The sequence below is a fragment of the Phasianus colchicus genome, chromosome 21 (assembly GCF_987193195.1).
Source record: "Phasianus colchicus chromosome 21, bPhaCol1.hap1.1, whole genome shotgun sequence".
Taxonomy (NCBI): domain Eukaryota; kingdom Metazoa; phylum Chordata; class Aves; order Galliformes; family Phasianidae; genus Phasianus; species Phasianus colchicus.
This window is the reverse complement of record NC_143456.1, coordinates 374,483-443,864: the sequence shown is the minus strand read 5'-3', so window position 1 is coordinate 443,864 and position 69,382 is coordinate 374,483. Positions and strand designations below refer to the sequence as shown.

General features: G+C 45.8%; 2 protein-coding genes across 2 annotated transcripts; both read right to left on the bottom strand.

The window, feature by feature from the left end:
* Positions 1-54,492: 54,492 nt before the first annotated feature.
* LOC149915292 (borealin-like) lies at positions 54,493-61,907 on the bottom strand. The gene is made up of 8 exons (XM_090122777.1): positions 61,684-61,907; positions 61,301-61,634; positions 59,401-59,476; positions 59,081-59,217; positions 58,326-58,405; positions 57,982-58,080; positions 57,786-57,897; positions 54,493-55,516 (listed from the first exon to the last, which is right to left on the bottom strand). Exons 1-8 carry the CDS (start codon positions 61,905-61,907, stop codon positions 55,424-55,426), a joined length of 1,155 nt encoding a protein of 384 aa, XP_089978903.1. The 3' UTR covers positions 54,493-55,423.
* Positions 56,697-57,743, bottom strand: LOC149915293 (olfactory receptor 10A7-like; the record flags this gene model as incomplete). Its single annotated transcript, XM_090122603.1, has 1 exon — positions 56,697-57,743. A coding segment is annotated over one exon (534 nt), but the record flags the coding sequence as incomplete, so codon positions are not given.
* Positions 61,908-69,382: the final 7,475 nt, after the last annotated feature.

Sequence of the window (69,382 nt, the reverse complement as noted above, 5' to 3'; positions counted from 1 at the left end):
GAAAATGTCATCCAATTGGGAGAAGATCTCCTGTCTTGGGGAGAAAAGCGGTATTTGAGGGAGAAAGTGTCCTCTTCTTGGTTGCAAGTGTCCCATTTGGTATTGACATGGAGGCTTTTTGGGAGAAAGCATGAGGCAGTTGTAAGAGAAGGGGTCTTTCTGGGAGAAAAAATCCTCTTTTTGGAAGAGAAGGTGAAATTTCCAAGGGAAAGGTGGTATTTCTGGGAGGAAATGACACAGGTTAGGGAGAAAAGTGGGAAAGGGTGGGAAAGAATGTCTTGTCTTGGAGAGAAACGGTGGTCTTTTTGGTGTTCCAAGCGGTCTCTTGGGGAGAAAACATGGTAAATACGGGACACAATGTCCTCTGGAGGAGTGTCAAGTAGTATTTTGGTGAGCAAATGTCAGGTATTTCTCAGCAAAGTGCTGTTTTGGGGAGATAGTAGCAGACTTGGTTGGAAAATGACAGGTGTTTGTGAGAAAGCAGGTATTGTGGGAGAAAGGCCGTTTCTTAAAAATCAGCAGGAATTTCTGGGGGATTATATCCCATCTTTGGGAGAAAACGGGTCTTTGTGGGAGAAAAAGTCGTGTATTTGGGAGAAACCTGGTCTATCTGGGAGAAAAGGCCATTTTGATGGGAGTAAGTGTGATCTTGAGGAGCGTCAAGTAGAATTCTTGGGATGAAATGGGAGGTATTTCTCAGAGAAGTGGTATTTCTGGGAGAAAATGTCTTGTTTTAGGAGAAAATGTCCTATTTGGGGGGCAGAATCTGGTATTTCTGTGACCAAATGCCATCTTGATGGGAGTAAGTGTGATCTTGAGGAGCGAAACGCAGCATTTTTGGTAGAGAATGGCAGCTATTTCTTGGAGTAGTGGTATTTGTGGGAGAAAATGAGCTCTGTTGGGGATAAAAATGTTGTATGTGGGATACAATGCCACAGTTCAGGAAGAAACTGTCCTCTTGCGGAGTTTAATGTTGGATAGAAGGCAGGAAATGGGAAGTATTCAGAAGAGTCCTGGTATTTCTGGGAGAAAATGCCCCAAATCTGGGAGTAAGTGTCACCATGAGGCGTGTGATGGAGTAGATTTGGGAGGAAATGGAGGTATTTCTAAGAGTTGCAGTATGTCTGGGAGCAAACGTCCTCTTTGGGGAAGAGAATGTCCTCTTGAGGGAAGAAAACAGGCCTTTCTTCCCGAAAATGTCATCCAATTGGGAGAAGATCACCTGTCTTGGGGAGAAAAGTGGTATTCCTGGGAGAAAGTGTCCTCTTCTTGGTTGCAAGTGTCCCATTTGGTATTGACATGGAGGCTTTTTGGGAGAAAGCATGAGGCAGTTGTAAGAGAAGGGGTCTTTCTGGGAGAAAAAATCCTCTTTTTGGAAGAGAAGGTGAAATTTCCAAGGGAAAGGTGGTATTTCTGGGAGGAAATGACACAGGTTAGGGAGAAAAGTGGGAAAGGGTGGGAAAGAATGTCTTGTCTTGGAGAGAAACGGTGGTCTTTTTGGTGTTCCAAGCGGTCTCTTGGGGAGAAAACATGGTAAATACGGGAGACAATGTCCTCTGGAGGAGTGTCAAGTAGTATTTTGGTGAGCAAATGTCAGGTATTTCTCAGCAAAGTGCTGTTTTGGGGAGATAGTAGCAGACTTGGTTGGAAAATGACAGGTGTTTGTGAGAAAGCAGGTATTGTGGGAGAAAGGCCGTTTCTTAAAAATTAGCAGGAATTTCTGGGGGATTATATCCCATCTTTGGGAGAAAACGGGTCTTTGTGGGAGAAAAAGTCGTGTATTTGGGAGAAACCTGGTCTATCTGGGAGAAAAGGCCATTTTGATGGGAGTAAGTGTGATCTTGAGGAGCGTCAAGTAGAATTCTTGGGATGAAATGGGAGGTATTTCTCAGAGAAGTGGTATTTCTGGGAGAAAATGTCTTGTTTTAGGAGAAAATGTCCTATTTGGGGGGCAGAATCTGGTATTTCTGTGACCAAATGCCATCTTGATGGGAGTAAGTGTGATCTTGAGGAGCGAAACGCAGCATTTTTGGTAGAGAATGGCAGCTATTTCTTGGAGTAGTGGTTTTTGTGGGAGAAAATGAGCTCTGTTGGGGATAAAAATGTTGTATGTGGGATAAAATGCCACAGTTCAGGAAGAAACTGTCCTCTTGCGGAGTTTAATGTTGTATAGAAGGCAGGAAATGGGAAGTATTCAGAAGAGTCCTGGTATTTCTGGGAGAAAATGCCCCAAATCTGGGAGTAAGTGTCACCATGAGGCGTGTGATGGAGTAGATTTGGGAGGAAATGGAGGTATTTCTAAGAGTTGCAGTATGTCTGGGAGCAAACGTCCTCTTTGTGGAAGAGAATGTCCTCTTGAGGGAAGAAAACAGGCCTTTCTTCCCGAAAATGTCATCCAATTGGGAGAAGATCACCTGTCTTGGGGAGAAAAGTGGTATTCCTGGGAGAAAGTGTCCTCTTCTTGGTTGCAAGTGTCCCATTTGGTATTGACATGGAGGCTTTTTGGGAGAAAGCATGAGGCAGTTGTAAGAGAAGGGGTCTTTCTGGGAGAAAAAATCCTCTTTTTGGAAGAGAAGGTGAAATTTCCAAGGGAAAGGTGGTATTTCTGGGAGGAAATGACACAGGTTAGGGAGAAAAGTGGGAAAGGGTGGGAAAGAATGTCTTGTCTTGGAGAGAAACGGTGGTCTTTTTGGTGTTCCAAGCGGTCTCTTGGGGAGAAAACATGGTAAATACGGGAGACAATGTCCTCTGGAGGAGTGTCAAGTAGTATTTTGGTGAGCAAATGTCAGGTATTTCTCAGCAAAGTGCTGTTTTGGGGAGATAGTAGCAGACTTGGTTGGAAAATGACAGGTGTTTGTGAGAAAGCAGGTATTGTGGGAGAAAGGCCGTTTCTTAAAAATTAGCAGGAATTTCTGGGGGATTATATCCCATCCTTGGGAGAAAACGGGTCTTTGTGGGAGAAAAAGTCGTGTATTTGGGAGAAACCTGGTCTATCTGGGAGAAAAGGCCATTTTGATGGGAGTAAGTGTGATCTTGAGGAGCGTCAAGTAGAATTCTTGGGATGAAATGGGAGGTATTTCTCAGAGAAGTGGTATTTCTGGGAGAAAATGTCTTGTTTTAGGAGAAAATGTCCTATTTGGGGGGCAGAATCTGGTATTTCTGTGACCAAATGCCATCTTGATGGGAGTAAGTGTGATCTTGAGGAGCGAAACGCAGCATTTTTGGTAGAGAATGGCAGCTATTTCTTGGAGTAGTGGTTTTTGTGGGAGAAAATGAGCTCTGTTGGGGATAAAAATGTTGTATGTGGGATAAAATGCCACAGTTCAGGAAGAAACTGTCCTCTTGCGGATTTTAATGTTGGATAGAAGGCAGGAAATGGGAAGTATTCAGAAGAGTCCTGGTATTTCTGGGAGAAAATGCCCCAAATCTGGGAGTAAGTGTCATCATGAGGCGTGTGATGGAGTAGATTTGGGAGGAAATGGAGGTATTTCTAAGAGTTGAAGTATGTCTGGGAGAAAACGTCCTCTTTGGGGAAGAGAATGTCCTCTTGAGGGAAGAAAACAGGCCTTTCTTCCCGAAAATGTCATCCAATTGGGAGAAGATCTCCTCTCTTGGGGAGAAAAGTGGTATTCCTGGGAGAAAGTGTCCTCTTCTTGGTTGCAAGTGTCCCATTTGGTATTGACATGGAGGCTTTTTGGGAGAAAGCGTGAGGCAGTTGTAAGAGAAGGGGTCTTTCTGGGAGAAAAAATCCTCTTTTTGGAAGAGAAGGTGAAATTTCCAAGGGAAAGGTGGTATTTCTGGGAGGAAATGACACAGGTTAGGGAGAAAAGTGGGAAAGGGTGGGAAAGAATGTCTTGTCTTGGAGAGAAACGGTGGTCTTTTTGGTGTTCCAAGCGGTCTCTTGGGGAGAAAACATGGTAAATACGGGAGACAATGTCCTCTGGAGGAGTGTCAAGTAGTATTTTGGTGAGCAAATGTCAGGTATTTCTCAGCAAAGTGCTGTTTTGGGGAGATAGTAGCAGACTTGGTTGGAAAATGACAGGTGTTTGTGAGAAAGCAGGTATTGTGGGAGAAAGGCCGTTTCTTAAAAATTAGCAGGAATTTCTGGGGGATTATATCCCATCTTTGGGAGAAAACGGGTCTTTGTGGGAGAAAAAGTCGTGTATTTGGGAGAAACCTGGTCTATCTGGGAGAAAAGGCCATTTTGATGGGAGTAAGTGTGATCTTGAGGAGCGTCAAGTAGAATTCTTGGGATGAAATGGGAGGTATTTCTAAGAGAAGTGGTATTTCTGGGAGAAAATGTCTTGTTTTAGGAGAAAATGTCCTATTTGGGGGGCAGAATCTGGTATTTCTGTGACCAAATGCCATCTTGATGGGAGTAAGTGTGATCTTGAGGAGCGAAACGCAGCATTTTTGGTAGAGAATGGCAGCTATTTCTTGGAGTAGTGGTATTTGTGGGAGAAAATGAGCTCCGTTGGGGATAAAAATGTTGTATGTGGGATAAAATGCCACAGTTCAGGAAGAAACTGTCCTCTTGCGGATTTTAATGTTGTACAGAAGGCAGGAAATGGGAAGTATTCAGAAGAGTCCTGGTATTTCTGGGAGAAAATGCCCCAAATCTGGGAGTAAGTGTCATCATGAGGCGTGTGATGGAGTAGATTTGGGAGAAAATGGAGGTATTTCTAAGAGTTGCAGTATGTCTGGGAGCAAACGTCCTCTTTGGGGAAGAGAATGTCCTCTTGAGGGAAGAAAACAGGCCTTTCTTCCCGAAAATGTCATCCAATTGGGAGAAGATCTCCTCTCTTGGGGAGAAAAGTGGTATTCCTGGGAGAAAGTGTCCTCTTCTTGGTTGCAAGTGTCCCATTTGGTATTGACATGGAGGCTTTTAGGGAGAAAGCGTGAGGCAGTTGTAAGAGAAGGGGTATTTCTGGGAGAAAAAATCCTCTTTTTGGAAGAGAAGGTGAAATTTCCAAGGGAAAAGTGGTATTTCTGGGAGGAAATGACACAGGTTAGGGAGAAAAGTGGGAAAGGGTGGGAAAGAATGTCTTGTCTTGGAGAGAAACGGTGGTCTTTTTGGTGTTCCAAGCGGTCTCTTGGGGAGAAAACATGGTAAATACGGGAGACAATGTCCTCTGGAGGAGTGTCAAGTAGTATTTTGGTGAGCAAATGTCAGGTATTTCTCAGCAAAGTGCTGTTTTGGGGAGATAGTAGCAGACTTGGTTGGAAAATGACAGGTGTTTGTGAGAAAGCAGGTATTGTGGGAGAAAGGCCGTTTCTTAAAAATTAGCAGGAATTTCTGGGGGATTATATCCCATCTTTGGGAGAAAACGGGTCTTTGTGGGAGAAAAAGTCGTGTATTTGGGAGAAACCTGGTCTATCTGGGAGAAAAGGCCATTTTGATGGGAGTAAGTGTGATCTTGAGGAGCGTCAAGTAGAATTCTTGGGATGAAATGGGAGGTATTTCTCAGAGAAGTGGTATTTCTGGGAGAAAATGTCTTGTTTTAGGAGAAAATGTCCTATTTGGGGGGCAGAATCTGGTATTTCTGTGACCAAATGCCATCTTGATGGGAGTAAGTGTGATCTTGAGGAGCGAAACGCAGCATTTTTGGTAGAGAATGGCAGCTATTTCTTGGAGTAGTGGTTTTTGTGGGAGAAAATGAGCTCTGTTGGGGATAAAAATGTTGTATGTGGGATAAAATGCCACATTTCAGGAAGAAACTGTCCTCTTGAGGAGTTGTATAGAAGGCAGGAAATGGGAAGTATTCAGAAGAGTCCTGGTATTTCTGGGAGAAAATGCCCCAAATCTGGGAGTAAGTGTCACCATGAGGCGTGTGATGGAGTAGATTTGGGAGGAAATGGAGGTATTTCTAAGAGTTGCAGTATGTCTGGGAGCAAACGTCCTCTTTGGGGAAGAGAATGTCCTCTTGAGGGAAGAAAAAAGGCCTTTCTTCCCGAAAATGTCATCCAATTGGGAGAAGATCACCTGTCTTGGGGAGAAAAGTGGTATTCCTGGGAGAAAGTGTCCTCTTCTTGGTTGCAAGTGTCCCATTTGGTATTGACATGGAGGCTTTTTGGGAGAAAGCATGAGGCAGTTGTAAGAGAAGGGGTCTTTCTGGGAGAAAAAATCCTCTTTTTGGAAGAGAAGGTGAAATTTCCAAGGGAAAAGTGGTATTTCTGGGAGGAAATGACACAGGTTAGGGAGAAAAGTGGGAAAGGGTGGGAAAGAATGTCTTGTCTTGGAGAGAAACGGTGGTCTTTTTGGTGTTCCAAGCGGTCTCTTGGGGAGAAAACATGGTAAATACGGGAGACAATGTCCTCTGGAGGAGTGTCAAGTAGTATTTTGGTGAGCAAATGTCAGGTATTTCTCAGCAAAGTGCTGTTTTGGGGAGATAGTAGCAGACTTGGTTGGAAAATGACAGGTGTTTGTGAGAAAGCAGGTATTGTGGGAGAAAGGCCGTTTCTTAAAAATTAGCAGGAATTTCTGGGGGATTATATCCCATCTTTGGGAGAAAACGGGTCTTTGTGGGAGAAAAAGTCGTGTATTTGGGAGAAACCTGGTCTATCTGGGAGAAAAGGCCATTTTGATGGGAGTAAGTGTGATCTTGAGGAGCGTCAAGTAGAATTCTTGGGATGAAATGGGAGGTATTTCTAAGAGAAGTGGTATTTCTGGGAGAAAATGTCTTGTTTTAGGAGAAAATGTCCTATTTGGGGGGCAGAATCTGGTATTTCTGTGACCAAATGCCATCTTGATGGGAGTAAGTGTGATCTTGAGGAGCGTAAGGCAGCATTTTTGGTAGAGAATGGCAGCTATTTCTTGGAGTAGTGGTATTTGTGGGAGAAAATGAGCTCTGTTGGGGATAAAAATGTTGTATGTGGGATAAAATGCCACAGTTCAGGAAGAAACTGTCCTCTTGCGGAGTTTAATGTTGGATAGAAGGCAGGAAATGGGAAGTATTCAGAAGAGTCCTGGTATTTCTGGGAGAAAATGCCCCAAATCTGGGAGTAAGTGTCATCATGAGGCGTGTCATGGAGTAGATTTGGGAGGAAATTGAGGTATTTCTAAGAGTTGCAGTATGTCTGGGAGCAAACATCCTCTTTGGGGAAGAGAATGTCCTCTTGAGGGAAGAAAACAGGCCTTTCTTCCCGAAAATGTCATCCAATTGGGAGAAGATCACCTGTCTTGGGGAGAAAAGTGGTATTCCTGGGAGAAAGTGTCCTCTTCTTGGTTGCAAGTGTCCCATTTGGTATTGACATGGAGGCTTTTTGGGAGAAAGCATGAGGCAGTTGTAAGAGAAGGGGTCTTTCTGGGAGAAAAAATCCTCTTTTTGGAAGAGAAGGTGAAATTTCCAAGGGAAAGGTGGTATTTCTGGGAGGAAATGACACAGGTTAGGGAGAAAAGTGGGAAAGGGTGGGAAAGAATGTCTTGTCTTGGAGAGAAACGGTGGTCTTTTTGGTGTTCCAAGCGGTCTCTTGGGGAGAAAACATGGTAAATACGGGAGACAATGTCCTCTGGAGGAGTGTCAAGTAGTATTTTGGTGAGCAAATGTCAGGTATTTCTCAGCAAAGTGCTGTTTTGGGGAGATAGTAGCAGACTTGGTTGGAAAATGACAGGTGTTTGTGAGAGAGCAGGTATTGTGGGAGAAAGGCCGTTTCTTAAAAATTAGCAGGAATTTCTGGGGGATTATATCCCATCTTTGGGAGAAAACGGGTCTTTGTGGGAGAAAAAGTCGTGTATTTGGGAGAAACCTGGTCTATCTGGGAGAAAAGGCCATTTTGATGGGAGTAAGTGTGATCTTGAGGAGCGTCAAGTAGAATTCTTGGGATGAAATGGGAGGTATTTCTAAGAGAAGTGGTATTTCTGGGAGAAAATGTCTTGTTTTAGGAGAAAATGTCCTATTTGGGGGGCAGAATCTGGTATTTCTGTGACCAAATGCCATCTTGATGGGAGTAAGTGTGATCTTGAGGAGCGAAACGCAGCATTTTTGGTAGAGAATGGCAGCTATTTCTTGGAGTAGTGGTTTTTGTGGGAGAAAATGAGCTCTGTTGGGGATAAAAATGTTGTATGTGGGATAAAATGCCACAGTTCAGGAAGAAACTGTCCTCTTGCGGAGTTTAATGTTGTATAGAAGGCAGGAAATGGGAAGTATTCAGAAGAGTCCTGGTATTTCTGGGAGAAAATGCCCCAAATCTGGGAGTAAGTGTCACCATGAGGCGTGTGATGGAGTAGATTTGGGAGGAAATGGAGGTATTTCTAAGAGTTGCAGTATGTCTGGGAGCAAACGTCCTCTTTGGGGAAGAGAATGTCCTCTTGAGGGAAGAAAACAGGCCTTTCTTCCCGAAAATGTCATCCAATTGGGAGAAGATCACCTGTCTTGGGGAGAAAAGCGGTATTTGAGGGAGAAAGTGTCCTCTTCTTGGTTGCAAGTGTCCCATTTGGTATTGACATGGAGGTTTTTTGGGAGAAAGCATGAGGCAGTTGTAAGAGAAGGGGTCTTTCTGGGAGAAAAAATCCTCTTTTTGGAAGAGAAGGTGAAATTTCCAAGGGAAAGGTGGTATTTCTGGGAGGAAATGACACAGGTTAGGGAGAAAAGTGGGAAAGGGTGGGAAAGAATGTCTTGTCTTGGAGAGAAACGGTGGTCTTTTTGGTGTTCCAAGCGGTCTCTTGGGGAGAAAACATGGTAAATACGGGACACAATGTCCTCTGGAGGAGTGTCAAGTAGTATTTTGGTGAGCAAATGTCAGGTATTTCTCAGCAAAGTGCTGTTTTGGGGAGATAGTAGCAGACTTGGTTGGAAAATGACAGATGTTTGTGAGAAAGCAGGTATTGTGGGAGAAAGGCCGTTTCTTAAAAATTAGCAGGAATTTCTGGGGGATTATATCCCATCTTTGGGAGAAAACGGGTCTTTGTGGGAGAAAAAGTCGTGTATTTGGGAGAAACCTGGTCTATCTGGGAGAAAAGGCCATTTTGATGGGAGTAAGTGTGATCTTGAGGAGCGTCAAGTAGAATTCTTGGGATGAAATGGGAGGTATTTCTAAGAGAAGTGGTATTTCTGGGAGAAAATGTCTTGTTTTAGGAGAAAATGTCCTATTTGGGGGGCAGAATCTGGTATTTCTGTGACCAAATGCCATCTTGATGGGAGTAAGTGTGATCTTGAGGAGCGAAACGCAGCATTTTTGGTAGAGAATGGCAGCTATTTCTTGGAGTAGTGGTATTTGTGGGAGAAAATGAGCTCCGTTGGGGATAAAAATGTTGTATGTGGGATAAAATGCCACAGTTCAGGAAGAAACTGTCCTCTTGCGGATTTTAATGTTGGATAGAAGGCAGGAAATGGGAAGTATTCAGAAGAGTCCTGGTATTTCTGGGAGAAAATGCCCCAAATCTGGGAGTAAGTGTCATCATGAGGCGTGTGATGGAGTAGATTTGGGAGGAAATGGAGGTATTTCTAAGAGTTGCAGTATGTCTGGGAGCAAACGTCCTCTTTGGGGAAGAGAATGTCCTCTTGAGGGAAGAAAACAGGCCTTTCTTCCCGAAAATGTCATCCAATTGGGAGAAGATCACCTGTCTTGGGGAGAAAAGTGGTATTCCTGGGAGAAAGTGTCCTCTTCTTGGTTGCAAGTGTCCCATTTGGTATTGACATGGAGGCTTTTTGGGAGAAAGCATGAGGCAGTTGTAAGAGAAGGGGTCTTTCTGGGAGAAAAAATCCTCTTTTTGGAAGAGAAGGTGAAATTTCCAAGGGAAAAGTGGTATTTCTGGGAGGAAATGACACAGGTTAGGGAGAAAAGTGGGAAAGGGTGGGAAAGAATGTCTTGTCTTGGAGAGAAACGGTGGTCTTTTTGGTGTTCCAAGCGGTCTCTTGGGGAGAAAACATGGTAAATACGGGAGACAATGTCCTCTGGAGGAGTGTCAAGTAGTATTTTGGTGAGCAAATGTCAGGTATTTCTCATCAAAGTGCTGTTTTGGGGAGATAGTAGCAGACTTGGTTGGAAAATGACAGGTGTTTGTGAGAAAGCAGGTATTGTGGGAGAAAGGCCGTTTCTTAAAAATTAGCAGGAATTTCTGGGGGATTATATCCCATCTTTGGGAGAAAACGGGTCTTTGTGGGAGAAAAAGTCGTGTATTTGGGAGAAACCTGGTCTATCTGGGAGAAAAGGCCATTTTGATGGGAGTAAGTGTGATCTTGAGGAGCGTCAAGTAGAATTCTTGGGATGAAATGGGAGGTATTTCTAAGAGAAGTGGTATTTCTGGGAGAAAATGTCTTGTTTTAGGAGAAAATGTCCTATTTGGGGGGCAGAATCTGGTATTTCTGTGACCAAATGCCATCTTGATGGGAGTAAGTGTGATCTTGAGGAGCGAAACGCAGCATTTTTGGTAGAGAATGGCAGCTATTTCTTGGAGTAGTGGTATTTGTGGGAGAAAATGAGCTCTGTTGGGGATAAAAATGTTGTATGTGGGATAAAATGCCACAGTTCAGGAAGAAACTGTCCTCTTGAGGAGTTTAATGTTGTATAGAAGGCAGGAAATGGGAAGTATTCAGAAGAGTCCTGGTATTTCTGGGAGAAAATGCCCCAAATCTGGGAGTAAGTGTCATCATGAGGCGTGTCATGGAGTAGATTTGGGAGGAAATGGAGGTATTTCTAAGAGTTGCAGTATGTCTGGGAGCAAACGTCCTCTTTGGGGAAGAGAATGTCCTCTTGAGGGAAGAAAACAGGCCTTTCTTCCCGAAAATGTCATCCAATTGGGAGAAGATCTCCTGTCTTGGGGAGAAAAGCGGTATTTGAGGGAGAAAGTGTCCTCTTCTTGGTTGCAAGTGTCCCATTTGGTATTGACATGGAGGCTTTTTGGGAGAAAGCATGAGGCAGTTGTAAGAGAAGGGGTCTTTCTGGGAGAAAAAATCCTCTTTTTGGAAGAGAGGGTGAAATTTCCAAGGGAAAAGTGGTATTTCTGGGAGGAAATGACACAGGTTAGGGAGAAAAGTGGGAAAGGGTGGGAAAGAATGTCTTGTCTTGGAGAGAAACGGTGGTCTTTTTGGTGTTCCAAGCGGTCTCTTGGGGAGAAAACATGGTAAATACGGGACACAATGTCCTCTGGAGGAGTGTCAAGTAGTATTTTGGTGAGCAAATGTCAGGTATTTCTCAGCAAAGTGCTGTTTTGGGGAGATAGTAGCAGACTTGGTTGGAAAATGACAGGTGTTTGTGAGAAAGCAGGTATTGTGGGAGAAAGGCCGTTTCTTAAAAATTAGCAGGAATTTCTGGGGGATTATATCCCATCTTTGGGAGAAAACGGGTCTTTGTGGGAGAAAAAGTCGTGTATTTGGGAGAAACCTGGTCTATCTGGGAGAAAAGGCCATTTTGATGGGAGTAAGTGTGATCTAGAGGAGCGTCAAGTAGAATTCTTGGGATGAAATGGGAGGTATTTCTCAGAGAAGTGGTATTTCTGGGAGAAAATGTCTTGTTTTAGGAGAAAATGTCCTATTTGGGGGGCAGAATCTGGTATTTCTGTGACCAAATGCCATCTTGATGGGAGTAAGTGTGATCTTGAGGAGCGAAACGCAGCATTTTTGGTAGAGAATGGCAGCTATTTCTTGGAGTAGTGGTATTTGTGGGAGAAAATGAGCTCTGTTGGGGATAAAAATGTTGTATGTGGGATAAAATGCCACAGTTCAGGAAGAAACTGTCCTCTTGCGGAGTTTAATGTTGGATAGAAGGCAGGAAATGGGAAGTATTCAGAAGAGTCCTGGTATTTCTGGGAGAAAATGCCCCAAATCTGGGAGTAAGTGTCACCATGAGGCGTGTGATGGAGTAGATTTGGGAGGAAATGGAGGTATTTCTAAGAGTTGCAGTATGTCTGGGAGCAAACGTCCTCTTTGGGGAAGAGAATGTCCTCTTGAGGGAAGAAAACAGGCCTTTCTTCCCGAAAATGTCATCCAATTGGGAGAAGATCACCTGTCTTGGGGAGAAAAGTGGTATTCCTGGGAGAAAGTGTCCTCTTCTTGGTTGCAAGTGTCCCATTTGGTATTGACATGGAGGCTTTTTGGGAGAAAGCATGAGGCAGTTGTAAGAGAAGGGGTCTTTCTGGGAGAAAAAATCCTCTTTTTGGAAGAGAAGGTGAAATTTCCAAGGGAAAGGTGGTATTTCTGGGAGGAAATGACACAGGTTAGGGAGAAAAGTGGGAAAGGGTGGGAAAGAATGTCTTGTCTTGGAGAGAAACGGTGGTCTTTTTGGTGTTCCAAGCGGTCTCTTGGGGAGAAAACATGGTAAATACGGGACACAATGTCCTCTGGAGGAGTGTCAAGTAGTATTTTGGTGAGCAAATGTCAGGTATTTCTCAGCAAAGTGCTGTTTTGGGGAGATAGTAGCAGACTTGGTTGGAAAATGACAGGTGTTTGTGAGAAAGCAGGTATTGTGGGAGAAAGGCCGTTTCTTAAAAATTAGCAGGAATTTCTGGGGGATTATATCCCATCTTTGGGAGAAAACGGGTCTTTGTGGGAGAAAAAGTCGTGTATTTGGGAGAAACCTGGTCTATCTGGGAGAAAAGGCCATTTTGATGGGAGTAAGTGTGATCTAGAGGAGCGTCAAGTAGAATTCTTGGGATGAAATGGGAGGTATTTCTCAGAGAAGTGGTATTTCTGGGAGAAAATGTCTTGTTTTAGGAGAAAATGTCCTATTTGGGGGGCAGAATCTGGTATTTCTGTGACCAAATGCCATCTTGATGGGAGTAAGTGTGATCTTGAGGAGCGAAACGCAGCATTTTTGGTAGAGAATGGCAGCTATTTCTTGGAGTAGTGGTATTTGTGGGAGAAAATGAGCTCTGTTGGGGATAAAAATGTTGTATGTGGGATAAAATGCCACAGTTCAGGAAGAAACTGTCCTCTTGCGGAGTTTAATGTTGGATAGAAGGCAGGAAATGGGAAGTATTCAGAAGAGTCCTGGTATTTCTGGGAGAAAATGCCCCAAATCTGGGAGTAAGTGTCACCATGAGGCGTGTGATGGAGTAGATTTGGGAGGAAATGGAGGTATTTCTAAGAGTTGCAGTATGTCTGGGAGCAAACGTCCTCTTTGGGGAAGAGAATGTCCTCTTGAGGGAAGAAAACAGGCCTTTCTTCCCGAAAATGTCATCCAATTGGGAGAAGATCACCTGTCTTGGGGAGAAAAGTGGTATTCCTGGGAGAAAGTGTCCTCTTCTTGGTTGCAAGTGTCCCATTTGGTATTGACATGGAGGCTTTTTGGGAGAAAGCATGAGGCAGTTGTAAGAGAAGGGGTCTTTCTGGGAGAAAAAATCCTCTTTTTGGAAGAGAAGGTGAAATTTCCAAGGGAAAGGTGGTATTTCTGGGAGGAAATGACACAGGTTAGGGAGAAAAGTGGGAAAGGGTGGGAAAGAATGTCTTGTCTTGGAGAGAAACGGTGGTCTTTTTGGTGTTCCAAGCGGTCTCTTGGGGAGAAAACATGGTAAATACGGGACACAATGTCCTCTGGAGGAGTGTCAAGTAGTATTTTGGTGAGCAAATGTCAGGTATTTCTCAGCAAAGTGCTGTTTTGGGGAGATAGTAGCAGACTTGGTTGGAAAATGACAGGTGTTTGTGAGAAAGCAGGTATTGTGGGAGAAAGGCCGTTTCTTAAAAATCAGCAGGAATTTCTGGGGGATTATATCCCATCTTTGGGAGAAAACGGGTCTTTGTGGGAGAAAAAGTCGTGTATTTGGGAGAAACCTGGTCTATCTGGGAGAAAAGGCCATTTTGATGGGAGTAAGTGTGATCTTGAGGAGCGTCAAGTAGAATTCTTGGGATGAAATGGGAGGTATTTCTCAGAGAAGTGGTATTTCTGGGAGAAAATGTCTTGTTTTAGGAGAAAATGTCCTATTTGGGGGGCAGAATCTGGTATTTCTGTGACCAAATGCCATCTTGATGGGAGTAAGTGTGATCTTGAGGAGCGAAACGCAGCATTTTTGGTAGAGAATGGCAGCTATTTCTTGGAGTAGTGGTATTTGTGGGAGAAAATGAGCTCTGTTGGGGATAAAAATGTTGTATGTGGGATAAAATGCCACAGTTCAGGAAGAAACTGTCCTCTTGCGGAGTTTAATGTTGGATAGAAGGCAGGAAATGGGAAGTATTCAGAAGAGTCCTGGTATTTCTGGGAGAAAATGCCCCAAATCTGGGAGTAAGTGTCACCATGAGGCGTGTGATGGAGTAGATTTGGGAGGAAATGGAGGTATTTCTAAGAGTTGCAGTATGTCTGGGAGCAAACGTCCTCTTTGGGGAAGAGAATGTCCTCTTGAGGGAAGAAAACAGGCCTTTCTTCCCGAAAATGTCATCCAATTGGGAGAAGATCACCTGTCTTGGGGAGAAAAGTGGTATTCCTGGGAGAAAGTGTCCTCTTCTTGGTTGCAAGTGTCCCATTTGGTATTGACATGGAGGCTTTTTGGGAGAAAGCATGAGGCAGTTGTAAGAGAAGGGGTCTTTCTGGGAGAAAAAATCCTCTTTTTGGAAGAGAGGGTGAAATTTCCAAGGGAAAAGTGGTATTTCTGGGAGGAAATGACACAGGTTAGGGAGAAAAGTGGGAAAGGGTGGGAAAGAATGTCTTGTCTTGGAGAGAAACGGTGGTCTTTTTGGTGTTCCAAGCGGTCTCTTGGGGAGAAAACATGGTAAATACGGGAGACAATGTCCTCTGGAGGAGTGTCAAGTAGTATTTTGGTGAGCAAATGTCAGGTATTTCTCAGCAAAGTGCTGTTTTGGGGAGATAGTAGCAGACTTGGTTGGAAAATGACAGGTGTTTGTGAGAGAGCAGGTATTGTGGGAGAAAGGCCGTTTCTTAAAAATTAGCAGGAATTTCTGGGGGATTATATCCCATCTTTGGGAGAAAACGGGTCTTTGTGGGAGAAAAAGTCGTGTATTTGGGAGAAACCTGGTCTATCTGGGAGAAAAGGCCATTTTGATGGGAGTAAGTGTGATCTAGAGGAGCGTCAAGTAGAATTCTTGGGATGAAATGGGAGGTATTTCTCAGAGAAGTGGTATTTCTGGGAGAAAATGTCTTGTTTTAGGAGAAAATGTCCTATTTGGGGGGCAGAATCTGGTATTTCTGTGACCAAATGCCATCTTGATGGGAGTAAGTGTGATCTTGAGGAGCGAAACGCAGCATTTTTGGTAGAGAATGGCAGCTATTTCTTGGAGTAGTGGTATTTGTGGGAGAAAATGAGCTCTGTTGGGGATAAAAATGTTGTATGTGGGATAAAATGCCACAGTTCAGGAAGAAACTGTCCTCTTGCGGAGTTTAATGTTGGATAGAAGGCAGGAAATGGGAAGTATTCAGAAGAGTCCTGGTATTTCTGGGAGAAAATGCCCCAAATCTGGGAGTAAGTGTCACCATGAGGCGTGTGATGGAGTAGATTTGGGAGGAAATGGAGGTATTTCTAAGAGTTGCAGTATGTCTGGGAGCAAACGTCCTCTTTGGGGAAGAGAATGTCCTCTTGAGGGAAGAAAACAGGCCTTTCTTCCCGAAAATGTCATCCAATTGGGAGAAGATCACCTGTCTTGGGGAGAAAAGTGGTATTCCTGGGAGAAAGTGTCCTCTTCTTGGTTGCAAGTGTCCCATTTGGTATTGACATGGAGGCTTTTTGGGAGAAAGCATGAGGCAGTTGTAAGAGAAGGGGTCTTTCTGGGAGAAAAAATCCTCTTTTTGGAAGAGAAGGTGAAATTTCCAAGGGAAAGGTGGTATTTCTGGGAGGAAATGACACAGGTTAGGGAGAAAAGTGGGAAAGGGTGGGAAAGAATGTCTTGTCTTGGAGAGAAACGGTGGTCTTTTTGGTGTTCCAAGCGGTCTCTTGGGGAGAAAACATGGTAAATACGGGACACAATGTCCTCTGGAGGAGTGTCAAGTAGTATTTTGGTGAGCAAATGTCAGGTATTTCTCAGCAAAGTGCTGTTTTGGGGAGATAGTAGCAGACTTGGTTGGAAAATGACAGGTGTTTGTGAGAAAGCAGGTATTGTGGGAGAAAGGCCGTTTCTTAAAAATCAGCAGGAATTTCTGGGGGATTATATCCCATCTTTGGGAGAAAACGGGTCTTTGTGGGAGAAAAAGTCGTGTATTTGGGAGAAACCTGGTCTATCTGGGAGAAAAGGCCATTTTGATGGGAGTAAGTGTGATCTTGAGGAGCGTCAAGTAGAATTCTTGGGATGAAATGGGAGGTATTTCTCAGAGAAGTGGTATTTCTGGGAGAAAATGTCTTGTTTTAGGAGAAAATGTCCTATTTGGGGGGCAGAATCTGGTATTTCTGTGACCAAATGCCATCTTGATGGGAGTAAGTGTGATCTTGAGGAGCGAAACGCAGCATTTTTGGTAGAGAATGGCAGCTATTTCTTGGAGTAGTGGTATTTGTGGGAGAAAATGAGCTCTGTTGGGGATAAAAATGTTGTATGTGGGATAAAATGCCACAGTTCAGGAAGAAACTGTCCTCTTGCGGAGTTTAATGTTGGATAGAAGGCAGGAAATGGGAAGTATTCAGAAGAGTCCTGGTATTTCTGGGAGAAAATGCCCCAAATCTGGGAGTAAGTGTCACCATGAGGCGTGTGATGGAGTAGATTTGGGAGGAAATGGAGGTATTTCTAAGAGTTGCAGTATGTCTGGGAGCAAACGTCCTCTTTGGGGAAGAGAATGTCCTCTTGAGGGAAGAAAACAGGCCTTTCTTCCCGAAAATGTCATCCAATTGGGAGAAGATCACCTGTCTTGGGGAGAAAAGTGGTATTCCTGGGAGAAAGTGTCCTCTTCTTGGTTGCAAGTGTCCCATTTGGTATTGACATGGAGGCTTTTTGGGAGAAAGCATGAGGCAGTTGTAAGAGAAGGGGTCTTTCTGGGAGAAAAAATCCTCTTTTTGGAAGAGAGGGTGAAATTTCCAAGGGAAAAGTGGTATTTCTGGGAGGAAATGACACAGGTTAGGGAGAAAAGTGGGAAAGGGTGGGAAAGAATGTCTTGTCTTGGAGAGAAACGGTGGTCTTTTTGGTGTTCCAAGCGGTCTCTTGGGGAGAAAACATGGTAAATACGGGACACAATGTCCTCTGGAGGAGTGTCAAGTAGTATTTTGGTGAGCAAATGTCAGGTATTTCTCAGCAAAGTGCTGTTTTGGGGAGATAGTAGCAGACTTGGTTGGAAAATGACAGGTGTTTGTGAGAAAGCAGGTATTGTGGGAGAAAGGCCGTTTCTTAAAAATCAGCAGGAATTTCTGGGGGATTATATCCCATCTTTGGGAGAAAACGGGTCTTTGTGGGAGAAAAAGTCGTGTATTTGGGAGAAACCTGGTCTATCTGGGAGAAAAGGCCATTTTGATGGGAGTAAGTGTGATCTTGAGGAGCGTCAAGTAGAATTCTTGGGATGAAATGGGAGGTATTTCTCAGAGAAGTGGTATTTCTGGGAGAAAATGTCTTGTTTTAGGAGAAAATGTCCTATTTGGGGGGCAGAATCTGGTATTTCTGTGACCAAATGCCATCTTGATGGGAGTAAGTGTGATCTTGAGGAGCGAAACGCAGCATTTTTGGTAGAGAATGGCAGCTATTTCTTGGAGTAGTGGTATTTGTGGGAGAAAATGAGCTCTGTTGGGGATAAAAATGTTGTATGTGGGATAAAATGCCACAGTTCAGGAAGAAACTGTCCTCTTGCGGAGTTTAATGTTGGATAGAAGGCAGGAAATGGGAAGTATTCAGAAGAGTCCTGGTATTTCTGGGAGAAAATGCCCCAAATCTGGGAGTAAGTGTCATCATGAGGCGTGTGATGGAGTAGATTTGGGAGGAAATGGAGGTATTTCTAAGAGTTGCAGTATGTCTGGGAGCAAACGTCCTCTTTGGGGAAGAGAATGTCCTCTTGAGGGAAGAAAACAGGCCTTTCTTCCCGAAAATGTCATCCAATTGGGAGAAGATCACCTGTCTTGGGGAGAAAAGTGGTATTCCTGGGAGAAAGTGTCCTCTTCTTGGTTGCAAGTGTCCCATTTGGTATTGACATGGAGGCTTTTTGGGAGAAAGCATGAGGCAGTTGTAAGAGAAGGGGTCTTTCTGGGAGAAAAAATCCTCTTTTTGGAAGAGAGGGTGAAATTTCCAAGGGAAAAGTGGTATTTCTGGGAGGAAATGACACAGGTTAGGGAGAAAAGTGGGAAAGGGTGGGAAAGAATGTCTTGTCTTGGAGAGAAACGGTGGTCTTTTTGGTGTTCCAAGCGGTCTCTTGGGGAGAAAACATGGTAAATACGGGACACAATGTCCTCTGGAGGAGTGTCAAGTAGTATTTTGGTGAGCAAATGTCAGGTATTTCTCAGCAAAGTGCTGTTTTGGGGAGATAGTAGCAGACTTGGTTGGAAAATGACAGGTGTTTGTGAGAAAGCAGGTATTGTGGGAGAAAGGCCGTTTCTTAAAAATTAGCAGGAATTTCTGGGGGATTATATCCCATCTTTGGGAGAAAACGGGTCTTTGTGGGAGAAAAAGTCGTGTATTTGGGAGAAACCTGGTCTATCTAGGAGAAAAGGCCATTTTGATGGGAGTAAGTGTGATCTAGAGGAGCGTCAAGTAGAATTCTTGGGATGAAATGGGAGGTATTTCTCAGAGAAGTGGTATTTCTGGGAGAAAATGTCTTGTTTTAGGAGAAAATGTCCTATTTGGGGGGCAGAATCTGGTATTTCTGTGACCAAATGCCATCTTGATGGGAGTAAGTGTGATCTTGAGGAGCGAAACGCAGCATTTTTGGTAGAGAATGGCAGCTATTTCTTGGAGTAGTGGTATTTGTGGGAGAAAATGAGCTCTGTTGGGGATAAAAATGTTGTATGTGGGATAAAATGCCACAGTTCAGGAAGAAACTGTCCTCTTGCGGAGTTTAATGTTGGATAGAAGGCAGGAAATGGGAAGTATTCAGAAGAGTCCTGGTATTTCTGGGAGAAAATGCCCCAAATCTGGGAGTAAGTGTCACCATGAGGCGTGTGATGGAGTAGATTTGGGAGGAAATGGAGGTATTTCTAAGAGTTGCAGTATGTCTGGGAGCAAACGTCCTCTTTGGGGAAGAGAATGTCCTCTTGAGGGAAGAAAACAGGCCTTTCTTCCCGAAAATGTCATCCAATTGGGAGAAGATCACCTGTCTTGGGGAGAAAAGTGGTATTCCTGGGAGAAAGTGTCCTCTTCTTGGTTGCAAGTGTCCCATTTGGTATTGACATGGAGGCTTTTTGGGAGAAAGCATGAGGCAGTTGTAAGAGAAGGGGTCTTTCTGGGAGAAAAAATCCTCTTTTTGGAAGAGAAGGTGAAATTTCCAAGGGAAAGGTGGTATTTCTGGGAGGAAATGACACAGGTTAGGGAGAAAAGTGGGAAAGGGTGGGAAAGAATGTCTTGTCTTGGAGAGAAACGGTGGTCTTTTTGGTGTTCCAAGCGGTCTCTTGGGGAGAAAACATGGTAAATACGGGACACAATGTCCTCTGGAGGAGTGTCAAGTAGTATTTTGGTGAGCAAATGTCAGGTATTTCTCAGCAAAGTGCTGTTTTGGGGAGATAGTAGCAGACTTGGTTGGAAAATGACAGGTGTTTGTGAGAAAGCAGGTATTGTGGGAGAAAGGCCGTTTCTTAAAAATCAGCAGGAATTTCTGGGGGATTATATCCCATCTTTGGGAGAAAACGGGTCTTTGTGGGAGAAAAAGTCGTGTATTTGGGAGAAACCTGGTCTATCTGGGAGAAAAGGCCATTTTGATGGGAGTAAGTGTGATCTTGAGGAGCGTCAAGTAGAATTCTTGGGATGAAATGGGAGGTATTTCTCAGAGAAGTGGTATTTCTGGGAGAAAATGTCTTGTTTTAGGAGAAAATGTCCTATTTGGGGGGCAGAATCTGGTATTTCTGTGACCAAATGCCATCTTGATGGGAGTAAGTGTGATCTTGAGGAGCGAAACGCAGCATTTTTGGTAGAGAATGGCAGCTATTTCTTGGAGTAGTGGTATTTGTGGGAGAAAATGAGCTCTGTTGGGGATAAAAATGTTGTATGTGGGATAAAATGCCACAGTTCAGGAAGAAACTGTCCTCTTGCGGAGTTTAATGTTGGATAGAAGGCAGGAAATGGGAAGTATTCAGAAGAGTCCTGGTATTTCTGGGAGAAAATGCCCCAAATCTGGGAGTAAGTGTCACCATGAGGCGTGTGATGGAGTAGATTTGGGAGGAAATGGAGGTATTTCTAAGAGTTGCAGTATGTCTGGGAGCAAACGTCCTCTTTGGGGAAGAGAATGTCCTCTTGAGGGAAGAAAACAGGCCTTTCTTCCCGAAAATGTCATCCAATTGGGAGAAGATCACCTGTCTTGGGGAGAAAAGTGGTATTCCTGGGAGAAAGTGTCCTCTTCTTGGTTGCAAGTGTCCCATTTGGTATTGACATGGAGGCTTTTTGGGAGAAAGCATGAGGCAGTTGTAAGAGAAGGGGTCTTTCTGGGAGAAAAAATCCTCTTTTTGGAAGAGAAGGTGAAATTTCCAAGGGAAAGGTGGTATTTCTGGGAGGAAATGACACAGGTTAGGGAGAAAAGTGGGAAAGGGTGGGAAAGAATGTCTTGTCTTGGAGAGAAACGGTGGTCTTTTTGGTGTTCCAAGTGGTCTCTTGGGGAGAAAACATGGTAAATACGGGAGACAATGTCCTCTGGAGGAGTGTCAAGTAGTATTTTGGTGAGCAAATGTCAGGTATTTCTCAGCAAAGTGCTGTTTTGGGGAGATAGTAGCAGACTTGGTTGGAAAATGACAGGTGTTTGTGAGAAAGCAGGTATTGTGGGAGAAAGGCCGTTTCTTAAAAATCAGCAGGAATTTCTGGGGGATTATATCCCATCTTTGGGAGAAAACGGGTCTTTGTGGGAGAAAAAGTCGTGTATTTGGGAGAAACCTGGTCTATCTGGGAGAAAAGGCCATTTTGATGGGAGTAAGTGTGATCTTGAGGAGCGTCAAGTAGAATTCTTGGGATGAAATGGGAGGTATTTCTAAGAGAAGTGGTATTTCTGGGAGAAAATGTCTTGTTTTAGGAGAAAATGTCCTATTTGGGGGGCAGAATCTGGTATTTCAGTGACCAAATGCCATCTTGATGGGAGTAAGTGTGATCTTGAGGAGCGAAACGCAGCATTTTTGGTAGAGAATGGCAGCTATTTCTTGGAGTAGTGGTATTTGTGGGAGAAAATGAGCTCTGTTGGGGATAAAAATGTTGTATGTGGGATAAAATGCCACAGTTCAGGAAGAAACTGTCCTCTTGAGGAGTTTAATGTTGTATAGAAGGCAGGAAATGGGAAGTATTCAGAAGAGTCCTGGTATTTCTGGGAGAAAATGCCCCAAATCTGGGAGTAAGTGTCACCATGAGGCGTGTGATGGAGTAGATTTGGGAGTAAATGGAGGTATTTCTAAGAGTTGCAGTATGTCTGGGAGCAAACGTCCTCTTTGGGGAAGAGAATGTCCTCTTGAGGGAAGAAAACAGGCCTTTCTTCCCGAAAATGTCATCCAATTGGGAGAAGATCTCCTGTCTTGGGGAGAAAAGCGGTATTTGAGGGAGAAAGTGTCCTCTTCTTGGTTGCAAGTGTCCCATTTGGTATTGACATGGAGGCTTTTTGGGAGAAAGCATGAGGCAGTTGTAAGAGAAGGGGTCTTTCTGGGAGAAAAAATCCTCTTTTTGGAAGAGAAGGTGAAATTTCCAAGGGAAAGGTGGTATTTCTGGGAGGAAATGACACAGGTTAGGGAGAAAAGTGGGAAAGGGTGGGAAAGAATGTCTTGTCTTGGAGAGAAACGGTGGTCTTTTTGGTGTTCCAAGCGGTCTCTTGGGGAGAAAACATGGTAAATACGGGACACAATGTCCTCTGGAGGAGTGTCAAGTAGTATTTTGGTGAGCAAATGTCAGGTATTTCTCAGCAAAGTGCTGTTTTGGGGAGATAGTAGCAGACTTGGTTGGAAAATGACAGGTGTTTGTGAGAAAGCAGGTATTGTGGGAGAAAGGCCGTTTCTTAAAAATCAGCAGGAATTTCTGGGGGATTATATCCCATCTTTGGGAGAAAACGGGTCTTTGTGGGAGAAAAAGTCGTGTATTTGGGAGAAACCTGGTCTATCTGGGAGAAAAGGCCATTTTGATGGGAGTAAGTGTGATCTTGAGGAGCGTCAAGTAGAATTCTTGGGATGAAATGGGAGGTATTTCTCAGAGAAGTGGTATTTCTGGGAGAAAATGTCTTGTTTTAGGAGAAAATGTCCTATTTGGGGGGCAGAATCTGGTATTTCTGTGACCAAATGCCATCTTGATGGGAGTAAGTGTGATCTTGAGGAGCGAAACGCAGCATTTTTGGTAGAGAATGGCAGCTATTTCTTGGAGTAGTGGTATTTGTGGGAGAAAATGAGCTCTGTTGGGGATAAAAATGTTGTATGTGGGATACAATGCCACAGTTCAGGAGGAAACTGTCCTCTTGCGGAGTTTAATGTTGGATAGAAGGCAGGAAATGGGAAGTATTCAGAAGAGTCCTGGTATTTCTGGGAGAAAATGCCCCAAATCTGGGAGTAAGTGTCACCATGAGGCGTGTGATGGAGTAGATTTGGGAGGAAATGGAGGTATTTCTAAGAGTTGCAGTATGTCTGGGAGCAAACGTCCTCTTTGGGGAAGAGAATGTCCTCTTGAGGGAAGAAAACAGGCCTTTCTTCCCGAAAATGTCATCCAATTGGGAGAAGATCTCCTCTCTTGGGGAGAAAAGTGGTATTCCTGGGAGAAAGTGTCCTCTTCTTGGTTGCAAGTGTCCCATTTGGTATTGACATGGAGGCTTTTTGGGAGAAAGCATGAGGCAGTTGTAAGAGAAGGGGTCTTTCTGGGAGAAAAAATCCTCTTTTTGGAAGAGAGGGTGAAATTTCCAAGGGAAAGGTGGTATTTCTGGGAGGAAATGACACAGGTTAGGGAGAAAAGTGGGAAAGGGTGGGAAAGAATGTCTTGTCTTGGAGAGAAACGGTGGTCTTTTTGGTGTTCCAAGCGGTCTCTTGGGGAGAAAACATGGTAAATACGGGACACAATGTCCTCTGGAGGAGTGTCAAGTAGTATTTTGGTGAGCAAATGTCAGGTATTTCTCAGCAAAGTGCTGTTTTGGGGAGATAGTAGCAGACTTGGTTGGAAAATGACAGGTGTTTGTGAGAAAGCAGGTATTGTGGGAGAAAGGCCGTTTCTTAAAAATCAGCAGGAATTTCTGGGGGATTATATCCCATCTTTGGGAGAAAACGGGTCTTTGTGGGAGAAAAAGTCGTGTATTTGGGAGAAACCTGGTCTATCTGGGAGAAAAGGCCATTTTGATGGGAGTAAGTGTGATCTTGAGGAGCGTCAAGTAGAATTCTTGGGATGAAATGGGAGGTATTTCTAAGAGAAGTGGTATTTCTGGGAGAAAATGTCTTGTTTTAGGAGAAAATGTCCTATTTGGGGGGCAGAATCTGGTATTTCAGTGACCAAATGCCATCTTGATGGGAGTAAGTGTGATCTTGAGGAGCGAAACGCAGCATTTTTGGTAGAGAATGGCAGCTATTTCTTGGAGTAGTGGTATTTGTGGGAGAAAATGAGCTCTGTTGGGGATAAAAATGTTGTATGTGGGATAAAATGCCACAGTTCAGGAAGAAACTGTCCTCTTGAGGAGTTTAATGTTGTATAGAAGGCAGGAAATGGGAAGTATTCAGAAGAGTCCTGGTATTTCTGGGAGAAAATGCCCCAAATCTGGGAGTAAGTGTCACCATGAGGCGTGTGATGGAGTAGATTTGGGAGGAAATGGAGGTATTTCTAAGAGTTGCAGTATGTCTGGGAGCAAACATCCTCTTTGGGGAAGAGAATGTCCTCTTGAGGGAAGAAAACAGGCCTTTCTTCCCGAAAATGTCATCCAATTGGGAGAAGATCTCCTGTCTTGGGGAGAAAAGCGGTATTTGAGGGAGAAAGTGTCCTCTTCTTGGTTGCAAGTGTCCCATTTGGTATTGACATGGAGGCTTTTTGGGAGAAAGCATGAGGCAGTTGTAAGAGAAGGGGTCTTTCTGGGAGAAAAAATCCTCTTTTTGGAAGAGAAGGTGAAATTTCCAAGGGAAAGGTGGTATTTCTGGGAGGAAATGACACAGGTTAGGGAGAAAAGTGGGAAAGGGTGGGAAAGAATGTCTTGTCTTGGAGAGAAACGGTGGTCTTTTTGGTGTTCCAAGCGGTCTCTTGGGGAGAAAACATGGTAAATACGGGAGACAATGTCCTCTGGAGGAGTGTCAAGTAGTATTTTGGTGAGCAAATGTCAGGTATTTCTCAGCAAAGTGCTGTTTTGGGGAGATAGTAGCAGACTTGGTTGGAAAATGACAGGTGTTTGTGAGAAAGCAGGTATTGTGGGAGAAAGGCCGTTTCTTAAAAATCAGCAGGAATTTCTGGGGGATTATATCCCATCTTTGGGAGAAAACGGGTCTTTGTGGGAGAAAAAGTCGTGTATTTGGGAGAAACCTGGTCTATCTGGGAGAAAAGGCCATTTTGATGGGAGTAAGTGTGATCTTGAGGAGCGTCAAGTAGAATTCTTGGGATGAAATGGGAGGTATTTCTCAGAGAAGTGGTATTTCTGGGAGAAAATGTCTTGTTTTAGGAGAAAATGTCCTATTTGGGGGGCAGAATCTGGTATTTCTGTGACCAAATGCCATCTTGATGGGAGTAAGTGTGATCTTGAGGAGCGAAACGCAGCATTTTTGGTAGAGAATGGCAGCTATTTCTTGGAGTAGTGGTATTTGTGGGAGAAAATGAGCTCTGTTGGGGATAAAAATGTTGTATGTGGGATACAATGCCACAGTTCAGGAAGAAACTGTCCTCTTGCGGAGTTTAATGTTGGATAGAAGGCAGGAAATGGGAAGTATTCAGAAGAGTCCTGGTATTTCTGGGAGAAAATGCCCCAAATCTGGGAGTAAGTGTCACCATGAGGCGTGTGATGGAGTAGATTTGGGAGGAAATGGAGGTATTTCTAAGAGTTGCAGTATGTCTGGGAGCAAACGTCCTCTTTGGGGAAGAGAATGTCCTCTTGAGGGAAGAAAACAGGCCTTTCTTCCCGAAAATGTCATCCAATTGGGAGAAGATCTCCTCTCTTGGGGAGAAAAGTGGTATTCCTGGGAGAAAGTGTCGTCTTCTTGGTTGCAAGTGTCCCATTTGGTATTGACATGGAGGCTTTTTGGGAGAAAGCATGAGGCAGTTGTAAGAGAAGGGGTCTTTCTGGGAGAAAAAATCCTCTTTTTGGAAGAGAGGGTGAAATTTCCAAGGGAAAGGTGGTATTTCTGGGAGGAAATGACACAGGTTAGGGAGAAAAGTGGGAAAGGGTGGGAAAGAATGTCTTGTCTTGGAGAAAAACGGTGGTCTTTTTGGTGTTCCAAGCGGTCTCTTGGGGAGAAAACATGGTAAATACGGGACACAATGTCCTCTGGAGGAGTGTCAAGTAGTATTTTGGTGAGCAAATGTCAGGTATTTCTCAGCAAAGTGCTGTTTTGGGGAGATAGTAGCAGACTTGGTTGGAAAATGACAGGTGTTTGTGAGAAAGCAGGTATTGTGGGAGAAAGGCCGTTTCTTAAAAATCAGCAGGAATTTCTGGGGGATTATATCCCATCTTTGGGAGAAAACGGGTCTTTGTGGGAGAAAAAGTCGTGTATTTGGGAGAAACCTGGTCTATCTGGGAGAAAAGGCCATTTTGATGGGAGTAAGTGTGATCTAGAGGAGCGTCAAGTAGAATTCTTGGGATGAAATGGGAGGTATTTCTCAGAGAAGTGGTATTTCTGGGAGAAAATGTCTTGTTTTAGGAGAAAATGTCCTATTTGGGGGGCAGAATCTGGTATTTCAGTGACCAAATGCCATCTTGATGGGAGTAAGTGTGATCTTGAGGAGCGAAACGCAGCATTTTTGGTAGAGAATGGCAGCTATTTCTTGGAGTAGTGGTATTTGTGGGAGAAAATGAGCTCTGTTGGGGATAAAAATGTTGTATGTGGGATAAAATGCCACAGTTCAGGAAGAAACTGTCCTCTTGAGGAGTTTAATGTTGTATAGAAGGCAGGAAATGGGAAGTATTCAGAAGAGTCCTGGTATTTCTGGGAGAAAATGCCCCAAATCTGGGAGTAAGTGTCACCATGAGGCGTGTGATGGAGTAGATTTGGGAGGAAATGGAGGTATTTCTAAGAGTTGCAGTATGTCTGGGAGCAAACGTCCTCTTTGGGGAAGAGAATGTCCTCTTGAGGGAAGAAAACAGGCCTTTCTTCCCGAAAATGTCATCCAATTGGGAGAAGATCTCCTGTCTTGGGGAGAAAAGCGGTATTTGAGGGAGAAAGTGTCCTCTTCTTGGTTGCAAGTGTCCCATTTGGTATTGACATGGAGGCTTTTTGGGAGAAAGCATGAGGCAGTTGTAAGAGAAGGGGTCTTTCTGGGAGAAAAAATCCTCTTTTTGGAAGAGAGGGTGAAATTTCCAAGGGAAAAGTGGTATTTCTGGGAGGAAATGACACAGGTTAGGGAGAAAAGTGGGAAAGGGTGGGAAAGAATGTCTTGTCTTGGAGAGAAACGGTGGTCTTTTTGGTGTTCCAAGCGGTCTCTTGGGGAGAAAACATGGTAAATACGGGAGACAATGTCCTCTGGAGGAGTGTCAAGTAGTATTTTGGTGAGCAAATGTCAGGTATTTCTCAGCAAAGTGCTGTTTTGGGGAGATAGTAGCAGACTTGGTTGGAAAATGACAGGTGTTTGTGAGAGAGCAGGTATTGTGGGAGAAAGGCCGTTTCTTAAAAATTAGCAGGAATTTCTGGGGGATTATATCCCATCTTTGGGAGAAAACGGGTCTTTGTGGGAGAAAAAGTCGTGTATTTGGGAGAAACCTGGTCTATCTGGGAGAAAAGGCCATTTTGATGGGAGTAAGTGTGATCTAGAGGAGCGTCAAGTAGAATTCTTGGGATGAAATGGGAGGTATTTCTCAGAGAAGTGGTATTTCTGGGAGAAAATGTCTTGTTTTAGGAGAAAATGTCCTATTTGGGGGGCAGAATCTGGTATTTCTGTGACCAAATGCCATCTTGATGGGAGTAAGTGTGATCTTGAGGAGCGAAACGCAGCATTTTTGGTAGAGAATGGCAGCTATTTCTTGGAGTAGTGGTATTTGTGGGAGAAAATGAGCTCTGTTGGGGATAAAAATGTTGTATGTGGGATAAAATGCCACAGTTCAGGAAGAAACTGTCCTCTTGCGGAGTTTAATGTTGTATAGAAGGCAGGAAATGGGAAGTATTCAGAAGAGTCCTGGTATTTCTGGGAGAAAATGCCCCAAATCTGGGAGTAAGTGTCACCATGAGGCGTGTGATGGAGTAGATTTGGGAGGAAATGGAGGTATTTCTAAGAGTTGCAGTATGTCTGGGAGCAAACGTCCTCTTTGGGGAAGAGAATGTCCTCTTGAGGGAAGAAAACAGGCCTTTCTTCCCGAAAATGTCATCCAATTGGGAGAAGATCACCTGTCTTGGGGAGAAAAGTGGTATTCCTGGGAGAAAGTGTCCTCTTCTTGGTTGCAAGTGTCCCATTTGGTATTGACATGGAGGCTTTTTGGGAGAAAGCATGAGGCAGTTGTAAGAGAAGGGGTCTTTCTGGGAGAAAAAATCCTCTTTTTGGAAGAGAAGGTGAAATTTCCAAGGGAAAGGTGGTATTTCTGGGAGGAAATGACACAGGTTAGGGAGAAAAGTGGGAAAGGGTGGGAAAGAATGTCTTGTCTTGGAGAGAAACGGTGGTCTTTTTGGTGTTCCAAGCGGTCTCTTGGGGAGAAAACATGGTAAATACGGGAGACAATGTCCTCTGGAGGAGTGTCAAGTAGTATTTTGGTGAGCAAATGTCAGGTATTTCTCAGCAAAGTGCTGTTTTGGGGAGATAGTAGCAGACTTGGTTGGAAAATGACAGGTGTTTGTGAGAAAGCAGGTATTGTGGGAGAAAGGCCGTTTCTTAAAAATTAGCAGGAATTTCTGGGGGATTATATCCCATCTTTGGGAGAAAACGGGTCTTTGTGGGAGAAAAAGTCGTGTATTTGGGAGAAACCTGGTCTATCTGGGAGAAAAGGCCATTTTGATGGGAGTAAGTGTGATCTTGAGGAGCGTCAAGTAGAATTCTTGGGATGAAATGGGAGGTATTTCTCAGAGAAGTGGTATTTCTGGGAGAAAATGTCTTGTTTTAGGAGAAAATGTCCTATTTGGGGGGCAGAATCTGGTATTTCTGTGACCAAATGCCATCTTGATGGGAGTAAGTGTGATCTTGAGGAGCGAAACGCAGCATTTTTGGTAGAGAATGGCAGCTATTTCTTGGAGTAGTGGTATTTGTGGGAGAAAATGAGCTCTGTTGGGGATAAAAATGTTGTATGTGGGATAAAATGCCACAGTTCAGGAAGAAACTGTCCTCTTGCGGATTTTAATGTTGGATAGAAGGCAGGAAATGGGAAGTATTCAGAAGAGTCCTGGTATTTCTGGGAGATAATGCCCCAAATCTGGGAGTAAGTGTCACCATGAGGCGTGTGATGGAGTAGATTTGGGAGGAAATGGAGGTATTTCTAAGAGTTGCAGTATGTCTGGGAGCAAACGTCCTCTTTGGGGAAGAGAATGTCCTCTTGAGGGAAGAAAACAGGCCTTTCTTCCCGAAAATGTCATCCAATTGGGAGAAGATCACCTGTCTTGGGGAGAAAAGTGGTATTCCTGGGAGAAAGTGTCCTCTTCTTGGTTGCAAGTGTCCCATTTGGTATTGACATGGAGGCTTTTTGGGAGAAAGCATGAGGCAGTTGTAAGAGAAGGGGTCTTTCTGGGAGAAAAAATCCTCTTTTTGGAAGAGAAGGTGAAATTTCCAAGGGAAAGGTGGTATTTCTGGGAGGAAATGACACAGGTTAGGGAGAAAAGTGGGAAAGGGTGGGAAAGAATGTCTTGTCTTGGAGAAAAACGGTGGTCTTTTTGGTGTTCCAAGCGGTCTCTTGGGGAGAAAACATGGTAAATACGGGACACAATGTCCTCTGGAGGAGTGTCAAGTAGTATTTTGGTGAGCAAATGTCAGGTATTTCTCAGCAAAGTGCTGTTTTGGGGAGATAGTAGCAGACTTGGTTGGAAAATGACAGGTGTTTGTGAGAAAGCAGGTATTGTGGGAGAAAGGCCGTTTCTTAAAAATCAGCAGGAATTTCTGGGGGATTATATCCCATCTTTGGGAGAAAACGGGTCTTTGTGGGAGAAAAAGTCGTGTATTTGGGAGAAACCTGGTCTATCTGGGAGAAAAGGCCATTTTGATGGGAGTAAGTGTGATCTTGAGGAGCGTCAAGTAGAATTCTTGGGATGAAATGGGAGGTATTTCTAAGAGAAGTGGTATTTCTGGGAGAAAATGTCTTGTTTTAGGAGAAAATGTCCTATTTGGGGGGCAGAATCTGGTATTTCTGTGACCAAATGCCATCTTGATGGGAGTAAGTGTGATCTTGAGGAGCGAAACGCAGCATTTTTGGTAGAGAATGGCAGCTATTTCTTGGAGTAGTGGTATTTGTGGGAGAAAATGAGCTCTGTTGGGGATAAAAATGTTGTATGTGGGATAAAATGCCACAGTTCAGGAAGAAACTGTCCTCTTGCGGAGTTTAATGTTGGATAGAAGGCAGGAAATGGGAAGTATTCAGAAGAGTCCTGGTATTTCTGGGAGAAAATGCCCCAAATCTGGGAGTAAGTGTCACCATGAGGCGTGTGATGGAGTAGATTTGGGAGGAAATGGAGGTATTTCTAAGAGTTGCAGTATGTCTGGGAGCAAACGTCCTCTTTGGGGAAGAGAATGTCCTCTTGAGGGAAGAAAACAGGCCTTTCTTCCTGAAAATGTCATCCAATTGGTAGAAGATCTCCTGTCTTGGGGAGAAAAGCGGTATTTGAGGGAGAAAGTGTCCTCTTCTTGGTTGCAAGTGTCCCATTTGGGATTGACACGGAGGCTTTTTGGGAGAAAGCATGAGGCAGTTGTAAGAGAAGGGGTATTTCTGGGAGAAAAAATCCTCTTTTTGGAAGAGAGGGTGAAATTTCCAAGGGAAAAGTGGTATTTCTGGGAGGAAATGACACAGGTTAGGGAGAAAAGTGGGAAAGGGTGGGAAAGAATGTCTTGTCTTGGAGAGAAACGGTGGTCTTTTTGGTGTTCCAAGCGGTCTCTTGGGGAGAAAACATGGTAAATACGGGAGACAATGTCCTCTGGAGGAGTGTCAAGTAGTATTTTGGTGAGCAAATGTCAGGTATTTCTCAGCAAAGTGCTGTTTTGGGGAGATAGTAGCAGACTTGGTTGGAAAATGACAGGTGTTTGTGAGAAAGCAGGTATTGTGGGAGAAAGGCCGTTTCTTAAAAATCAGCAGGAATTTCTGGGGGATTATATCCCATCTTTGGGAGAAAACGGGTCTTTGTGGGAGAAAAAGTCGTGTATTTGGGAGAAACCTGGTCTATCTGGGAGAAAAGGCCATTTTGATGGGAGTAAGTGTGATCTTGAGGAGCGTCAAGTAGAATTCTTGGGATGAAATGGGAGGTATTTCTCAGAGAAGTGGTATTTCTGGGAGAAAATGTCTTGTTTTAGGAGAAAATGTCCTATTTGGGGGGCAGAATCTGGTATTTCTGTGACCAAATGCCATCTTGATGGGAGTAAGTGTGATCTTGAGGAGCGAAACGCAGCATTTTTGGTAGAGAATGGCAGCTATTTCTTGGAGTAGTGGTATTTGTGGGAGAAAATGAGCTCTGTTGGGGATAAAAATGTTGTATGTGGGATAAAATGCCACAGTTCAGGAAGAAACTGTCCTCTTGCGGAGTTTAATGTTGGATAGAAGGCAGGAAATGGGAAGTATTCAGAAGAGTCCTGGTATTTCTGGGAGAAAATGCCCCAAATCTGGGAGTAAGTGTCACCATGAGGCGTGTGATGGAGTAGATTTGGGAGGAAATGGAGGTATTTCTAAGAGTTGCAGTATGTCTGGGAGCAAACGTCCTCTTTGGGGAAGAGAATGTCCTCTTGAGGGAAGAAAACAGGCCTTTCTTCCCGAAAATGTCATCCAATTGGGAGAAGATCTCCTGTCTTGGGGAGAAAAGTGGTATTCCTGGGAGAAAGTGTCCTCTTCTTGGTTGCAAGTGTCCCATTTGGTATTGACATGGAGGCTTTTTGGGAGAAAGCATGAGGCAGTTGTAAGAGAAGGGGTCTTTCTGGGAGAAAAAATCCTCTTTTTGGAAGAGAAGGTGAAATTTCCAAGGGAAAGGTGGTATTTCTGGGAGGAAATGACACAGGTTAGGGAGAAAAGTGGGAAAGGGTGGGAAAGAATGTCTTGTCTTGGAGAGAAACGGTGGTCTTTTTGGTGTTCCAAGTGGTCTCTTGGGGAGAAAACATGGTAAATACGGGAGACAATGTCCTCTGGAGGAGTGTCAAGTAGTATTTTGGTGAGCAAATGTCAGGTATTTGAAGCCGGAGGCCCGCTCCAGCCTCATCAAGGTGTTCGCAATCGTTAGGGACATCTCGGTCTGTCCATCTACCTCGGTGCACACCAATGTGGTGGGTGGTAAAATGGCGTTTATTAACTCGTGACAACAGTTTATATAGCCTTGTACACCTTCGTCTACGCCCCTCTTATCACCCGCAAGCACTTACATCACTACTTCTTATCTAGTTACTACGAGCAACTACTCGAAAGTTCTCTGCTCACTGCTACATCTCCCCCCCCCTATGCACAAGCATAACTACCCTATGCACAAGCGCAACTACTTTATCCTGAGAGGACCCTAACCGCGTACAACCGAAACCCCGCTTTGCGCCTATACATGCCACTGTCCTCTCAGTTAAGCCTTGCCCCGTTACATCCCGAATCGCAAAATAATCCCGCGCTACCCTTATATCGCTACGTTTTCTGACTGCCTACAAGCCTTTTGCATTTTACTATATTCTACGCGATAATTGACTGTGCGGTCAATCATCCTTTGAATACAACCTAACATAATTTGTAGAAAGCATGGCATACACACTATCAAAAGCAGAATAACCACAAGCCCTAAAAGCAGTCCCTTCAATAAGTGCACACCCCATTCTCCGATGTCTCCAAACACGCTTCTCAACCAGTCTCCGATGGGGTCCGTCTCCACGCCGATCTTCTCCGTATGGTCTCGCAGGGCTCTCAGCGCTTTATGGATGGATACACTGTGGTCGCTGAGATTGAAGCAACACATCCCTTCTAGGTCTTCACATTCATGCCCCTGTTAGAAACGCGTTTTCTCGTTGGCAGCAACGGTTGAGTTTCCTCCATGCTTCTCCCGGCCTTCTTTCAGGGTTCCTTAGCTGTCTCCTTCTTCTTCGGTGTTCACAGGAGCCATACCTGCAAAACTCAGAGTCCCTCGTTACTGTTCTCTTTCATCAGATCTGGTTTGCACTGACAAGCCAAGGACCGCAATAGCTACAGCCCAATGGGCCTGGGCCGAGGTAGAATTAGCTTTTCCGTGTTGGGCAGCCACGATCATCGTGGAGGCTGTGTCAACAGTAACTGCCAACCACGACCGAGGTGACATTCGCGGCTCCCACGTAAAGTCCGTCTGCCATATTTGCAGCAGCCCTAAGCCGCGGGGGTTGACCCCCGCCCCAATAGCAGGAGCTGAATTACAGTGAGGGCAGGCCTGCACCACATCCCTTGCAGCTGTAATGGAAATACCACAGGCTCGAGCGAGTGCCCGGGCGCCTATGTGAAGCGTGGAGTGGAGGTCTCTGGCCTTCCGCATCGTCAGGACACGGGACCCTGCAGCCGCATCTGCGGCTGCGTTGCCCTCTGAAAAGAATCCTGGTACATCCGAATGACTTCTTACATGTAAAATTGCTATAGGCTCTACTCGGGTGCACAAAGCATCTTCTAAGATAAGCGCTGCTTCCGTACTAGGAATGCCTTCTTGGCCTATTTTCAAAGCGAGCTTAGCTGCAAAAGCAAAATCTGTGACTATGTTACAGGGAAGGAAGGGCCAATAAACAATCGCCATCGCAGCAGCCCTGACCTCGAGCATCTGAACGCTGGCGCCCAACGTGGGGCTCGAACTCACGACCCTGGGATTAAGAGTCTCATGCTCTACCGACTGAGCTAGCCAGGCCCTTGTTTATTACAGACAGGAACCGTGAAGGCAAAAGCCTCCCTGTCTTGCTCAGCCAGGGGTATGGAGAAAAGGCAATCCTTCAAATCGATAACAACAACCCCCCAGCCTGCAGGCACAGCGGATAGTACGGGCGCACCCTGCCGAACTACACCAAAAGGCACTAACTGAGCGTTAACTGCACACAAGTCATGCAGCAAGCGATAGGATCCTGACCGCTTCTTTATCACAAATACAGGAGTGTTCTATTGACTAAGAGAGGGTTCTATATGACCTAAGCGAAGCTCTTGCTGTACTAATGCGTGAAGCGCTACAAGCTATTCCGTTGGTAAGGACCACTGATCTACCCAGACAGGTCGCACTTCCTGTCTCCAGCGCAGTGGGATCGCATACTGCACTGACAATTGACAGATCGTGGCCCCCACTATAAATTGTTATGCCTGCTGCCCCTGTTCTGCTGTAGCAGAACAGGCCTTTCCAGGGAAACATCCCTGCTGATCACGATAATCTCAACCATCTGGGCGGACCTCCGGGTGGGCGTTGTTCCTCCCACGGTCTCGGGTGGCTGCCGCTACAACCGTCTGCAGCTGGACGTCCCAAGCGTCCAACCACAAAGCATATTGAGCAGGGGCTAGTACGACCCTCATAAGATTCGTGACATCGTGCGGCAGCAGCGGGGAAGACATCACAGCTTCCACTTCTGCCATAGTAACCGGAGACCGCAAGCCTTTGGTCCTAACTGTATCAGCCAATCGCGTAATTACTTTCGACTCCAAGGGAGCCCAGGCCGGCCCCCCCGCTTTTATCACCACGGGCATAGCTATCACGGATGGAGCTGCCGCTGCAAGCTCCTCCCTTACCCTCGCCCAGTCAGTCAAAGCTGGCCCGGGGGCTGAGCCGAAGCACCCCGGCTCCACCTTTCGCTCTGCCCCTCGGGGCGGATCGTCCCTCCCCGCCGATGACGTGGCTACGCCCTCCCCGCTCGGCCCTCCCAACCCCTCCAGAGAAGGATACAAGCCGCTCCCCCCGTAAGGAGGGGGGGCCGAGGGGGCAGCTGTGGCGCAGCTGCAGCCTGCGCCTGTCCCACAGTGATAACAAGATGTTGTTTTTAGCGCGGTCGCCTCTCCCGGCGCCATCTTCGTGTCTTGCTGCGCAGCTGTAATCTTTTCCTCTCCGCCGTTCTGAGGCTCCGCGACCGGTTTCCCTGTGGAATCTGCGGGAGAGACCTTTCCTCCCCCCAAGCCCAGCCAAAACTTCGCTTGCTCAGATGTAACCTGCTCCTCTCGCGCTGCCTTCAGCGCCCCCCAGACCAATCCCCAGGTTTTCAACTCCCCTGACTTCCCGAGTACCATCGCCCGCTGAGAAAGCGCTGCGGTGACAGCATCCCACGACCCCGGGGTATATAAATCTGAGGGAGATGTAAGCAGCCCCTCCTTTAATAGCAGTGATAACACTGTACCTATTTCCTTCTTAGAAGGAGCATTTTTACCGCAATGGGTCTTACACGCGGACGAAATCACCTTTATGACGGCTTCCATCGTCGGGCGCAATCTCCTCGACGGAACAAGCGACCACCAGGCACCTCTTCCGGTGGTCTCCTGGGTCCTCGGACAGGCCTTATAGGCTATCGGCCGTACCTTCCGACGCTACCCAGCTTCCACTCTCCTTAAGCCGCAGCCCCCTCTTCTAGGGTCATCACCTCCTTCCCCAAGGGAGGTGGAACGAGAGCAGGAACCTGCCACGCCGCCTGTGGCCGACCACCTTTCCCTAACATCACGTCGGGGTCACCATATGAAGCCGGAGGCCCGCTCCAGCCTCATCAAGGTGTTCGCAATCGTTAGGGACATCTCGGTCTGTCCATCTACCTCGGTGCACACCAATGTGGTGGGTGGTAAAATGGCGTTTATTAACTCGTGACAACAGTTTATATAGCCTTGTACACCTTCGTCTACGCCCCTCTTATCACCCGCAAGCACTTACATCACTACTTCTTATCTAGTTACTACGAGCAACTACTCGAAAGTTCTCTGCTCACTGCTACAGGTATTTCTCAGCAAAGTGCTGTTTTGGGGAGATAGTAGCAGACTTGGTTGGAAAATGACAGGTGTTTGTGAGAAAGCAGGTATTGTGGGAGAAAGGCCGTTTCTTAAAAATCAGCAGGAATTTCTGGGGGATTATATCCCATCTTTGGGAGAAAACGGGTCTTTGTGGGAGAAAAAGTCGTGTATTTGGGAGAAACCTGGTCTATCTGGGAGAAAAGGCCATTTTGATGGGAGTAAGTGTGATCTAGAGGAGCGTCAAGTAGAATTCTTGGGATGAAATGGGAGGTATTTCTAAGAGAAGTGGTATTTCTGGGAGAAAATGTCTTGTTTTAGGAGAAAATGTCCTATTTGGGGGGCAGAATCTGGTATTTCTGTGACCAAATGCCATCTTGATGGGAGTAAGTGTGATCTTGAGGAGCGAAACGCAGCATTTTTGGTAGAGAATGGCAGCTATTTCTTGGAGTAGTGGTATTTGTGGGAGAAAATGAGCTCTGTTGGGGATAAAAATGTTGTATGTGGGATAAAATGCCACAGTTCAGGAAGAAACTGTCCTCTTGCGGAGTTTAATGTTGGATAGAAGGCAGGAAATGGGAAGTATTCAGAAGAGTCCTGGTATTTCTAGGAGAAAATGCCCCAAATCTGGGAGTAAGTGTCACCATGAGGCGTGTGATGGAGTAGATTTGGGAGGAAATGGAGGTATTTCTAAGAGTTGCAGTATGTCTGGGAGCAAACGTCCTCTTTGGGGAAGAGAATGTCCTCTTGAGGGAAGAAAACAGGCCTTTCTTCCCGAAAATGTCATCCAATTGGGAGAAGATCTCCTGTCTTGGGGAGAAAAGCGGTATTTGAGGGAGAAAGTGTCCTCTTCTTGGTTGCAAGTGTCCCATTTGGTATTGACATGGAGGCTTTTTGGGAGAAAGCATGAGGCAGTTGTAAGAGAAGGGGTCTTTCTGGGAGAAAAAAATCCTCTTTTTGGAAGAGAAGGTGAAATTTCCAAGGGAAAGGTGGTATTTCTGGGAGGAAATGACACAGGTTAGGGAGAAAAGTGGGAAAGGGTGGGAAAGAATGTCTTGTCTTGGAGAGAAACGGTGGTCTTTTTGGTGTTCCAAGCGGTCTCTTGGGGAGAAAACATGGTAAATACGGGAGACAATGTCCTCTGGAGGAGTGTCAAGTAGTATTTTGGTGAGCAAATGTCAGGTATTTCTCAGCAAAGTGCTGTTTTGGGGAGATAGTAGCAGACTTGGTTGGAAAATGACAGGTGTTTGTGAGAAAGCAGGTATTGTGGGAGAAAGGCCGTTTCTTAAAAATCAGCAGGAATTTCTGGGGGATTATATCCCATCTTTGGGAGAAAACGGGTCTTTGTGGGAGAAAAAGTCGTGTATTTGGGAGAAACCTGGTCTATCTGGGAGAAAAGGCCATTTTGATGGGAGTAAGTGTGATCTTGAGGAGCGTCAAGTAGAATTCTTGGGATGAAATGGGAGGTATTTCTAAGAGAAGTGGTATTTCTGGGAGAAAATGTCTTGTTTTAGGAGAAAATGTCCTATTTGGGGGGCAGAATCTGGTATTTCTGTGACCAAATGCCATCTTGATGGGAGTAAGTGTGATCTTGAGGAGCGAAACGCAGCATTTTTGGTAGAGAATGGCAGCTATTTCTTGGAGTAGTGGTATTTGTGGGAGAAAATGAGCTCTGTTGGGGATAAAAATGTTGTATGTGGGATAAAATGCCACAGTTCAGGAAGAAACTGTCCTCTTGCGGAGTTTAATGTTGGATAGAAGGCAGGAAATGGGAAGTATTCAGAAGAGTCCTGGTATTTCTGGGAGAAAATGCCCCAAATCTGGGAGTAAGTGTCACCATGAGGCGTGTGATGGAGTAGATTTGGGAGGAAATGGAGGTATTTCTAAGAGTTGCAGTATGTCTGGGAGCAAACGTCCTCTTTGGGGAAGAGAATGTCCTCTTGAGGGAAGAAAACAGGCCTTTCTTCCCGAAAATGTCATCCAATTGGGAGAAGATCACCTGTCTTGGGGAGAAAAGTGGTATTCCTGGGAGAAAGTGTCCTCTTCTTGGTTGCAAGTGTCCCATTTGGTATTGACATGGAGGCTTTTTGGGAGAAAGCATGAGGCAGTTGTAAGAGAAGGGGTCTTTCTGGGAGAAAAAATCCTCTTTTTGGAAGAGAAGGTGAAATTTCCAAGGGAAAGGTGGTATTTCTGGGAGGAAATGACACAGGTTAGGGAGAAAAGTGGGAAAGGGTGGGAAAGAATGTCTTGTCTTGGAGAGAAACGGTGGTCTTTTTGGTGTTCCAAGCGGTCTCTTGGGGAGAAAACACGGTAAATACGGGAGACAATGTCCTCTGGAGGAGTGTCAAGTAGTATTTTGGTGAGCAAATGTCAGGTATTTCTCAGCAAAGTGCTGTTTTGGGGAGATAGTAGCAGACTTGGTTGGAAAATGACAGGTGTTTGTGAGAAAGCAGGTATTGTGGGAGAAAGGCCGTTTCTTAAAAATCAGCAGGAATTTCTGGGGGATTATATCCCATCTTTGGGAGAAAACGGGTCTTTGTGGGAGAAAAAGTCGTGTATTTGGGAGAAACCTGGTCTATCTGGGAGAAAAGGCCATTTTGATGGGAGTAAGTGTGATCTTGAGGAGCGTCAAGTAGAATTCTTGGGATGAAATGGGAGGTATTTCTAAGAGAAGTGGTATTTCTGGGAGAAAATGTCTTGTTTTAGGAGAAAATGTCCTATTTGGGGGGCAGAATCTGGTATTTCTGTGACCAAATGCCATCTTGATGGGAGTAAGTGTGATCTTGAGGAGCGAAACGCAGCATTTTTGGTAGAGAATGGCAGCTATTTCTTGGAGTAGTGGTATTTGTGGGAGAAAATGAGCTCTGTTGGGGATAAAAATGTTGTATGTGGGATAAAATGCCACAGTTCAGGAAGAAACTGTCCTCTTGCGGAGTTTAATGTTGTATAGAAGGCAGGAAATGGGAAGTATTCAGAAGAGTCCTGGTATTTCTGGGAGAAAATGCCCCAAATCTGGGAGTAAGTGTCACCATGAGGCGTGTGATGGAGTAGATTTGGGAGTAAATGGAGGTATTTCTAAGAGTTGCAGTATGTCTGGGAGCAAACGTCCTCTTTGGGGAAGAGAATGTCCTCTTGAGGGAAGAAAACAGGCCTTTCTTCCCGAAAATGTCATCCAATTGGGAGAAGATCACCTGTCTTGGGGAGAAAAGTGGTATTCCTGGGAGAAAGTGTCCTCTTCTTGGTTGCAAGTGTCCCATTTGGTATTGACATGGAGGCTTTTTGGGAGAAAGCATGAGGCAGTTGTAAGAGAAGGGGTCTTTCTGGGAGAAAAAATCCTCTTTTTGGAAGAGAAGGTGAAATTTCCAAGGGAAAGGTGGTATTTCTGGGAGGAAATGACACAGGTTAGGGAGAAAAGTGGGAAAGGGTGGGAAAGAATGTCTTGTCTTGGAGAAAAACGGTGGTCTTTTTGGTGTTCCAAGCGGTCTCTTGGGGAGAAAACATGGTAAATACGGGAGACAATGTCCTCTGGAGGAGTGTCAAGTAGTATTTTGGTGAGCAAATGTCAGGTATTTCTCAGCAAAGTGCTGTTTTGGGGAGATAGTAGCAGACTTGGTTGGAAAATGACAGGTGTTTGTGAGAAAGCAGGTATTGTGGGAGAAAGGCCGTTTCTTAAAAATCAGCAGGAATTTCTGGGGGATTATATCCCATCTTTGGGAGAAAACGGGTCTTTGTGGGAGAAAAAGTCGTGTATTTGGGAGAAACCTGGTCTATCTGGGAGAAAAGGCCATTTTGATGGGAGTAAGTGTGATCTTGAGGAGCGTCAAGTAGAATTCTTGGGATGAAATGGGAGGTATTTCTAAGAGAAGTGGTATTTCTGGGAGAAAATGTCTTGTTTTAGGAGAAAATGTCCTATTTGGGGGGCAGAATCTGGTATTTCTGTGACCAAATGCCATCTTGATGGGAGTAAGTGTGATCTTGAGGAGCGAAACGCAGCATTTTTGGTAGAGAATGGCAGCTATTTCTTGGAGTAGTGGTATTTGTGGGAGAAAATGAGCTCTGTTGGGGATAAAAATGTTGTATGTGGGATAAAATGCCACAGTTCAGGAAGAAACTGTCCTCTTGCGGAGTTTAATGTTGGATAGAAGGCAGGAAATGGGAAGTATTCAGAAGAGTCCTGGTATTTCTGGGAGAAAATGCCCCAAATCTGGGAGTAAGTGTCACCATGAGGCGTGTGATGGAGTAGATTTGGGAGGAAATGGAGGTATTTCTAAGAGTTGCAGTATGTCTGGGAGCAAACGTCCTCTTTGGGGAAGAGAATGTCCTCTTGAGGGAAGAAAACAGGCCTTTCTTCCCGAAAATGTCATCCAATTGGGAGAAGATCACCTGTCTTGGGGAGAAAAGTGGTATTCCTGGGAGAAAGTGTCCTCTTCTTGGTTGCAAGTGTCCCATTTGGTATTGACATGGAGGCTTTTTGGGAGAAAGCATGAGGCAGTTGTAAGAGAAGGGGTCTTTCTGGGAGAAAAAATCCTCTTTTTGGAAGAGAAGGTGAAATTTCCAAGGGAAAGGTGGTATTTCTGGGAGGAAATGACACAGGTTAGGGAGAAAAGTGGGAAAGGGTGGGAAAGAATGTCTTGTCTTGGAGAGAAACGGTGGTCTTTTTGGTGTTCCAAGCGGTCTCTTGGGGAGAAAACACGGTAAATACGGGAGACAATGTCCTCTGGAGGAGTGTCAAGTAGTATTTTGGTGAGCAAATGTCAGGTATTTCTCAGCAAAGTGCTGTTTTGGGGAGATAGTAGCAGACTTGGTTGGAAAATGACAGGTGTTTGTGAGAAAGCAGGTATTGTGGGAGAAAGGCCGTTTCTTAAAAATCAGCAGGAATTTCTGGGGGATTATATCCCATCTTTGGGAGAAAACGGGTCTTTGTGGGAGAAAAAGTCGTGTATTTGGGAGAAACCTGGTCTATCTGGGAGAAAAGGCCATTTTGATGGGAGTAAGTGTGATCTTGAGGAGCGTCAAGTAGAATTCTTGGGATGAAATGGGAGGTATTTCTAAGAGAAGTGGTATTTCTGGGAGAAAATGTCTTGTTTTAGGAGAAAATGTCCTATTTGGGGGGCAGAATCTGGTATTTCTGTGACCAAATGCCATCTTGATGGGAGTAAGTGTGATCTTGAGGAGCGAAACGCAGCATTTTTGGTAGAGAATGGCAGCTATTTCTTGGAGTAGTGGTATTTGTGGGAGAAAATGAGCTCTGTTGGGGATAAAAATGTTGTATGTGGGATACAATGCCACAGTTCAGGAAGAAACTGTCCTCTTGCGGAGTTTAATGTTGGATAGAAGGCAGGAAATGGGAAGTATTCAGAAGAGTCCTGGTATTTCTGGGAGAAAATGCCCCAAATCTGGGAGTAAGTGTCACCATGAGGCGTGTGATGGAGTAGATTTGGGAGGAAATGGAGGTATTTCTAAGAGTTGCAGTATGTCTGGGAGCAAACGTCCTCTTTGGGGAAGAGAATGTCCTCTTGAGGGAAGAAAACAGGCCTTTCTTCCCGAAAATGTCATCCAATTGGGAGAAGATCTCCTCTCTTGGGGAGAAAAGTGGTATTCCTGGGAGAAAGTGTCCTCTTCTTGGTTGCAAGTGTCCCATTTGGTATTGACATGGAGGCTTTTTGGGAGAAAGCATGAGGCAGTTGTAAGAGAAGGGGTATTTCTGGGAGAAAAAATCCTCTTTTTGGAAGAGAGGGTGAAATTTCCAAGGGAAAAGTGGTATTTCTGGGAGGAAATGACACAGGTTAGGGAGAAAAGTGGGAAAGGGTGGGAAAGAATGTCTTGTCTTGGAGAGAAACGGTGGTCTTTTTGGTGTTCCAAGCGGTCTCTTGGGGAGAAAACATGGTAAATACGGGAGACAATGTCCTCTGGAGGAGTGTCAAGTAGTATTTTGGTGAGCAAATGTCAGGTATTTCTCAGCAAAGTGCTGTTTTGGGGAGATAGTAGCAGACTTGGTTGGAAAATGACAGGTGTTTGTGAGAAAGCAGGTATTGTGGGAGAAAGGCCGTTTCTTAAAAATCAGCAGGAATTTCTGGGGGATTATATCCCATCTTTGGGAGAAAACGGGTCTTTGTGGGAGAAAAAGTCGTGTATTTGGGAGAAACCTGGTCTATCTGGGAGAAAAGGCCATTTTGATGGGAGTAAGTGTGATCTTGAGGAGCGTCAAGTAGAATTCTTGGGATGAAATGGGAGGTATTTCTAAGAGAAGTGGTATTTCTGGGAGAAAATGTCTTGTTTTAGGAGAAAATGTCCTATTTGGGGGGCAGAATCTGGTATTTCTGTGACCAAATGCCATCTTGATGGGAGTAAGTGTGATCTTGAGGAGCGAAACGCAGCATTTTTGGTAGAGAATGGCAGCTATTTCTTGGAGTAGTGGTATTTGTGGGAGAAAATGAGCTCTGTTGGGGATAAAAATGTTGTATGTGGGATACAATGCCACAGTTCAGGAAGAAACTGTCCTCTTGCGGAGTTTAATGTTGTATAGAAGGCAGGAAATGGGAAGTATTCAGAAGAGTCCTGGTATTTCTGGGAGAAAATGCCCCAAATCTGGGAGTAAGTGTCACCATGAGGCGTGTGATGGAGTAGATTTGGGAGTAAATGGAGGTATTTCTAAGAGTTGCAGTATGTCTGGGAGCAAACGTCCTCTTTGGGGAAGAGAATGTCCTCTTGAGGGAAGAAAACAGGCCTTTCTTCCCGAAAATGTCATCCAATTGGGAGAAGATCTCCTGTCTTGGGGAGAAAAGCGGTATTTGAGGGAGAAAGTGTCCTCTTCTTGGTTGCAAGTGTCCCATTTGGTATTGACATGGAGGCTTTTTGGGAGAAAGCATGAGGCAGTTGTAAGAGAAGGGGTCTTTCTGGGAGAAAAAATCCTCTTTTTGGAAGAGAAGGTGAAATTTCCAAGGGAAAGGTGGTATTTCTGGGAGGAAATGACACAGGTTAGGGAGAAAAGTGGGAAAGGGTGGGAAAGAATGTCTTGTCTTGGAGAGAAACGGTGGTCTTTTTGGTGTTCCAAGTGGTCTCTTGGGGAGAAAACATGGTAAATACGGGAGACAATGTCCTCTGGAGGAGTGTCAAGTAGTATTTTGGTGAGCAAATGTCAGGTATTTCTCAGCAAAGTGCTGTTTTGGGGAGATAGTAGCAGACTTGGTTGGAAAATGACAGGTGTTTGTGAGAAAGCAGGTATTGTGGGAGAAAGGCCGTTTCTTAAAAATCAGCAGGAATTTCTGGGGGATTATATCCCATCTTTGGGAGAAAACGGGTCTTTGTGGGAGAAAAAGTCGTGTATTTGGGAGAAACCTGGTCTATCTGGGAGAAAAGGCCATTTTGATGGGAGTAAGTGTGATCTTGAGGAGCGTCAAGTAGAATTCTTGGGATGAAATGGGAGGTATTTCTCAGAGAAGTGGTATTTCTGGGAGAAAATGTCTTGTTTTAGGAGAAAATGTCCTATTTGGGGGGCAGAATCTGGTATTTCTGTGACCAAATGCCATCTTGATGGGAGTAAGTGTGATCTTGAGGAGCGAAACGCAGCATTTTTGGTAGAGAATGGCAGCTATTTCTTGGAGTAGTGGTATTTGTGGGAGAAAATGAGCTCTGTTGGGGATAAAAATGTTGTATGTGGGATACAATGCCACAGTTCAGGAAGAAACTGTCCTCTTGCGGAGTTTAATGTTGTATAGAAGGCAGGAAATGGGAAGTATTCAGAAGAGTCCTGGTATTTCTGGGAGAAAATGCCCCAAATCTGGGAGTAAGTGTCACCATGAGGCGTGTGATGGAGTAGATTTGGGAGTAAATGGAGGTATTTCTAAGAGTTGCAGTATGTCTGGGAGCAAACGTCCTCTTTGGGGAAGAGAATGTCCTCTTGAGGGAAGAAAACAGGCCTTTCTTCCCGAAAATGTCATCCAATTGGGAGAAGATCTCCTGTCTTGGGGAGAAAAGCGGTATTTGAGGGAGAAAGTGTCCTCTTCTTGGTTGCAAGTGTCCCATTTGGTATTGACATGGAGGCTTTTTGGGAGAAAGCATGAGGCAGTTGTAAGAGAAGGGGTCTTTCTGGGAGAAAAAATCCTCTTTTTGGAAGAGAAGGTGAAATTTCCAAGGGAAAGGTGGTATTTCTGGGAGGAAATGACACAGGTTAGGGAGAAAAGTGGGAAAGGGTGGGAAAGAATGTCTTGTCTTGGAGAGAAACGGTGGTCTTTTTGGTGTTCCAAGCGGTCTCTTGGGGAGAAAACATGGTAAATACGGGACACAATGTCCTCTGGAGGAGTGTCAAGTAGTATTTTGGTGAGCAAATGTCAGGTATTTCTCAGCAAAGTGCTGTTTTGGGGAGATAGTAGCAGACTTGGTTGGAAAATGACAGGTGTTTGTGAGAAAGCAGGTATTGTGGGAGAAAGGCCGTTTCTTAAAAATCAGCAGGAATTTCTGGGGGATTATATCCCATCTTTGGGAGAAAACGGGTCTTTGTGGGAGAAAAAGTCGTGTATTTGGGAGAAACCTGGTCTATCTGGGAGAAAAGGCCATTTTGATGGGAGTAAGTGTGATCTTGAGGAGCGTCAAGTAGAATTCTTGGGATGAAATGGGAGGTATTTCTCAGAGAAGTGGTATTTCTGGGAGAAAATGTCTTGTTTTAGGAGAAAATGTCCTATTTGGGGGGCAGAATCTGGTATTTCTGTGACCAAATGCCATCTTGATGGGAGTAAGTGTGATCTTGAGGAGCGAAACGCAGCATTTTTGGTAGAGAATGGCAGCTATTTCTTGGAGTAGTGGTATTTGTGGGAGAAAATGAGCTCTGTTGGGGATAAAAATGTTGTATGTGGGATACAATGCCACAGTTCAGGAAGAAACTGTCCTCTTGCGGAGTTTAATGTTGGATAGAAGGCAGGAAATGGGAAGTATTCAGAAGAGTCCTGGTATTTCTGGGAGAAAATGCCCCAAATCTGGGAGTAAGTGTCACCATGAGGCGTGTGATGGAGTAGATTTGGGAGGAAATGGAGGTATTTCTAAGAGTTGCAGTATGTCTGGGAGCAAACGTCCTCTTTGGGGAAGAGAATGTCCTCTTGAGGGAAGAAAACAGGCCTTTCTTCCCGAAAATGTCATCCAATTGGGAGAAGATCTCCTGTCTTGGGGAGAAAAGCGGTATTTGAGGGAGAAAGTGTCCTCTTCTTGGTTGCAAGTGTCCCATTTGGTATTGACATGGAGGCTTTTTGGGAGAAAGCATGAGGCAGTTGTAAGAGAAGGGGTCTTTCTGGGAGAAAAAATCCTCTTTTTGGAAGAGAAGGTGAAATTTCCAAGGGAAAAGTGGTATTTCTGGGAGGAAATGACACAGGTTAGGGAGAAAAGTGGGAAAGGGTGGGAAAGAATGTCTTGTCTTGGAGAGAAACGGTGGTCTTTTTGGTGTTCCAAGCGGTCTCTTGGGGAGAAAACACGGTAAATACGGGAGACAATGTCCTCTGGAGGAGTGTCAAGTAGTATTTTGGTGAGCAAATGTCAGGTATTTCTCAGCAAAGTGCTGTTTTGGGGAGATAGTAGCAGACTTGGTTGGAAAATGACAGGTGTTTGTGAGAAAGCAGGTATTGTGGGAGAAAGGCCGTTTCTTAAAAATCAGCAGGAATTTCTGGGGGATTATATCCCATCTTTGGGAGAAAACGGGTCTTTGTGGGAGAAAAAGTCGTGTATTTGGGAGAAACCTGGTCTATCTGGGAGAAAAGGCCATTTTGATGGGAGTAAGTGTGATCTTGAGGAGCGTCAAGTAGAATTCTTGGGATGAAATGGGAGGTATTTCTAAGAGAAGTGGTATTTCTGGGAGAAAATGTCTTGTTTTAGGAGAAAATGTCCTATTTGGGGGGCAGAATCTGGTATTTCTGTGACCAAATGCCATCTTGATGGGAGTAAGTGTGATCTTGAGGAGCGAAACGCAGCATTTTTGGTAGAGAATGGCAGCTATTTCTTGGAGTAGTGGTATTTGTGGGAGAAAATGAGCTCTGTTGGGGATAAAAATGTTGTATGTGGGATACAATGCCACAGTTCAGGAAGAAACTGTCCTCTTGCGGAGTTTAATGTTGGATAGAAGGCAGGAAATGGGAAGTATTCAGAAGAGTCCTGGTATTTCTGGGAGAAAATGCCCCAAATCTGGGAGTAAGTGTCACCATGAGGCGTGTGATGGAGTAGATTTGGGAGGAAATGGAGGTATTTCTAAGAGTTGCAGTATGTCTGGGAGCAAACGTCCTCTTTGGGGAAGAGAATGTCCTCTTGAGGGAAGAAAACAGGCCTTTCTTCCCGAAAATGTCATCCAATTGGGAGAAGATCTCCTCTCTTGGGGAGAAAAGTGGTATTCCTGGGAGAAAGTGTCCTCTTCTTGGTTGCAAGTGTCCCATTTGGTATTGACATGGAGGCTTTTTGGGAGAAAGCATGAGGCAGTTGTAAGAGAAGGGGTATTTCTGGGAGAAAAAATCCTCTTTTTGGAAGAGAGGGTGAAATTTCCAAGGGAAAAGTGGTATTTCTGGGAGGAAATGACACAGGTTAGGGAGAAAAGTGGGAAAGGGTGGGAAAGAATGTCTTGTCTTGGAGAGAAACGGTGGTCTTTTTGGTGTTCCAAGCGGTCTCTTGGGGAGAAAACATGGTAAATACGGGAGACAATGTCCTCTGGAGGAGTGTCAAGTAGTATTTTGGTGAGCAAATGTCAGGTATTTCTCAGCAAAGTGCTGTTTTGGGGAGATAGTAGCAGACTTGGTTGGAAAATGACAGGTGTTTGTGAGAAAGCAGGTATTGTGGGAGAAAGGCCGTTTCTTAAAAATCAGCAGGAATTTCTGGGGGATTATATCCCATCTTTGGGAGAAAACGGGTCTTTGTGGGAGAAAAAGTCGTGTATTTGGGAGAAACCTGGTCTATCTGGGAGAAAAGGCCATTTTGATGGGAGTAAGTGTGATCTTGAGGAGCGTCAAGTAGAATTCTTGGGATGAAATGGGAGGTATTTCTCAGAGAAGTGGTATTTCTGGGAGAAAATGTCTTGTTTTAGGAGAAAATGTCCTATTTGGGGGGCAGAATCTGGTATTTCTGTGACCAAATGCCATCTTGATGGGAGTAAGTGTGATCTTGAGGAGCGAAACGCAGCATTTTTGGTAGAGAATGGCAGCTATTTCTTGGAGTAGTGGTATTTGTGGGAGAAAATGAGCTCTGTTGGGGATAAAAATGTTGTATGTGGGATACAATGCCACAGTTCAGGAAGAAACTGTCCTCTTGCGGAGTTTAATGTTGTATAGAAGGCAGGAAATGGGAAGTATTCAGAAGAGTCCTGGTATTTCTGGGAGAAAATGCCCCAAATCTGGGAGTAAGTGTCACCATGAGGCGTGTGATGGAGTAGATTTGGGAGTAAATGGAGGTATTTCTAAGAGTTGCAGTATGTCTGGGAGCAAACGTCCTCTTTGGGGAAGAGAATGTCCTCTTGAGGGAAGAAAACAGGCCTTTCTTCCCGAAAATGTCATCCAATTGGGAGAAGATCTCCTGTCTTGGGGAGAAAAGCGGTATTTGAGGGAGAAAGTGTCCTCTTCTTGGTTGCAAGTGTCCCATTTGGTATTGACATGGAGGCTTTTTGGGAGAAAGCATGAGGCAGTTGTAAGAGAAGGGGTCTTTCTGGGAGAAAAAATCCTCTTTTTGGAAGAGAAGGTGAAATTTCCAAGGGAAAGGTGGTATTTCTGGGAGGAAATGACACAGGTTAGGGAGAAAAGTGGGAAAGGGTGGGAAAGAATGTCTTGTCTTGGAGAGAAACGGTGGTCTTTTTGGTGTTCCAAGTGGTCTCTTGGGGAGAAAACATGGTAAATACGGGAGACAATGTCCTCTGGAGGAGTGTCAAGTAGTATTTTGGTGAGCAAATGTCAGGTATTTCTCAGCAAAGTGCTGTTTTGGGGAGATAGTAGCAGACTTGGTTGGAAAATGACAGGTGTTTGTGAGAAAGCAGGTATTGTGGGAGAAAGGCCGTTTCTTAAAAATCAGCAGGAATTTCTGGGGGATTATATCCCATCTTTGGGAGAAAACGGGTCTTTGTGGGAGAAAAAGTCGTGTATTTGGGAGAAACCTGGTCTATCTGGGAGAAAAGGCCATTTTGATGGGAGTAAGTGTGATCTTGAGGAGCGTCAAGTAGAATTCTTGGGATGAAATGGGAGGTATTTCTCAGAGAAGTGGTATTTCTGGGAGAAAATGTCTTGTTTTAGGAGAAAATGTCCTATTTGGGGGGCAGAATCTGGTATTTCTGTGACCAAATGCCATCTTGATGGGAGTAAGTGTGATCTTGAGGAGCGAAACGCAGCATTTTTGGTAGAGAATGGCAGCTATTTCTTGGAGTAGTGGTATTTGTGGGAGAAAATGAGCTCTGTTGGGGATAAAAATGTTGTATGTGGGATACAATGCCACAGTTCAGGAAGAAACTGTCCTCTTGCGGAGTTTAATGTTGGATAGAAGGCAGGAAATGGGAAGTATTCAGAAGAGTCCTGGTATTTCTGGGAGAAAATGCCCCAAATCTGGGAGTAAGTGTCACCATGAGGCGTGTGATGGAGTAGATTTGGGAGGAAATGGAGGTATTTCTAAGAGTTGCAGTATGTCTGGGAGCAAACGTCCTCTTTGGGGAAGAGAATGTCCTCTTGAGGGAAGAAAACAGGCCTTTCTTCCCGAAAATGTCATCCAATTGGGAGAAGATCTCCTGTCTTGGGGAGAAAAGCGGTATTTGAGGGAGAAAGTGTCCTCTTCTTGGTTGCAAGTGTCCCATTTGGTATTGACATGGAGGCTTTTTGGGAGAAAGCATGAGGCAGTTGTAAGAGAAGGGGTCTTTCTGGGAGAAAAAATCCTCTTTTTGGAAGAGAAGGTGAAATTTCCAAGGGAAAGGTGGTATTTCTGGGAGGAAATGACACAGGTTAGGGAGAAAAGTGGGAAAGGGTGGGAAAGAATGTCTTGTCTTGGAGAGAAACGGTGGTCTTTTTGGTGTTCCAAGCGGTCTCTTGGGGAGAAAACATGGTAAATACGGGACACAATGTCCTCTGGAGGAGTGTCAAGTAGTATTTTGGTGAGCAAATGTCAGGTATTTCTCAGCAAAGTGCTGTTTTGGGGAGATAGTAGCAGACTTGGTTGGAAAATGACAGGTGTTTGTGAGAAAGCAGGTATTGTGGGAGAAAGGCCGTTTCTTAAAAATCAGCAGGAATTTCTGGGGGATTATATCCCATCTTTGGGAGAAAACGGGTCTTTGTGGGAGAAAAAGTCGTGTATTTGGGAGAAACCTGGTCTATCTGGGAGAAAAGGCCATTTTGATGGGAGTAAGTGTGATCTTGAGGAGCGTCAAGTAGAATTCTTGGGATGAAATGGGAGGTATTTCTCAGAGAAGTGGTATTTCTGGGAGAAAATGTCTTGTTTTAGGAGAAAATGTCCTATTTGGGGGGCAGAATCTGGTATTTCTGTGACCAAATGCCATCTTGATGGGAGTAAGTGTGATCTTGAGGAGCGAAACGCAGCATTTTTGGTAGAGAATGGCAGCTATTTCTTGGAGTAGTGGTATTTGTGGGAGAAAATGAGCTCTGTTGGGGATAAAAATGTTGTATGTGGGATACAATGCCACAGTTCAGGAAGAAACTGTCCTCTTGCGGAGTTTAATGTTGGATAGAAGGCAGGAAATGGGAAGTATTCAGAAGAGTCCTGGTATTTCTGGGAGAAAATGCCCCAAATCTGGGAGTAAGTGTCACCATGAGGCGTGTGATGGAGTAGATTTGGGAGGAAATGGAGGTATTTCTAAGAGTTGCAGTATGTCTGGGAGCAAACGTCCTCTTTGGGGAAGAGAATGTCCTCTTGAGGGAAGAAAACAGGCCTTTCTTCCCGAAAATGTCATCCAATTGGGAGAAGATCTCCTGTCTTGGGGAGAAAAGCGGTATTTGAGGGAGAAAGTGTCCTCTTCTTGGTTGCAAGTGTCCCATTTGGTATTGACATGGAGGCTTTTTGGGAGAAAGCATGAGGCAGTTGTAAGAGAAGGGGTCTTTCTGGGAGAAAAAATCCTCTTTTTGGAAGAGAAGGTGAAATTTCCAAGGGAAAAGTGGTATTTCTGGGAGGAAATGACACAGGTTAGGGAGAAAAGTGGGAAAGGGTGGGAAAGAATGTCTTGTCTTGGAGAGAAACGGTGGTCTTTTTGGTGTTCCAAGCGGTCTCTTGGGGAGAAAACATGGTAAATACGGGACACAATGTCCTCTGGAGGAGTGTCAAGTAGTATTTTGGTGAGCAAATGTCAGGTATTTCTCAGCAAAGTGCTGTTTTGGGGAGATAGTAGCAGACTTGGTTGGAAAATGACAGGTGTTTGTGAGAAAGCAGGTATTGTGGGAGAAAGGCCGTTTCTTAAAAATCAGCAGGAATTTCTGGGGGATTATATCCCATCTTTGGGAGAAAACGGGTCTTTGTGGGAGAAAAAGTCGTGTATTTGGGAGAAACCTGGTCTATCTGGGAGAAAAGGCCATTTTGATGGGAGTAAGTGTGATCTTGAGGAGCGTCAAGTAGAATTCTTGGGATGAAATGGGAGGTATTTCTCAGAGAAGTGGTATTTCTGGGAGAAAATGTCTTGTTTTAGGAGAAAATGTCCTATTTGGGGGGCAGAATCTGGTATTTCTGTGACCAAATGCCATCTTGATGGGAGTAAGTGTGATCTTGAGGAGCGAAACGCAGCATTTTTGGTAGAGAATGGCAGCTATTTCTTGGAGTAGTGGTATTTGTGGGAGAAAATGAGCTCTGTTGGGGATAAAAATGTTGTATGTGGGATAAAATGCCACAGTTCAGGAAGAAACTGTCCTCTTGCGGAGTTTAATGTTGTATAGAAGGCAGGAAATGGGAAGTATTCAGAAGAGTCCTGGTATTTCTGGGAGAAAATGCCCCAAATCTGGGAGTAAGTGTCACCATGAGGCGTGTGATGGAGTAGATTTGGGAGTAAATGGAGGTATTTCTAAGAGTTGCAGTATGTCTGGGAGCAAACGTCCTCTTTGGGGAAGAGAATGTCCTCTTGAGGGAAGAAAACAGGCCTTTCTTCCCGAAAATGTCATCCAATTGGGAGAAGATCTCCTGTCTTGGGGAGAAAAGCGGTATTTGAGGGAGAAAGTGTCCTCTTCTTGGTTGCAAGTGTCCCATTTGGTATTGACATGGAGGCTTTTTGGGAGAAAGCATGAGGCAGTTGTAAGAGAAGGGGTCTTTCTGGGAGAAAAAATCCTCTTTTTGGAAGAGAAGGTGAAATTTCCAAGGGAAAGGTGGTATTTCTGGGAGGAAATGACACAGGTTAGGGAGAAAAGTGGGAAAGGGTGGGAAAGAATGTCTTGTCTTGGAGAGAAACGGTGGTCTTTTTGGTGTTCCAAGCGGTCTCTTGGGGAGAAAACATGGTAAATACGGGACACAATGTCCTCTGGAGGAGTGTCAAGTAGTATTTTGGTGAGCAAATGTCAGGTATTTCTCAGCAAAGTGCTGTTTTGGGGAGATAGTAGCAGACTTGGTTGGAAAATGACAGGTGTTTGTGAGAAAGCAGGTATTGTGGGAGAAAGGCCGTTTCTTAAAAATCAGCAGGAATTTCTGGGGGATTATATCCCATCTTTGGGAGAAAACGGGTCTTTGTGGGAGAAAAAGTCGTGTATTTGGGAGAAACCTGGTCTATCTGGGAGAAAAGGCCATTTTGATGGGAGTAAGTGTGATCTTGAGGAGCGTCAAGTAGAATTCTTGGGATGAAATGGGAGGTATTTCTCAGAGAAGTGGTATTTCTGGGAGAAAATGTCTTGTTTTAGGAGAAAATGTCCTATTTGGGGGGCAGAATCTGGTATTTCTGTGACCAAATGCCATCTTGATGGGAGTAAGTGTGATCTTGAGGAGCGAAACGCAGCATTTTTGGTAGAGAATGGCAGCTATTTCTTGGAGTAGTGGTATTTGTGGGAGAAAATGAGCTCTGTTGGGGATAAAAATGTTGTATGTGGGATACAATGCCACAGTTCAGGAAGAAACTGTCCTCTTGCGGAGTTTAATGTTGGATAGAAGGCAGGAAATGGGAAGTATTCAGAAGAGTCCTGGTATTTCTGGGAGAAAATGCCCCAAATCTGGGAGTAAGTGTCACCATGAGGCGTGTGATGGAGTAGATTTGGGAGGAAATGGAGGTATTTCTAAGAGTTGCAGTATGTCTGGGAGCAAACGTCCTCTTTGGGGAAGAGAATGTCCTCTTGAGGGAAGAAAACAGGCCTTTCTTCCCGAAAATGTCATCCAATTGGGAGAAGATCTCCTGTCTTGGGGAGAAAAGCGGTATTTGAGGGAGAAAGTGTCCTCTTCTTGGTTGCAAGTGTCCCATTTGGTATTGACATGGAGGCTTTTTGGGAGAAAGCATGAGGCAGTTGTAAGAGAAGGGGTCTTTCTGGGAGAAAAAATCCTCTTTTTGGAAGAGAAGGTGAAATTTCCAAGGGAAAAGTGGTATTTCTGGGAGGAAATGACACAGGTTAGGGAGAAAAGTGGGAAAGGGTGGGAAAGAATGTCTTGTCTTGGAGAGAAACGGTGGTCTTTTTGGTGTTCCAAGCGGTCTCTTGGGGAGAAAACATGGTAAATACGGGAGACAATGTCCTCTGGAGGAGTGTCAAGTAGTATTTTGGTGAGCAAATGTCAGGTATTTCTCAGCAAAGTGCTGTTTTGGGGAGATAGTAGCAGACTTGGTTGGAAAATGACAGGTGTTTGTGAGAGAGCAGGTATTGTGGGAGAAAGGCCGTTTCTTAAAAATTAGCAGGAATTTCTGGGGGATTATATCCCATCTTTGGGAGAAAACGGGTCTTTGTGGGAGAAAAAGTCGTGTATTTGGGAGAAACCTGGTCTATCTGGGAGAAAAGGCCATTTTGATGGGAGTAAGTGTGATCTTGAGGAGCGTCAAGTAGAATTCTTGGGATGAAATGGGAGGTATTTCTCAGAGAAGTGGTATTTCTGGGAGAAAATGTCTTGTTTTAGGAGAAAATGTCCTATTTGGGGGGCAGAATCTGGTATTTCTGTGACCAAATGCCATCTTGATGGGAGTAAGTGTGATCTTGAGGAGCGAAACGCAGCATTTTTGGTAGAGAATGGCAGCTATTTCTTGGAGTAGTGGTATTTGTGGGAGAAAATGAGCTCTGTTGGGGATAAAAATGTTGTATGTGGGATACAATGCCACAGTTCAGGAAGAAACTGTCCTCTTGCGGAGTTTAATGTTGGATAGAAGGCAGGAAATGGGAAGTATTCAGAAGAGTCCTGGTATTTCTGGGAGAAAATGCCCCAAATCTGGGAGTAAGTGTCACCATGAGGCGTGTGATGGAGTAGATTTGGGAGGAAATGGAGGTATTTCTAAGAGTTGCAGTATGTCTGGGAGCAAACGTCCTCTTTGGGGAAGAGAATGTCCTCTTGAGGGAAGAAAACAGGCCTTTCTTCCCGAAAATGTCATCCAATTGGGAGAAGATCACCTGTCTTGGGGAGAAAAGTGGTATTCCTGGGAGAAAGTGTCCTCTTCTTGGTTGCAAGTGTCCCATTTGGTATTGACATGGAGGCTTTTTGGGAGAAAGCATGAGGCAGTTGTAAGAGAAGGGGTCTTTCTGGGAGAAAAAATCCTCTTTTTGGAAGAGAAGGTGAAATTTCCAAGGGAAAGGTGGTATTTCTGGGAGGAAATGACACAGGTTAGGGAGAAAAGTGGGAAAGGGTGGGAAAGAATGTCTTGTCTTGGAGAGAAACGGTGGTCTTTTTGGTGTTCCAAGCGGTCTCTTGGGGAGAAAACATGGTAAATACGGGAGACAATGTCCTCTGGAGGAGTGTCAAGTAGTATTTTGGTGAGCAAATGTCAGGTATTTCTCAGCAAAGTGCTGTTTTGGGGAGATAGTAGCAGACTTGGTTGGAAAATGACAGGTGTTTGTGAGAAAGCAGGTATTGTGGGAGAAAGGCCGTTTCTTAAAAATTAGCAGGAATTTCTGGGGGATTATATCCCATCTTTGGGAGAAAACGGGTCTTTGTGGGAGAAAAAGTCGTGTATTTGGGAGAAACCTGGTCTATCTGGGAGAAAAGGCCATTTTGATGGGAGTAAGTGTGATCTTGAGGAGCGTCAAGTAGAATTCTTGGGATGAAATGGGAGGTATTTCTCAGAGAAGTGGTATTTCTGGGAGAAAATGTCTTGTTTTAGGAGAAAATGTCCTATTTGGGGGGCAGAATCTGGTATTTCTGTGACCAAATGCCATCTTGATGGGAGTAAGTGTGATCTTGAGGAGCGAAACGCAGCATTTTTGGTAGAGAATGGCAGCTATTTCTTGGAGTAGTGGTTTTTGTGGGAGAAAATGAGCTCTGTTGGGGATAAAAATGTTGTATGTGGGATAAAATGCCACAGTTCAGGAAGAAACTGTCCTCTTGCGGATTTTAATGTTGGATAGAAGGCAGGAAATGGGAAGTATTCAGAAGAGTCCTGGTATTTCTGGGAGAAAATGCCCCAAATCTGGGAGTAAGTGTCATCATGAGGCGTGTGATGGAGTAGATTTGGGAGGAAATGGAGGTATTTCTAAGAGTTGCAGTATGTCTGGGAGCAAACGTCCTCTTTGTGGAAGAGAATGTCCTCTTGAGGGAAGAAAACAGGCCTTTCTTCCCGAAAATGTCATCCAATTGGGAGAAGATCACCTGTCTTGGGGAGAAAAGCGGTATTCCTGGGAGAAAGTGTCCTCTTCTTGGTTGCAAGTGTCCCATTTGGTATTGACATGGAGGCTTTTTGGGAGAAAGCATGAGGCAGTTGTAAGAGAAGGGGTCTTTCTGGGAGAAAAAATCCTCTTTTTGGAAGAGAAGGTGAAATTTCCAAGGGAAAAGTGGTATTTCTGGGAGGAAATGACACAGTATTCGTTGAACAGCAAGTGGTCTGACCAAGAAGAATCTTCTTCGTCTCAATCCAGGGGCACAAGGCATTATGAAGAATCTGTCTGTAAGTCTTTCCTTTTTTTTTTTTTCTGTTCGGGACCTGAAGCTGTAATGCAGCATTGTCTCTGTCCTTAATTGTTGTCCTTAACTGTTGAGGTACTGAGCTGTAACAGAAGATTCTTATTTCAAGTCTTGTATCTTAACTCCTACCGCTGGTGAAGAAGCATGAACTGGGAAGGGAAAGAAGGATAAAACCTCATACTTGTAGAAAAATAACTGTTGTCAGCATTTTGAGAAACTGAATCGAAACTAAAGGTGTCTTCTGCTTCGAGTGGAAAGCGGAAGTGGCTGTGGGTTATAATCTCTTTGGCTATTGATGAATTTCTTTCTTTCTAGGTTCGTCTTGCACGAGCTTGTAGCAGTGCAAAAACCCATAGGTGAAGAGCAACAAATGTCAACACCTTTTGTAAATGTGGAACTACTATAAGCTACAAGTACATTTTATTTGGTGTCTTATAATTCTGTGAGCATTCATTTAAACAAAAGGAAATAAAAAGAAAACAAACAGCAAAGCAGTTAAAACCAGTGCTGTGTAACTGACAACGCTGTTAATATTCAAACGTCCTTTTCCAGCTGTCAGAGTGATTTGGTTGTAGCTGGCATGAATCACAGTTACCTGGCAGCTAATAGCTAACCACATTCATCACCCAAATCCATTTCCCATTTTGTCTGAGCCCCGTGTGCCTCCAGGGAGTGGCTAAACAATAGTTCTTTTCTCTGCAGTGTATTGCTTGTGCACACTACTAGAATCCCTTCTGCCCCTTCTGCAGCCCACGTGGCAGTAGCGTTTGGTTTAACCAAATTGGAATTTCCCTCTGCTATTCAGTTCAAGTGTTTCAGGCAATGCAGGGAAGCTGATTCCCTTCCTGGAACAGAATCTCTGTGTGTAATGCAAAAGCGCCAGCGCTTCTTCATTAAGATTTTCTGGTCCTGAAGGAAATATACAGAGGCAAATTATGATGAATTCATCCAGTGGAGAGTCACTGGTATTACTGCGGGCAGCTGCCCTACAGAAGCAAGGTCGTTCACACGAGGCAAGGAGACTGGGGTACAGCTGCAGACCAGTTTCTCCCGAACAAGGTTCTTCTAGCTATGTGCAGAAGCTCAGGCTGAGGCAGTTTACTTGTGTTCCCAAGTAAGCAGGAGGCCTTTTTTGCAGGTCAGTCGCCTGTTCAGGCTGTGCTCTGTATTTGCCCACATATTCCATGACCGCAGCTTGTGGTGGGAAGATGGCCATGGCACAGAAGAGGTGATAAAGGTTTGGTGGAGAATTATTAAGGTATCAGGATATTGCGTTAAGCATCTGGAGACCTAGGCAGTCTATATGTCGGGGTTAAACTGACAGGCAGCTCAGCACCACACTACCTGTGCATTCCTGCCCTGCCACAGTAGGATGGAGGAGGGAGTTGGGAAGGAAAAGTAAAACCTGTGGGTAGAGATAAAGAGGGTTTATTAGGAAAATAAAAATGGGGGAAAAAAAAGAGTACACAAAACAAGTGACACACAAGGCAATCTCTCAGTACCAGCAGACAGAAGCCCAGCCAGTCCCTAAGAACTGCACTCCCCCTGGCTAACTTCCCCCAGTTTCATTGTTCATCAAGACATCTCCTAGCGCAGAATTTCCTTCAGTTTAGCTATCTGTCCTGGTTCTGCCCCTTTCCATGTTCCCGAGCACTCTCAGTCTTCTCTCCAGCAGAGCAGTCTGAGAAGCCAAAATGTTGACTTGGTTCCCTTGTCATATATCAGCCTTAATTTTCACCATGTGAAGGTTAAGTTTCCTAGTAGCCCAAGTAGACTGGTAAAACCCGTCTTTGGTCGCCTGAGAACCTTTGTATTTTTCAGAGGTGTCACTAGAAGGAATGGCTTCAGCAAAATTTTTATCACGAAAGGAACTCTTGAGACCCAAGCACAGATGTGCAGAACCTTCTCTTAAGTTTAATAATGGGTTGTGGGCGATGTTTTCCAAAGCACTGCCTGGCACCAAAGTGAACAGTGAACAAACCAACCATAAACACCTCTAAGAGGGAAGCAGATGACCACAGTGCAGACTTAATAGCAACTGTTAGTAAATGTTAGTAAAACTGTTAAAGAAATGTTCACAAAAGAAAGTAAATGCTTTCAGCATCTACAGGAATTTACTACAAGAAGGTTTCCACTTATTAATCCAAAGAGTCTTTGCTAATTACAGGTATTAAATGCAGTCAGCTTCACTTTCCTTTTTCTTTGTTTGTTAGCTTTGTTTTGTTGGTTGCTGTTGAAAACTTTTTTAGCTCTCCTGGTTCTCTGAATTGAAATATAAATAATAATGATTTCCAGAAAGAAAGAAATGACAGAGAAACATTCACGCGGAATTTACATCACGGAGTCATGGTACTTTAGATCTGAAAGAAAGGATGAGAGATGCAAAATACTAATTATTCTGTCTCAGGTCCCAAGATACCTTCCTGGTGACTGTGCTATATGAAATGCTTAAGTCTATCTGGAAGCAAGGAATGAGCATCAGTTCCTCTGCCTTGTTAGAGCACCTCTGGTATGAGGAAAGGCTGAGAGAGCTGAGCTTGTTCAGCCTGGAGAAAAGAAGGCTGTGGGGAGGCTGGATTCTTTCAGTACATACAGAGAGCTTACAAACAAGATAAGGACCAAGTTTTCACACAGTAAAATAATATTTCTTAAGTGAGCGCGTCAGCTGAATCTCCTGCAATGAAAGCAAGACCTTCAGACCCAAGTGCCCAAATAAGCTGTGGCATTGAGGTGATTTTGACTGGCATTGAGCTGATTTTGACTGGTTTGATCTAAAGGAAATGTCTAGTTACATTTCTTCCTCACAAGGAAGAATGAGAAACTAAAATTTTAAATGACTTACTACTGAAGGCAAGAATAAAGACAAAACATTCACATCTATAAAACACCTATTTTTTTTAGTGAGCTAGCAACCTTACACAATGACCTATGCCAGAAATAGCATTTTAAAGCTCCACATTCATGTACAATAAAAGATTTTCTTCCTCAGGTCAGCTATAGTTTTAATTAGTACTCCTTTCACTTCTTTATTCCTCAGGCTGTAAATCAGGGGATTTAGTGCTGGAATTATAGCTGTGTATATGAGAGAAAAAAATTTCTTAATGTCTTGAGAGTAATTGAGAGTAATTGACTTTGGGCCGTAAGTAAATCAAGCTCCCACTGCCATAATAAAGAGTTACAACAATAAGATGTGAAGAACAGGTGGAGAAGGTCTTTCGCCTGCCCTCTGCAGAAGAAATCTTCAGGATGTTGGAGATGATGCAGGCATAAGATACCAGGATGAGACAAAATGGTGCAAAGATGACCAGCACTGCGGTGGTAAGTGTCTGCTTTTCATACAAAGAGGTGTCAGTGCAGGAGAGCATAATGAGTGGAGGAATGTCACAGAAGAAGTAGTTAATCTTGTTGGGTCCACAGAACCACAAGGTGAACACCCAAGCTGTCTGCACCACGGATACTACATTACCACTGCAGCATGACAGCAGGACTAGGGAAAGCCTGGCTTTGTTGTTCATGATGATGGCATATCTAAGGGGGTTGCATATGGCCACATAGCGGTCATAGGCCATAGCTGCCAAAATGTAGCATTCGGTGGCCCCCAAGAAAATGACAAAGTAGAGCTGTGTGGCACAGCCCACATAGGAAATTCTCCTGCCCTCTGACAGGAAGCTTACCAACATCTTGGGAACGACAGTGGATGCTGTGGAAATATCCAGGAAGGACAGGACCCGGAGGAAGAAGTACATGCGCATGTGGAGGGTAGGATGCGCTGTGACCAGGAAGATGCTGGAAAATATCCCGCATATAGACAACCGAGACATAAGGAGCAAGCAGCAAGGCACTTACAGAGAAATGCAATAGAATACAAACCTGGAATCAGACCTGGGTGTGACGATGGAAGCGCCTCCTCGAGCACAGAGATCAAGATTTCTGCCAGTAGCTGGAGTGATAAAGCTGCTTTTGCTTGATCTGCTTAAAAGGAAGCATGTAAGTAGAGCCCTGCTCTCGGAAGAATAATTTTAACAGACACGTAAGCACTGTCTTACCAAAGACTTAGATGAGACAACCCAAGGTTCTCACAGATCGCCCTACAGCACGGCATGCCTACATCACCCAGCCTGCTAGGCCACGCACCACCCCAGTCAGCAGCTACGTTAGCACCGCACCTTTACTCTCTGTTTCTGAAATCCTGCCACAAAACTCATCGCCGTTACCTTTTACTCTTGCGTTTCACTCTTGCTGAAGGAGGTCTTCTGCTCCTGGACACTGGTGCTTTTTTAGTGGACGTCCTCACCTGAAACACATTAGCTGCCAAGTCAGTCATTTCCTTCTCCTGTGACAGCCAAGTCCGCATCGAGCAAATGCTCCCATACGAAACGCTTGGCTCAGCAGGCTCCTTCCTGCAGCACAAGAGTCTGAAACAAGCCACGGGACAAACTTCTGAGACCTTCCCCATTTGAGTATTACTTCTCACATCCTTTCCCCGAAGCTCAGCTGTAGAACTTCAGGAGGATAACGGACCACGTTAACTTCTACTCTGACTTAGGACGGTTCATGTATTTACCATTGCCCACAGCAGAACTCATATACTACAAAACCGAAAACCATTATTGGTAAATATTTTCAACGTGACCCAGACCGTTCTGCTCTAGGGAGTATCACTCCCTACATACAGCAACGCTGAAGACACCCGCTCAGATGAGAAGGATGAGACTCTCACGTGCAGAAATACAACAGGAATAAAAGCAGAGGTAACCTGCAGCACAGTCACTTTGCTTGCCACAAGTACCAGCACTACCTGCCAACGAAAGCCAGCTTCCAGCATCACTGGGATGATCAGGAAGCAACAGCTTTTTCAAAGTCACCCTTACAGCATCCTGCACAGCTGTCCCATCATAGGCATCAGCATCGTCTCGGTACATAGTTTATATCCTGGGAATAAAAGCCATCACAAAGAGCAGCTACCTACCTTTCCGTTTCTTGGACTAGCACTTGCAGCTGCTTGCTCCAGAAGAAGTTGGTCATCGTGTTTTGCTTTCTTTGCTGGAGGAAGCGAAGGAACCTCTGCTGCTGCTTCAGTAGCTTCAACACCCTGTTTAGATTTTCCTACAAAAAGAAGAAAGCATTATTCAAGTAGACAGGGAAAAAAAAACCTAACGTGACATAATTAAAGCAAGTAAAACTACTTCAGGTCGCAGGGATAAAGGTAGAATTACGTCCTTGTCTTTAAACGTAGCGAAGGCTGTAGCTAAGAACCAAATCAGCATTCACAGAATGTTAACTACTGACCTTTCGTGATGATTTTCAAGGGAGTCTGGATAAATTCTGCTGTCAGCTTGTTTATTTCTGTTATTCCCAAGTCTGCCTAGGATTAAGAAGTCATAATATTGTCAGGATGATCAGTAGCGCGAGTTTGTGATAAGTCAAGGTTGCAGGCAAAATCTTTATAACTATTTCACATATATAACTATTTAACGTAACTGTATCTTTACGTTCTTCTGTTGTGCTCAAAAGAGGTCCTTCCTCATTATTCTGGACATAACAGATCACGGTGCCCTTCAGTGCCGGCACGCCTTGCTGGGCAGCTGCGAGCACGCTTCACCTACTCCCTGCTGTTCAACCACCACAGCAACGCTTTAGCTTACTGAGAGGCGCGTGCTCTTCCAGAGACCTAGGAGCAAACCCCTACAGCGCGGGGCTCTGCAAAATGACCCGGGGAAATGGCCGCAAGTTGTACCAGAAGAGGTTTAGGTTAGACTTAAGGAAGAACTTTTTCTCTCAGAAAGCAGTCAGGCACTGGAATGGCCTGCCAAGGGAGGTGGTGGAGTCGCCATCTCTGGCAGTGTTCAAGAGGCGTCTGGACGAGGAGCTGCGAGATACGGTTTAGTAGCTTGAGGTAGCAGTGGTAGTGTGAAGACGGTTGGACTAGATGATCTTATAGGTCGTTTCCAGCCTTGTGATTCTATGATTCTATGACTCCAGGGGAGCAGAGCAACCTTAGCAGGAGAGAAGACAACTGTGATCTCTGTGTGTGATGATGGAGCAGCCAATGGAGAGTGATTATATCGTGTTTGGTTCTTTTTTTTTCTTTATAACCATCCCTGAAGAATGTTAAAATGCAAAGAGGATTGGGAGAGGCGTACTGGCAGACGCTGCCCAGAGCGTGCCCATCACTGTAGGGTGTATACATACAACAGCCCCAAAAGCACAGCTGGGTCCCCCGTCTGGCCTTTGTTTACAGCGTGCCACGGTTTGAGCCTCAAAAGCTACACTCCCAAGGCTGCTAATGCTTGTATGCCCCCCACTGCCTTCCCAGCAAATCTGTCGATGGGCAGAGAGATGTTTCAACAGGTTTCCAAGCTTCCCTCCTCCCACGCTTTTCCTTTTCTCCCCCTCAACATCTCTGGACATTTCTGGAGCGTCCCAACCAACACAATCACATTGTTCACACTGTCATGTTTTCGGAATGTGCTTTTCAGTATCGGTATCGGTCAGCGGGATCTTCTGCAAAGCCGGGTAACATTGAGTGGCAGAGGGTGTGGAGGAACTCAGGAGAAAACTTAGAGAAGCAGACACTCCCGGTGTCACGGAACTCCCCTCCCAAACTCCCGTGGAACCCTGAGAGGTTAGGCAGGTATTGAAGAGAGGGAAGGCTGCGGCCCCAGCACACCTACGGAGGCACAATTTATTTGGGGCCTGGCCCAACAGCCCAACAGCATATGAGCGAGTTTGAGGAGCTGCTTCGTCAACAATCAGCACTGAAGCGCGGCTCCCTTTAACACCTTGATTACCAGTTCAAACTGGACGTTTCAAGGAAAGGCCCCCTCCACATGACGTGCTTCTGATGCCACTTGGAGTAAGCGGCTTGCGGTGATTACACAACGGGCTCAGAGGGGAAACCGCAATCATCCAGGAATTTTGGAAGCGGCCTGAGAGGTCCTTTCCAACCTCAGCGATCCCTTAGCGTGAAACTAAGCAGGCCCGCAAAGCCGGGCAAGGAGCAGCACGAGCATGCAAACCCTGCAGGGGACACCACAGCATCTCCTCCCGCTAAGACTCAACGCAGTTAAGATCCGCGTGCGTAACCCGCGCTATCGCAGCAGCGCTCCTGCGAATACACAAAGCCTTCGTCTCCTCCAGGAACGCACCACGCGCCGCGGAAAGTTTCCTATTCGTGCCCGATACCTACCGTCACCGCCTCTTCCAGGACTTTCCGGCTTCCCCCTTCAGCTAGAAAGAAGACGCACTCGTTCGGAAGCGTCGCTGCGGTCCGCAGCCGGGACAGCTCCCGCAACACCCGCAGCCGCGCCGCAACGCCGCCGCAGGAGCGGGCGGCGCACAGCAGGCGTTCCGGCGGCGAGCGAGCGGCCCCGGGCAGAGGGGGCGGCGCACCCGCCCGCGCCCACTCGCGTTCTGTTCGCGCGAGCCCCGCGCGCCGCGTCCCACCGCTCCTCAGCGACGGCCGCCGAGCGCCGCTCCAGGGGAAGCCCGCGCCCCCCGCCGCTACCGAAGAACTGCAGCCAGTTCATCTCGCGGAGCGCCACGGGCAGCCGGAGGAGCTCCACGTCGTACAGGTTCTCCATCTCCTTGACCAGGCGCTCCCCGCTCGCCCGCAGCTGCTCGACCCGGCTCCTCGCTGCGGGGACGGACGCGGCGTCGGACGCGGCCCGAGCGCAGAGCTCGGCCCGCCCGCCCGCCCGCGGCCTACCCTCCCGGTCGAAGTCCTTCAGGAAGGCGCTCAGCTTCCTGCCGCGCGCGCCCGTGGCCGCGGCCGCCTTCCTGCGGGCAGGAGCCATGAGGGCCGAGGAGCGGCGCGAGCGCACCGAGCCCCGCTCCCGCACGGCGCGACAGCACCGCCCGCCCGCGCCGCGTTCAACCGCCGCCCAACGCGCGCCCGCCGCCCAATCAGAGCCCCGAGAGCGGCGGCGCAGCCAATGGGAGCGCGGCGCGGCGTGATGACGCCCGGCGCGGCGTGATGACGCCCGGCGCGGCGTGATGACGATGGCGGGCGCGGCGGGGCCGGGCCGGCGCGGCCGTTGTGCTGCGGCCGTACGAGGAGCGAGCGGCGGAGCCGGGCCGGGCCTGGCCGAGCTGCTGCGGCGCGGGCCACGCGGGCCGCGCTGCCCGTCGTTGGCCGACGCGCCGGAGGGCCTGCGGGACGCGGAGCGTTACTACTAGCGGCGCCTGCAGCCTCCCGTGGCGGGGCTCCCCGGGCGGGGCTGGGGGCGCGGGCAAGGAGGAGCTTTCGGAGGCGAATCGAATGAAGGGAAACAAGCTGCGTTAAAAGCGACGTGCTTTCGCGGGCTGCTGGATCCGCAGCTGCGGAGCTGACCTTGCTAAGCCGGGCGTTGGCTGCCGAGAGCAGATGCTTTTCTGCAGACTTAGGCGCTTGGTACAGGCGGCGGCTGTCCCGTTTCTCCGAATAACGCTGTGCGCTATCCTAGCGTTAAGAACCAGACGGTGCGCACGTACTCAGTACTTTCCCTGAGATCACCAGCGTGTTGGAAATATCCAAATAATTTTCTAGGACGGTTTCTCTGATAAAGCAAATTTTATTCGCAATTGCAATGGCGGGCCTCCTGCAAGCAGGAGTGCACAGAGAAAACAGTGTTACGTCTTTTATCCCCTATTGCCCAACGCTTATCTCTTTCTCCCCTGGTTCCTCACTGGCTGAGTACTGCAGGTTCACACTCTTTTGCCACCCTTCACTAATCATACAAATACCAAGTAAACACAAATCTTTGCCGCCCAAACACAACTATCTTAATTGGTTAATTGCCTTCTAACAATTGCTTTCTTAACAAACATTTGGTCATAACTTTCGGATGTCTGTTTTACAACATAAACATAAACATAGCCTCTTAATTGTTTAATTACCCCCCTAACATTTGCGCCCTTTACACTGGGTCATTGTTCTGATCATTCATCTGTCCTTGCATAGAGATAAGCTCGGAAGGAGGATAGAGGGGAGTATCTTGGAGCCTGCCTGTGGCACCCTAACATTCCCACAGAGTGGGACAGTTCTGCTTTGTGTAAAGGCCCTGACTCCTTGAAAGTTTGTTGCGTGTATTTCACTTCTGCCCGTCCAATGAACAACCTTACAGTATGTTTCCTAGTTCAGAATACTATTACCCACATTGTTTAGAACATTTAAAATCTATTGCAGCTTTGTGAGAAAGAATTTGTTAGGTAATTCGGTAACTATGTTTCTAAAATATGTTACTAATATGTATATGGTATTCTTACTTTCCACATCAGCTATTGCCAAGGATGTGTTACAGCTTAATTCTTTAGATCAATTGCCCTTTTTCAATGTTCAATGCAGAAACAACATTTTCACTTTCCACTAGCGGAGGGTTCTGCGTCCTTGCACGTGCTCGGTCCTTCTGTGCTGGATTCCAAGGATGCCCCCACACCTCACAGAATCACAGAATCACCAAGGTTGGAGAAGACCTCCAAGATCACCCAGTCCAACCTTCCACCTATCACCAGTAGTACTCACTAAACCATATCCCTCAACACAAAATCCAACTGTTCCTTGAACACCTCCAGGGTCAGTGACTCCACCACCTCCCTAGGCAGCCCATTCCAGTGCCTGACCACTCTTTCAGAAAAGTAGTATTTCCTAATGTCCATTCTAAATGGCACAGCTTGAAGCCATTCCCTCTAGTCCTATCACCAGTTACATGGGAGAGGAGGCCGACCCCCAGCTCACTACAACCTCTCTTCAGGTAGTTACAGAGAGCAATAAGGTCTCCTCTGAGCCTCCTCTTCTCCAGACTGAACAATCCCAGCTCCTTCAGCCGCTCCTCATAAGGCCTGTGCTCCAGACCCCTCACCAGCTTTGTTGCCCTTCTTTGAACCCGCTCCAGGGCCTCAATGTCTTTCTTGCAGTGAGGGGCCCAAAACTGGACACAGCACTTGAGGTGCGGCCTCACCAGAGCTGAGTGCAGGGGCACAATCGCTTCCCTGTTCCTGCTGGCAACACCGTTCCTGATGCAGGCCAGGATGCCATTGGCCTTCTTGGCCACCCGGGTGCACTGCTGGCTCATGTTCAGCCGAGCATCAATCAACACCCCCAGGTCCATTTCCTCTACGAGGTCTTCCAGCCACTCCGCCCCAAGCATGTAGCGTTGCCTGGGGTTGTTGCAGCCAAAGTGCAGGACCCGGCATTTGGTCTTGTTGAGACTCATCCCATTGGCTTCAGCCCAGCTATCGAGCCTGTCCAGATCCCTCTGTAGGGCCTCGCTACCCCCAGGCAGATCAACACTTCCAGCCAACTTGGCGTCATCCCCAAACTTACTGAGGGTGCACTCAGTGCCCTCATCCAGGTCATCAATAAAGTTATTGAAGAGGACAGGCCACAGCACCGACCCCTGGGGAACACCACTTGTGACCGGTCGCCAGCTGCATTTAGCTCCATTCACTACCACTCTCTGGGCCCAGTCTTCCAGCCAGTTCCTTATCCAGCCAAGAGCGTACCCGTCCAAGTCACGGGCTGTCAGCTTCTGCAGGAGAGTGCTGTGGGAGACAGTGTCAAAGGCCTTGCTGAAGTCTAGGTAGATTACATCAGCAGCCTTTCTCTCATCTACCAGGCGGGTCACTAGATCATAGAAGGAGATCAGGTTGGTCAAACAGGACCTGCCCTTCATGAACCCATACTGGCTAGGCCTGATCCCCCGTTGTCCCACAGATGCCACGTGATCTCCCTCAAGACAATCTGCTCCATAACCTTCCCTGGCACGAGAGGTCAGGCTAGCAGGCCTGTAGTTCCCCAGATCCTCCTTTCAACCCTTCTTATAGATGGGAGTCACATTGGCAAGCCTCCAGTCTTCTTGGACTTCAGCAGTCAACAAGGAGCGCTGATAGATAATGGCGAGCGGCTCGGCTATCACCTGCGCCAGTTCCCTCGGCACTCTCGGGTGAATCCCATCCGGCCCCATGGACTTGTGACAGTCCAGCTGGACTAGTAGGTCTCTGACTGCGTCCTCCCGAATCGCGGGGGGTTCTGTCCACACTCCAGTCCAGACTACCGGGTCAGAGAGCGGAGTAGCCTGAGGATAGCTGGTGTCACCTTCAAAGACAGACGTAAAGAAGGCATTCAGAACCTCTGCCTTTTCCTTATCCTCAGTGGTCACATTCCCAGCCTCATCCAGTAAAGAATGAAGATTCTCCTGAGTCCTCCTCTTATCGTTGATGTATTTTTAAAAGGGTTTCTTGTTCCTTTTAACCCCAGCGGCCAGGTTGAGTTCAAGCTGGGCTTTTGCCTTTCTGATTTTCTCTCTACACATCTTAACTTCTCTGTACTCTTTCTGAGTCACCTGTCCCTTCTTCCACAGGAGGTAGATTCTCTTTTCTCCCGGAGCCTCAAGAATAGCTCCCTGTTTATCCATGCTGGTCTTCTTCCCTGCCGGCACATTTTGTGGCTCGGGGGCACAGCCAGCCCTGCGCCTTTAGGACTATCTTCTTGAAGAGCGACCAGCCGTCTTGGACCCCTTTACTCTCTAAGTCTGAAACCCAGAGGATTCCCCCTGCTAGCCTTCTGAATTCAAAGCCCGCCCTCCGGAAGTCCAAGGTAGCAGTTTTGCTGTTCCCCCTCCTGGCTCCACCAAGAATTGAGAACTCTACCATTTCATGGTCACTCTGTCCAAGACAGCCCCCGACCTCCACATCTCCCACCAGACATTCTCCGATTGCGAACAGCAGGTCAAGTTGGGCAGCTCCTCTCGTCGGCTCTCTCACCAGCTGCGTCAGAAAGTTATCCTCCAAACACTCCAGAAACCTCCTAGAGTGCTGCTCCTGTTTCTTCATCCTGGTTCGGTGGTCTGTAGCAGACACCCACCAGGAAGTCTGCCTTGTCAGCCCTTACCCTGATCTTTACAGTTCTGTTTCTGCACCGTAATAGAGTCAAGGCTTCAGAACAACCACCGTACTGTCATATCCACAGGAAAGGTGCGGAACAAAGGCACGCTGTGCCAAGTGCAATGGAGAAGCCAGGAGTTAGTCGTCTCGCTTCTCAGCTTCTCAGCTTCTCCCCCCTCCAGTAGCAACGACCCCCCATTGCTACTGGAGTTGCTAACCTGAGGCCGGTTTCCCTAACCCTAATGGAATCCCTTAACGAATGTGCTTGGGAGGCTAAAGACACCCCGAAAAAGGAATATAAAATCAACACTTGCTGGATTGTTCCCTCATTTTTTAACCGTATTAACAAAGCCCAAAAAGGGCCAGTCGGTGTCTTGTTTCATTTTACAGAAGATCCCCGCGGGACCTTGATTGGACACAGAAAGGCTGATAGCTGATTTTAACCGTTCGTGTTTTGTGACAGAAGATCTGATCACGCTAGAATACTGAATATACCTCTTGATGACATGTTTTGGTTGCAATAGTGTTATGTTTTGCGTTGGTGTGGGTGTGGGTGGTGGTTGGCATCAGTGCTCGGATCTGTTAAACTTCACAACTGGGTTCAGAGTTCTTAGAGGTCATCCTCGCTTCCTGATACTCCCTGCACAGTGATAGCATTTCCTTTGAGCGCTTCTTATCAAACTGATTATGATTTGCATGTAAGTCCTCCACAGTGTTTCCAAATTCCTAACAAACTGGGAAATGAATCAAGGGACCCATCTAATATCTGTCAGATGTGGGCACAAGAGAAATCTGTCATAAAGCCTTTTGCACCGATACTTTCCAGTGTCACACCAGCCCAGGAGCTCCATCCCAAACACGGCTGTTGGAAAGTGCCTAAGTTTTGATAAGAGATGTGTATGTTTCTGGGATTACTTCTCTTTGACGCTTTCTACTGTCGCACGCTTTCCTGTGAAAAGTTCTGTAGACTGTAACAGTACTTGAACTTGCCAAACTAGGAGCCCTATCTCTCAGCACCTGAATTGCTTTGGAAATGCTCAAGTGGAGAGTTCTCATGACACTAAATCATCTTAGAAAACATTCCATGGCAAGTCCACATACTGTCAGATTGGACTAGATATGCTTTTGGTGAATTAACTGAAGTGTCCTATTGTATGGCCGTTGAGAAACACCACAACCTCTACTGAAGAATTCCCATCTGGATCCTGGCTTCCACTGGGAGTTCCTGGGTGGGCTACGCAGCTGACACAAATAGCTCTATTTGTTTTACTAATTGATCTGTCATTATTGGTTCTTGTTAAATGTATGGCTGTTGCCAAATGGATGGTTGTCTCTTTTCACTTTCTACCTTTTCTTCATTAGGAAACATGGGTGTCACCACTGCTGAAGAGCCACCGGCTGGTGTTTGTGGCAAACTGAATGATTCTAATTGTTGTCTAAAAATTGAATGATAATGAAGAAGTTGCTAAACAAATTGCCCACGGGTGAAACGCATCCTATTTTGTGTGCTGTTGCAACTCTCGTGTTTGTTCCTTGTGTGGTTCCATGGTGGATTCAACCTATACAACCAGCGGTATCCTCCATGGACTTTGTAACCACTTCGACTGATGATGAACCAGTCCAACAGATCAGGGCAACCTTTGTAACCAAGCCCAAGAAGTCCCTTCTAACAACTGTGTAACATTTAACCCCCCTTACTCCCCACCCCTCTTTTCCCTTCTGCTTACTTTTTCTTTCCTTCTTTCTCTCTCTTTCTCTCTCTCTCTCTCTCTCTCTCTCTTTCTTTCTCTCTCTCTCTCTCTCTCTCTCTTTCTTTCTCTCTCTCTCTCTCTCTCTCTCTCTCTTTCTTTCTTTCGTTCTTTCTTTCTTTCTTTTTTCTCTCTCTTCCCACCACCAGGAACGGTCATTTGCACAGCAGTTTCAAGCAATCTTGTTTGGGCTCAAAGCTTGCTTCCTGAGGTATTTCTTGTGATGAGACTGACTGACTTGTTTAGGAGATGAGTGATGGGTGTTGCCGTGTGGCAATCAACATCACTGTGTGGACAATTTTAGCTGTTTGCCTTCGGAAGAGAGTGCTCAGGACTGTTTACTGGTGGAAGATCTAGGCTGTGACCAAAGAAGTCCAGCTTGCTACAGGAGACTGGGGGATGATCCCATTTTATCCTGTGAAGGCAAGATACAAGTGGGCGCCTCCCTGCTCCCTCTTATCTGCTGGCAAGGCCCGGAAGATGGGAACAAAAGGAGTTCCTGCCGAGATCCAAAAGCCAGAAGCTCTCACCCCAAAAACAACTGACTCAACCACTTTGGACTTATAAATTTATAAGTTGGTACTACCACTGGAAAGGAGTTGCCATCATCGCCGTGGTGTCACCGTCGTCGTCAACAGAACAACAATGCCCGACGACCCACCACTACTGAAGATCAATGACTGAACTATGAACCACGCTGCATCCACGCTGGTGACTATCTCCTTCTTGCTTCCTATAGAGACTCCTTGCTGCTTCTTTCCTATCTGTCCTATCGCCCCCCTTCCCTTCCCCGTTCCCCTCATTCATAATAGTGTCCGTCCTCCCCTTCCCCATCTCCCTGATTAAGATCTGCAATAAACTGGTCGGACCAACATTGGAACCGTTGTCCTGTAAGCCCCGGGCATCTCCCTAAAATCTACCTGTCGGCGCTGGAAGGGATGCACCGCCCACGGCCGGCCTCCCTTTGCTATTTGCTTCGTTTAGTCTTTACTTCAGCACATGGCAGACATCAGTAATGCAAACGGCTGACCAAGCAAGCATCAGCGGTTTCCAACGCACTGAAGTTTGAAAGGCTTCAGGAAGCGCTGGTGCATTCCTGTGTGCAGCGGCGAGGAAAAAGGAGTAACCGGAAAGCATACATATAGGTGTTGAGTTGATTTTATTGATGACTTACTCCAATTGTTAACGTTCAAGAGTAAAATGGGCAAAAGCCCAAGTCGATAGAGGGAAATGGAATCAAGTGGAAATCGGCATTTGATTGGTGTCTTCCCGTCCCCTTCCGTCCCAGGAAAGCAAAGGTGGCCTTCCAGACTTGGCTGTTTTATTCCACAATCAGAGGGGTTGTGTAGAGGGAGTGCCGGATTCCAAAAGTGGATGCAGGCGCCTGGGGCTTGATCAGCGTCACCTGGAAGGGCGAAAAGGAAAGGCAGATCCACAAGGGCCCTTGTCTTCTCTGCTGCCCTCGCACCCTGCTGTCCCGCACCCCTCCCGATGCCAGACAGTCCCGGGTGCCTCTCTGGGCAGGGCTGAGCGCCAGCGCAGGGCCGCTGCAGCTGGAGCAGAGCTGGCTCAGGGAGCTGGGCTGGCCTGACAGGAGGTGCGCTTACGGGCACCTCCTGTCTCGGAGAGGGCTGGATGTGCACCTGGGACCTCGCAGCTAA

Bases quoted from the DNA above. Each gene is read 5' to 3' on its own strand.
- LOC149915292 (XM_090122777.1), bottom strand. From the start codon at position 61,907: ATGGCTCCTGCCCGCAGGAAGGCGGCCGCGGCCACGGGCGCGCGCGGC. The intron at 59,477-61,300 runs GTAGGTATCGGG...TCTTAATCCTAG, and splicing joins TCCTGGAAGAGGCGGTGACG to GCAGACTTGGGAATAACAGA. The intron at 58,406-59,080 runs GTAGGTAGCTGC...AATGTGTTTCAG, and splicing joins CTAGTCCAAGAAACGGAAAG to GTGAGGACGTCCACTAAAAA.